The 72,089-nt window shown below is 39.9% G+C and overlaps 2 protein-coding genes across 2 annotated transcripts; one reads left to right on the top strand and one right to left on the bottom strand.

Annotated features, from left to right (window-relative positions):
* Nucleotides 1-50,177: 50,177 nt before the first annotated feature.
* C13H17orf67 (chromosome 13 C17orf67 homolog) lies at nt 50,178-58,500 on the bottom strand. The gene is made up of 4 exons (XM_053453663.1): nt 58,341-58,500; nt 56,300-56,400; nt 52,012-52,145; nt 50,178-50,627 (listed from the first exon to the last, which is right to left on the bottom strand). Exons 1-3 carry the CDS (start codon nt 58,393-58,395, stop codon nt 52,029-52,031), a joined length of 273 nt encoding a protein of 90 aa, XP_053309638.1. The 5' UTR covers nt 58,396-58,500; the 3' UTR covers nt 50,178-50,627; nt 52,012-52,028.
* Nucleotides 58,501-61,830: 3,330 nt separating this feature from the next.
* Nucleotides 61,831-70,870, top strand: DGKE (diacylglycerol kinase epsilon). The gene is made up of 11 exons (XM_053453969.1): nt 61,831-62,278; nt 64,544-64,700; nt 67,312-67,431; nt 67,622-67,765; nt 67,834-67,991; nt 68,114-68,162; nt 68,737-68,850; nt 69,297-69,368; nt 69,589-69,716; nt 69,883-69,994; nt 70,180-70,870. The coding sequence occupies exons 1-11, from the start codon at nt 61,866-61,868 to the stop codon at nt 70,375-70,377; spliced, it is 1,665 nt and encodes a 554-aa protein (XP_053309944.1). The 5' UTR covers nt 61,831-61,865; the 3' UTR covers nt 70,378-70,870.
* Nucleotides 70,871-72,089: the final 1,219 nt, after the last annotated feature.

Below are 72,089 nucleotides of genomic sequence, written 5' to 3'. Positions count from 1 at the left end.
TTTATTTTTTAGGCAGCTGTTATGGGGAGAAATTACACCATGGCTGGATCTATTGGTATTTCACACTACTGGATAGCATGCATTGGACATGCTGTCTTCTAATTTTACGCCCCCAGCACACCTCAGCGGAGGCTGTTGCCGAACAGTAAATAGTGCCACCTAGTGGCCTAAAGATTGAATTTATTTTTTTAGTTTAATTTTATTTTTAAAAGTGGATTGTTTATAGAAAAATGTGGTACGTAGATGGCCCGTGTTTTGTTTCTATTGTCCCGTTAGACTAATTTGAGCCTTTAAATGTTATCACATGACACCAAGCTCCTCCCCTGCTTAAAATATACGCCGTGCTATCTACTTTTTTTTAATAGAGCTTTCTATGCCCTTTACTGATAGCCCATGGTTAGTCCAATGGTTCCCCAGGTGGTTCAATAATGGAGTAGGATAAAAACTTTTATTCAGTAATCAGGCCAAAATTCAACAAAAAATGACTGTATTTTAAAATATTAACGGTAATGTTAAAATGAAAAATCTGTTTGACATATTTTCAGTAGTTTTTTTTAAGCAATTTATGTTTTATAAAGTATCAATAAATACCGTGGTGGGAATTCTCCTTTGGTTGACTTTGAGCACACAGCTCGGATCTGTCACATCGCGAACATTTGTGGGAATTTGTCAGTTTTCTGCAAGTTTGCTAATTAGGAGCCGAAATGATCCTCTTTGTGTTTGCGTGTTAGAAAAAAAACGAAATTGTGAGCCAATTATCCATGAGCGGTAAAGGAAAACCTCTCAATAGGACTATCAAGACTTGACGCTCAAGGCTTTAATGGTCTGGGCCATTTTGGTGTCATATTGGTTTAACAGCTAACTACTGGTTGTAAAGACTAACACTTTCTTACTAGAATAGCTCTTTCTATACATTTTCTTTTTATTGAGGAAAAATAAAAACCTTAGAAAAAAGTAGTTTTTCAGGTGCTTTTGCTTAGTGAAATGATAGCTAAGAGCCTCAATATGGAGTTATCTCCTCAAGGTTATAAATCTTTAAATCAGATGTTGGGACCTAAATCAGATTGCAACACTATGTCCTTAAAGATGCCGTTCCACTTACACAAAATATTCATCTTATTCTCTAGTATGTTATGCAAATAGACCCTATTTGATCTGTCATTTTATTCTTTCTTTTGAAGGTTTAATCACATAAAAACAACACAGAAGTTTTTTTTAATTTTCTATGGCAACAACCAATCAGTGCTTGCTTTTTTGTCACGTGACGATTGAGTGTTCCCGGCAAAAAATTGTGAATGTAAAAAAATGAAAGATTTTTTTCCTTTTAATGCTTTGAGCATTCAGTGGCGTTAGGAATTCTGGTTCTAATGCTGCATTTGGTTATAAAAGTGGGACAGAACCTTTAAATCTGCTCGCAGAATTGCCTGTTATGTCTGTTTTCCAGAATTAGACACCAAATGTCCGTTAACTTCATCATCTTGCAGCCCAGAGACAAAAAGCAACATAAACTGCTCTGAACATTTGGAGGCGCAGTGGTAGGGGTAGAACGGCTGGGAGCCGCAGAGGTCTCTAATTCTTTTTTTGTACAGTCAAACCATTCATTCTGCATGGTGGAGATGATAGAAGTTAAAAACTAGAAGAAGTTAAGGACAGACGAGAAGCGTACCCGTCGCTGCACCGTGCAAAGTCTGCCAGATGACAGCAAGTCAGGCTGAAAGCTGGATGTCAATCACCACTTACGCCGACGGGTTTTTATTCAGCCGGTAGCCAAGCCGAACTACACAGTAGTTATTTAGCACCTGTAAATGTGTCTGTCTAGAGATTTGAATCTAGTAACAAGCGCTTTTCATGACATCATCTCACACCAAAAAATTTCCAGTAAATCAAAACAGACTGGTCCTGCCAACGAGGGAAGTAAAAAAAAGGAGTACTTAGAACAGCATGTCATCATTCACCAAGACTCCTTTACTGTTCATTGTCAACACCCAACTTGGAACAGACCAGTAGAAGCCTTTCCAATGAGGTTCACTTGTCTTGAATCTAAATATAGGGTTAAATCATATATATATATTTTTTATATAATTATTATTATTTTTATTATTTAATTTCGACGAAGGATCATGAAATATACTCATTGGAACTTTAGGATATATTTGTTTTAAGGCTTACATAGTTAGCTTAATAAATTCACCTTGTCTACTTGACCCGGCACCCCACAGAGGCTATTTGGTGTTAAAATGATTCTAAACTCTTTATTTTTTTTAATGTTGTTCTTTTTTTTTTTTACATCAATGGAGTCTTTGTATCACTCGATGAAAATCGAGAAATGTGGCTAGTTTCATTTAAATGAACCTAGACGTTTTTCTATGGATGCAAGGAGAAAAGTACACACGAGTCTGACAAGGTGTTTTTCAAAGGGGGGGGGGGAATTATGTAAGTGGTTCATTTTGAAAAGTCCACTAATTTTCCTAAATAAATCAAGTCAGCGGCGTTCTATTCGTATGTCACACAAATCTTAGTTACTTTACTAAATCATGCGTGAAGAGAAATTTATGGCGGATACCAACAGAAGGAGCCGCGTTAAATATAAATCGGCTATTAATCGAATCAATGTTCGTATTGATCTGGAGATTACGTTGAATAGCCGCAGAAGAAAAGTCACAATTTCTGGGAAAATGATGAAAAAAAATACAGTGCACTCTGTGTGGTAAATAATGACACAAAACAGCTGGTAGCAAATCAGGAGTCTGTGTTGGAGATTTGACGTTACATTTTTACATTTTAGTCTTGGTATTGATGAGATAGATATTACATAAGGATCTATACCTTACGAACAGGTCTGAACTGGCCACCTGGCTACATAGGGCATAGCCCTTCTTACAAATGTTTATCATTTTCTTAATTGATAAAGATTGGAGTCCTCTTGGCATCTTCTGGGATTAAGTAAGGTGGCCTTAATTAATAATGACACTGATGTGAGGACCATTGTTCTTTGTTCAATTACTATGTTGCAAGGTGTGTGGCATCTTTGGTGTCTCATGTATGCTACAGTCTCTCATCGTCCCTTGGAGGAGACGCCAATGTCCTTGAGGTTGGTGTTCCATAGAGATTATATCGAACTACGATAACCAAAAACAGAGTGTTCAGCTGACCGAATAAACCTGCATTTTGATTCTCCGTGGGTAGAATCCTCTGGTCATGTAGGTGTCATTAAGTTCAAATCTAGGCTAGACCATTAAATATATCACCATTTCCCAACACTTCGCTTCTAGGTAATATCAACTTCAACCCTTTGTCTTGCCTTGGAACCAGGTAGTTTTGTTGTACCTGCTGAGGGGTTTGGATGGCCTAAATATTTGAAGTCAAGCTTAACTTGCATTGTAAGTCTAGGCATCATGCTTTAAGGGATTTGGAGAAAAGTTCTCCCCCCACTGACACCAAGACGGGTCTGGGTTTTTCCAGGCAGACTTCCAGGTATCCAGGACTCTCCTGTCTTTCTTGGCTCTGTTATTTCTATCCGTTCCGATTCCACTTCTACGCATTCCGTATCCCCAGCCTCTGCTCATCTCCTTCTCAATGCCACCACCATGACTTAATCACAATATTAAGCCAAATACTTGAGCCTCGAACATCTCCAGGTATGGGAAATAGGAGTTGTTGTAGAACTTGCCCTTCTCTACACGTCACACTTCATTGTAGAACCTTCCCTAACAGTTTATGTTACCTCAGTTACGCCTTCTTGCAGATACTTTGTACCAATGACGGAATAAACTTCCAGACTACAGATACCATCTGCTGTCTGATCCAACCAAGAACCCAGGACGTCTTTCTTGTTGCCTCTTCATTCTATGCTTTTCCTTTTTTTTTTTTTTTAACAACTCATCTTTGCTCAAAGAGTTATTGAATAGCGCAACAGTTATTCAGACATTAGAAACACTATTTCTTGATCTCTGATTGGTTGAGGAATCTTATCTACGTCCTGGCCAACTTTCTCACCTCTCAGTAACTAAGTGTATACAGCTCAGAGCAAAAACAAACAGTTCCTTATGTATTTTGAAAGAAAATAGTTCATTTAAATATACCCAGAAGCTATTGCCACAGACACTTGCTAAGAGTGGTAATCTCTACCCTGCGGCATAAAATTTTTTTTATGACTACACTGCGTCCGTTGTGAATCCGTCTCCAGGTTCCTCTTTTTGAAACGTATTAAATGCAAAGATGGCTATTAAAGGTAAGACATAGACTTTTTTTTTGTTATGTACTATTATGGTAAACGTCTTAAAGAAACATATTGCTTTTAACCCCTTAATGACAATGGGCGGTCCCTAAACCCATTGAAAACAATGCATTTTGAGCCATGTACGGGCTTTGTCATTAAGGGGTTAAAATAAAATAATGTATTGCTGTATTTTCTTGCTGAAAACGTTTCAGCTCTTGGGCAGATGTTAACGGGCCACGGTTTTAAAACATTTCAACAATTGGCAAAATCGTTTCTGATGGTTATTCTTCTGAAACATAATAGCACAGATGTACCGTTGCAGACAGCCATTTTGAACCATGCACAATGCAATCATTTCTGTTTCCCGAAATGTTATAGCAACACCAACGACAGCCAGTGGGTTACTTTTTTTAAAAAAAGTTGTGTTTTTGATCATGTTTGCAACAAAAGTAGCTTTTAATATAAGGTGTAACACGCCTCGTCCTGGCAGATATTTCCAGTTATTTTTGGGATTTTCAACCCAATCACGCCACCTCTGCAGAAATGTGTGCACAGATAATGGAGAATTGAGCATATTTCGTAGCCAAAAGAAGAGATATTGGGTTTCTGGCTAAAGACCAAATTATTCCATAAAAAAAAAAAACAAAGGAAAACAAATTCAGTCCAGCTAAAACCTCCAGTCTGAAGTGCGAGGGAGCCCACATCCTTTTGTGATTTATGTGAATCGTATCAAATATCTTGACGTTTCATTGGGAATTCCATCCGTAGCGTATAACCTGAATTACAGATTGTCCAGAAGGGAAAATAAACAGCTATACTGAGTGTATTAGATTAGAGTTGACATGCTGTAGGAGGTAGAAGACCATGAATGGCCATTAAGTTTTCATCTGCGGCAAAAATAAGTAGCTTTGGAAAACAACTTAATTGTCCTGGATCCAAAAGACATGTGGGAGTTTATCTGTCTATCTAGAAGTCTTTACAAAGTCTACGTTTTCACGATTATATCAGCCGGTCTGCATCCAGAGGGATATACGCGCTAGCGGCAGCTATATCTTCTATGTGAGAAGGAAAACATTATGATGATAATGGAGATCTCTCTTCGTTTGCTTCCTTGTTGACGTCAATGGAAGAAATTGATATTTTAGAGACCTTATATATTAAGCCTTTGCTTGCTGTCTCTACCCGTGCATGCTGGCGAGGGAGCCAATGGAAGACTCACCTAGTCCTCTTTAAACTACCATTATAGCCAACAATGAATAGAGGTGTATGAATTCAAATAATTAAATTGAATAACGTGAAGGGCCAATGGAGCCAAGTTACCCACAAGCCTTCAAACTCGGGAAATTCTCTAAAAAAAAATCGAAAAAGGTCCTAAAATATATCATATATGAAAGCATTCCAACATTTCAATCTCAAACATCAAGATAAGATAATTATTATATGTAGAACAAACATACTGTATAGACCCCTGGACTTGTTAGAAGACCCCCGGTATAAGACCAAGTGACCCAACGAGCTTCGGCCAGATTCCGGAACCCGTTGGTGTCCTTACCAAGCCCTTCTGGTCAGGCAAAGGGATCGAGGTCTGCCCTCGGTGCATCAGTTCAGCTCACAAACCAACCCCATAAGGCTGATCATGGTCTGGCTCATCTTTCCTCATCCCTGGTTTTAGCCAGCTCACCAACCTCTAATTCAAGGTGTTGTTTGGGGGGGGGGGCGATCTTCTGGGCTCCTTAGAACATTGGGCCATGTTACAGCTGGGTCACCTTCGACAGAGACGCAAAGATTCAAATAATTGTCTTGCTTTCCGTTTCTGCCGTGGGTATTCTATGAAATGTACAGATATTATAAAGAAATATTGTTTAAGGAAAGAGAAAATAGATGATCTCTGATTCCTTATCATTCGGGAGGGTGGGGCATTTCCTTCGAAACAATCCGATCGCTAAAATCAAACCGTCGTCCAACTATTATTTTTTTTAGCATTAGAATACACTATTACGTTCAAGAAGAAGAAAAAACTGAAATTAATGAATGAATTATATCCTTCCTGTTCATTGTTATTCCAATAAAAAGAAAAATCCTAGAGGTCAATTTTTTTTTGTGTTTAGGTCGCCAATTGGTCAGTTATTTATAGTTTGATATCTTGGGGGGGGAAAAGCAAAACTTTTTCGTATTAATTTTCTTGGAATTCATTGTTTCTATGAAAACTAAGGTTTTTTAAAATTTATTTATTTTTTATATTTTTTTTTATTCTATTTACCAAAGTTTTGTTTTCCCAAATGAACCCTTTCTTTTAGTTTATATTAACCATCCTGGTATAGGTTTAGATTAACCATTTCAATGCCGAGGCTGCCGTTCCTTTAAACTAGATATTACTGTGAAAAAGAAAGAAGTGCGACTCTTTGCTACGTTTGATACAAACCTTTTAAATGTAGTGTTTTTTTTGATGTGCTCTAGCGAGCTCAGTCTGCGCTCCAGGAGGAAGGATATGGTCCACCGTCTAATTCATTTTTCAGATGTATTCAGCGGGGACCGCCAGTAACAACGGCACTGACAAAACCCCAGGAAAAATAGAGTGTTGTAAGTTAAATAACAATAGCAAGCGTTAATGGCCTAAGCATATGGAACAAGAGCTATTTCTATACCCGTCACAAATAATGAATCCTTTTGGCGTTGGGTATATGAGGAGCTGTAGGCACTACTCCCGCTGATGCAGATCGGTGCAGTGTGTTCGATGCCCAAATATTCCGGAAACACGGAACATCAAACAAGAGCCCAAGGCGCTGTATCTGCCTGACCCGCACTCGGGGTTTAAGTTCATAGTTTCTAACTTTCTATACATATTATTGTGGCGTTTAGGGCTGCGAGTGCTTTATTATTCATTATTATTTTTTTTTTTTTTTTAAAAAGAAAGCACTTCACTTAGGGAGAAGCTGCAGCCTCGCCGCTGCAGCTCCCTGCCTCGCCGCTGCAGCTCCCTGTCTCCTCTGAGTCTCATGCCAATCAGTTGCCATTGAAATCAGTTTGCGCTCCATACATGCATAAGGGGGTCTTGTTAGATCCCCCCTGTGATGTTTAAGAATGGGTACAAGGTAGTTGGATGCTTGGATTTCAGTAGCATCCTATTAACTCCACGAGCGCCAGGCAAACTGTATTTATCTGAATATTTAGGGGGGATAAAACCTTTTGCAGAACTTTTGGACCCCAGATCTCCATAGAGCTTTTTGTCGGAGCCGACGTGTGGGTAGCCGTAACCCAGCTTGTAAAATATTAAAAAACAAGCTCATAAAAATACTAGATTTCAGGATATTTAGTTTGGGGAAAAAATATTAATGGCAGAAACGCAACACCTGTCACAAACCCTGCCAAATAAATTATAAATCAGATTTTTCAGGTCCTGAGTATTTTGTTGGTGGGTGTAATAAACGTAACACAGCGTTGAGCTGCTGGAACAGGGAGAGTTTATATTCAACTCAAATAACCTGCTGTTAAAATTATTAGAGCCACATATTCTTTTTTGCAATAAAAAAAAAATTAGTTGTGAAAATGAATTTTTATTGCATTTCGCTCGCTGCTTTTCAATTAGTTTTCTGTATTACGCACAGAGACGTCGGTTTATTCTTTCTGATTTATGAGCGTATAAGTATCGGTTTTCATTAGTAATGAGCAAATTCCTTTGAGGACGTACAATTTGGGTCTTTTAGGGCAATTTGCTCGTTTGGCTACGACGTATTTCAGCTTATATTCATAAGGAATATTACAGCTAACGTCCGTCTTTTTAAAAATAGTATGTCCTAACATCCACAAATAAACATGTAAACATATATGTAAAATGACAGATCTTCTAAGATTTCCATTGGCATTATATTGTTTGTTTTTTTTTAAGCAGGCGAAAAAAATATATAAATATATAAATAAATAAATAAAATGGACTGAATCAAGATTTATTTATTTTTTTCTACTTTGCCATTTAAAAATTAAAATATAATTAATGAATAAAGTAATATTCATAGGAGCATCCCCAATGCTTTTATTACCGATGTCATAGGAAGCTGTGTGGTTGCTGACACTCTTCCTGTAAATAAAGGATCGTAATAACACGAATGATCCCAATACAGAAGAAATGATCCCAGAACAACAGCTCACGCAAGGAAAAGAGAAAAATGAATGAAAGGAGAAAAATTACCCAGAATCCTCGGTTGGCCTGCGAGCGTTGATTCTGGAGAATACGGAATAGAATGTTGGAAGATGGATACATAGTAACTGGCAACCTCTTCATTTGGCCTCTGGAAACCATTAGTTATTATTCAATGGGAGGCAATCCATTCTTTTTATTAGAGTTTTATTGAAGGCTTCTGTTTTTTGGTGCATTAAAGTACGAGGCAGGCGTTAGCATGATATTTTATTGAAAGCGAGACAGGGAACACACTGATGTCATTGACTTTACCGGAAGATTGAACCATTCGTGGTGATACCGGGATGACCAGGACTCTCATCTCAATAACTCCATCACAGTTAATTGTTAATGTCGGTCAGCCAAATGACAATGGTCCTTATGAAGACCATGACTGGTCAGGAGGTAAAGGTATTCCAAATGAAGTCACCTGTATTCAAGCAGGGATTCCGTCCGAGAAAAATCACCAATCAGGATGCTCAGATCTCATTAAACCAAAGACTATGAAGGAATCGTCTTGACTGTGTGACCCGGAGAAGTTACCTATTCATCTCAAGGCCTTGGGATTGGGGTAAAAACCCTGGGAATCTGCCCATTCACCCCAAGATCCTAAGATTGGGGTAAAAACCCAAAGAATCTGCCCATTCACCCCAAGATCCTAAGATTGGGGTACAAACCCTGAGAATCTGCCCATTCACCCCAAGATCCTAAGATTGGGGTAAAAACCCAGAGAATCTGCCCATTCACCCCAAGATCCTAAGATTGGGGTAAAAACCGTAAAAATCCTATTTATTACCAGTTGGAATAACCATTTTCATCAGTTTCTGGAACATTGGAAGTAAAATTGACGTAGTGGAATTCCTGGGTTCTTCAGCCGGAGAGGTAACACACCTTTATATCTGTTTGCTAAGAAACACCTGGGGTTTTTTTTGTGTGGCTAATGTAGCACTATGAAAATAATCGGACATATTTCCGGGGCAGAAAACCGCGCCGTTGCATTGTAATGGCTCCCCCCCCCCCTGACGTAAAGCTAATTTGTGTAAAGAGAAAAAAACCGGCGATGAATCTTTCAACCGAGTGATATATTTAGGAATGTTTGCTGATGTGTGTGTGTTTGTTAAGTCTGATTTCTGTTTGTTTAAACCGAGCTGCATGTGGTTGGAAGCGTTAAATCGTCTCTACAGGAACGCGCCGCACATTTTCAGAAAGCAAACATATAATCTAGAATAATAATAATAATAAAAAAAAAAAGAAAATCGCATTTAAAAAAAAAAAATCCTTTTCTCTGCGGAGACCGCGATGAGTAGCGCATTAATGTACCGATCGTTTCAAAAGACAATAGAGGTCAGAATGATAAATTATCCACTCAGACAGAAGTATTTATTTGATAAAAAAGCACATCGCACTTCAACGGTTATTTCATTTCTATACACAGAAATTTAAAGGGCCTTAAAGGGGCAGCAACGCTGACATTATTTTTCTTAGGGTTTTGCGAGAATGTATTAGCAAAATATTTATAATTAAAAAAAAAATATATATATATATATAAAGTAGCATTATTTAACAGGAAAAAAACCCAAAATGGTCACTATTTCCATAAAGACCCAACTGATCCAAGCCTTCGCTCAATGAAAAATAGAGCGTCTTTCAGCTAGTTTTGGCGTCTTTTATAAAGTTCCGTTGAATTTCTACCATAATCTTGTTAAATATTATAAGGCGCATCAAAGCAGAACATCATATCTCGCTCATGTCTTCTCCTTAACTTTTCCGCGTCTCGCGTAGGTCAGGTCCGCGGAGATGTGGACAGAGATGGGAGAGGGAAGCCAGAAGAGAAAAGAACAAGAAGAGGAAGAGAATGCTAGAGAAGAAGCAGAGATCTGAGACATGGAAACGGTCAGCAGAGAAGGTAGGGAGACTTTCAAAGAGAGTGACGGAGATAGAGAGTGAGCGAGAGTGAATGTGGGGCATCGGACAACAAATTCTGCTTCCCAATTTAAAAAGCAAACCCCCCCCTCCCGTTTTTTGTCCAAATTGCCAAATTGGCCAACATTTTATATTAAAAATTCATACAAATCTGAATGTACAAGTCTAGTGTGTATATATATATATATGAAATGGAGTATAAACTGCATGAGAATGGAGGGAGGCAGACACAGGCAGGGCTGGACCGGTGATGATGAGTGGAGATGGTTCTAGAGTTGATGTTGGATGTGGTTCATCGGCTAGAAAATGGTCTAGAAAAATCAATCAAAAATACTTGAAAATTTATATATATAGATCTTTTTACATAACGCGGAATCTTGTTATAGACGACAGATCCTCTTTAAGTTAAAATTGGGACGTTAATTAGTATTACGGATACCCCGGGCCTACCCCCGGCCAATGCTCCTCTCAGACCTCCCTTCTTAATAAAGGACCGGACTTCTGGCTCCGCACGAAAACCGCGGCATTTACAAACCGAATAAAAATAGACGTTTGTACAGTTACTGTCCACGACTGGCTCGGGACGAGTGACTGAAAATTATTACTTCTGGCACCTTTTAATAGGCAGTGTGTGAAAACAGGGTCTGGCCCCCGTCCAGTGCTCGTCGGGCCCCTGTTACAGAGGGGAATAATATTAGGGTCTGGCATTGACAGAAAGTGAATTCTGTCCTTAACAAGTCAGTGTCTGTGGCTGAGAAGCAGCTTTCAATCACAGACATTCCTTGTTTGGGGCCGATGAACTCTCGCTGAACAAGCGGTCAATACGCTTAACCATTTAGGTGTCAAAAAAAGTGGAATCCAACTCCTATGATGTACAGCCAAACCACAAATAAACAAATACCGGATGAACTGACATATCTGTTTTTGTCTAACTACATGTATGCTAATAAAGTCCGTTCCTCCGTAGATGTTCATTAGTCAGAGTGTCCGGCTGGGTGATTATGACCGAGCCACTCTGTCATTCTGTAGTTTCTCACTAGTATAGCAGTATGATAAGGAGTCGCGGTGTTTAGTAGATCGGGGCTCAGATAACAGAGTGAGAACTCATAGAAACGGCTGATATGCAGCTGCCTGAAAACATTATTTTGTAAACATATTTTTTAACCGGATGCTAATGTGTGGGATTAGATACCTATTTCTCGGCTGGCTTGGTTCATATGATTCCTCCTACCATGGAGAGCCTGCAACGTGGTTAGATGAATATTTTTTCTCCTTCCTGGGTGGCGCATGAGCTGGCCGCAGGGACCCGGGTACATGTGCCAAGACGTGTTTAGCCAAACTCCCAAACATAACTCTTTGTTTCCGTAATCCTCAAAACACGGTCTCCAAAAATAGCGCCTTAAGTCTTTGAGGCCGCCATGCAGTTGGAAATCGCCATGTGCCGGGATGGGGCAAAGGTTCTTAATCAGTTTAAAAACTCCAGAGCTGTACAAACGGGAGAAATTCACAGATTGAGATGCTATTAATAAATCCGACTTTTTTTCCCAGAGCTATTCTGATGCTATTATTCCATTTTTTTCCCACAAAACTGGCCATTTGGCACACTGGCATACCTGAGAACTCTCCGGACACCCCCCCCCATTCCCCGTCCATTTCCCGCGACTTCACTATTAATCTAAACTATCTAAAAAAAAACTAACGTTTTTTAAATATGGTGCTTTAGCAGGTAAGTGAGTATATGATATCCTAAATAAACCTGACATTATTCAACAAAATATAATGTTATCATTTTTTCCGCACCATATGTCAGCTGTCGGGGAATTCTGTTTTCTGATAAAAAAAAATTCAGCCTACGTCTTGTGAAACTTATTGTGGTTTGGGCACTTTGGCCACCCAAAAAACCCCACTTCCTATTTCCTGTTTTCTGCACCAATAAAAGGTTAGAAAGAAAAAAATGATGAGAATTAACGTCTCCAGTTTATAACAATCTATTCGCATATTCTCGGTTTATTTTATTTGTATATATGGGATATTCTCACACCTCGTCATGTTCTTTTGTACGAAAACATCTGACTTTAAATACCTCTCTCATGTGCCACGGTTAAAAAAAAAAAGGGCTAAACACCCCGCAAACCGTACAATGGGAGTAATCCACTACAAACAAGGAGGATGTGGAAAGCAGGTATAAGCCCCGTAAGAGGCTTTTTTTTTTTTTATCAAGACACAAATGAGTACAGATTTCTGGATTTTTCGCGAATAAATTATTAGCTGCACTATTACCCAGAGGAAAGTTACCGAATCTTAACTATATTATAATCACAAGTGTGATACATTAAATGTCTCAACGCAAAGGTGTCTTGGGGTATATGGGATGGGAAACGTGTGAGACGAGAAATGGATACCTGGGAACTGATAGACTTTGCCCCTGAGTCTACGAGCTTCTACCCTAGTCAGAGGATCTCGGGGTGAATGGGCAGATTCTCGGGGTCACACGGTCTGGAGCCGACGTCTTCATATTCTAGGCTGATTTGATGATATCTGAGTATCCCACGTTGGTTTATCTCCACTGGGTAATCTTCTATCTCCACTGGAGACCATTTGTGTGCCTACCTGTTTAACGAGGACCAACAGTTGTTTCTAATATCAACTTATATTGAAGTTCTGACCACATTGATAACGCTAGGACTCTTGATAGATGGAAGACTCGGTTAGAATGGTCGATGAGGTTGGTATTGTCCCCTATTAGAAGGTGCTTAGCTCATTCTAAGGGGGGTCCTGCGAAAAGGAATATTTACACTCAACTGGAAAAAATAGCACTTATCTTACGCTACAGGTGGTACCATTTCCCTTCTCAACTGAAACCTCAGCTTTCCATAGAACCGACCGCCATATAATTTTACATAATAAATCAGCAGCATTGTCATGGCATCCCAGCGAGAGGCAGGCTGACCCTCTATGAGCTACGATAGACACCTCTTAATTATTCAGGGCTGGTAGAAGCCAAGTTATGTAAAATACCCATTCTATTAATTTGAAGAATACAGACAATTTTCACATCTCCAGTGCCATCTGATGGCCACTTCTGGATATTTCCTTCACTAGGGCCGGCACCTGGCTTTCTTAATGAGGACAAAAGGCCAACGATACAATCTTTAGTTAAAGTTCCAAAATCTGACAACCTAAACTGTATAATTCTCCACTGCTTCTGCTAATAACGCATACACAGCCATATTTAACGTTTTTAATAATGATTAAAAGTCATGGAAACAGAGCCATTTCAGCTGTGTTTTGCTATTGTATTGTAAAACCCATTTTTGTCAAAAAAGTTGTTTAGGTTAAGACAATCCAAACCCCTACTACAGACCCAACGACGTGAAAAACCAATAAAAACTTGTTTTCAGTAGTAATCCAATAACAGATATAAGTAGACCTAAGATAGTCAATGCTTGGGTCCCCTTTGGTTCAGTTTAGGCCAACTTCACAATCGTTAATTGGAGGATAACCTTTCCAGCAGTTAACGAGTTGGCCTTTTTATTCCTTAACACTTTGGCTTCAAGCCAACAGTATTACAAACCCTACTTGTGAATAGTTATTCATAGTCCACTAATCATGTCTCTCTACTGCAAATGAGATTATAAATACGGGGCCTGGTACAGCCTGCCCGTGTAACGGAGCGACTCAGTTGAAAAACACAATTATTAAAAAAAAATCAACCTCAGAAAATTCATCTTGTGATGCACAAAGGGTGATAAATTCAATAAATGGTAAAAATGTAAGCAGAATAAGACGAGGTGCTTCCCACCAGAAGTCTCCCTCACCGAATTTTTGGTTAAGAAAACATGTTACGTCAATTTCTAGGTTTAAATCGTCTTTTTAGGGCTAGATAAGCGCTCACTCTTGAGGAATTCATAATTTAATATACTTACCAACATGAGAAACTCTTGGAGAAACATCTACCAAGGCTTCCTGACTCCATCAAAACTAGGTTGTAGGTGGCAAGTTCTACACAAGGTTCCCTCAGATGCACAATGTGGTCCCAAGATGACCATAAAGGAGATCATTCAGCTGTTGGGCGCATTGCAAAACTGTTGATGCACACATCGAAATTACTACCAAGCAACGATACACTGAATTGCGTAATTGTTTTAGAGACATTTGGTTGGCGTTGAATAATGGATGTATCGCAACTGTGACTAACATTCCCAAAACATGTCCAAAACTGGAATCCCGAAAAAACTGTTTGGTTACACTCTAGAATTTCAACCAATTTTTATTTTTTTTCCAGTAATTCATGAGGCTCCGAACAAATTAATGTCTATGAGAAATTCGATGCGTACCGGGCAGCTCTTAAGAGTGTTTAATATCTCCCGGGTAAGAGGTTGTAACACACAGAGGGAATGAATAGGAAAGAGTATTTGATGAGTTAGAAATGTCAGTTTGTTTTTTAAGCTTCCGTGTATATAAATCATCCTTGACAAAGTTTATTTTGCGCGTCTGGAACAGCACAAACAAGCGATGCAAGAATCATTGATGTCCCTACAATGCCGGAAGAAAACCTTAAAGGTTTCCTGCCTGTAGGTCTAGAATCTTATGTTACTCGCGTTCTAATAAGTATATATTATGTACATATCATCTGTCATGTTTGCGGCAATGGAGCGCTCGAGTGTTACACGGTACACGGCATCCAAAAACTCCTCCTTTTTGGAGATTGGGGACCTGTTAAACCACTTCTGTAAAAATAAAGGCTAGGGTTTTCATTTCTTTCCAACTCTCAGCTGAAGCCGTACCGGCATGCCAGCTCCCACTGGTTTTGTATGAGTATTTGTTAGTTTTAAGCAAGTCGCTATGATGTCTTACTTATTTTTCTTTCGTTAATACCAGTGTGGTCCAGCTTGATGAAGCCAAGGCCGTGAGTGCCAACCTCCATATCGATAATAAAGAAAAAATACCCAGGGTTTCTGTACTTTTTGTACAAATATGCCAATGCTGGAGGACGTTCGGTAGATGAGTCTGAAATGTCCTCATCTATTTTTATCAAAATATTTATTGACCGCAGATTTGATCAAAATGGAGTGTATTGATGTGTATTTTGTAATACATCGGAGACCTGGCAATAATTTCAACACTTTTGCCCAAATGTTGAGCAATCGTGTGTCAGCATATGGTCAATAGTTGGCTACGTCGGGCTCTAGGAAAAGAAATGTTGTGATCTCTAATTTCCAATGAAATCTGAACACAAGCAAAAGCAACAAGTGTGGATTTGTTCAACCACCGGTACCACATGTTGACGGCTTCGAGTGCTTTTACTGTTTACCTCGTTTTTCTCTTGTCCTCGTAGAGATGCAGAAAGGCAACACCGTTGACTCATCTGTTGACTCTTGGTTCCAAAATGTTGGATCAAGTCAGGGAAAAAAAACAGATTTACTCAAGAAATTGTCCATGGATGTTTTCCCATCAGCTGTGGTAGAAGCTTTGATAGTTGGAGTGTATATCTGGTTACCAAAACAGGATCGAGGTGTACCCACCGGCACCAGCCACCCCATCTGCGCTACTGTTATTACCATCGTGCCATATCCCAGCTCCCCACTTTTAAGGGAAGCATGGCGCAGAAAAACCTTTGGAGGACTGTGCCAGTTTGGTACAGCCCTCCATAGTGTTAATGGGCCATTTGGGGAGATTAATGATCTTGTTTTTTTAACTGGCCCATTCAGTAAACTGGGGCTCCTTGTTATGCGGCAGAGGGGCTGCCGTCCCCATCAACCTGCCACCCTAGTCTGTCTAGGCCAGAAGACCTGACTGGGTATAACTACAACTCACATTATATAACTAAATTCATTTTCTTTTAGGATGCTTGACCATGGACTTCCACAACATATTGGCGGCAACGTCTTCTCTACCTCTGCCCTATTCTCAGATTTTCACAGGAGCGTAAAGAGTTAAAGATCCTTTCTTTCATTCTTTCCAGTTTATTGGAAGTATTTTTTTTATAATAATTTCCTTAAGGAGGAAAAAAAAGTGCTTTAATTCAATTCAATTTGACTTCATTTTTGGTAATGCCCAGACACCCCTTTTTTAATCTACAGGTCTATGCAGCGTAAGTGTTGTCTAGACTCCTACGAAATAAGACAGCGTAATGTATAATGTTTCAGACTCCTGTAAAAAGGGAATGATTAAATTGGCTTTGTTACTGAGTTCTATGGAAATATGCTCGATTTAACCTTTTATCAGCCAGAGGTATGCAATATATTTATAGGTTTGTTTCACCAGCTTGAAATATCCATTTATCTAGAGAAACAGATCCAACCTGTATGCGATGAAGCCATCCTCGTTTGCTCATTTTGATTGGAAAATATTGAATTTAGACGGTTGGATTTTTGAGATTGAAGGAACTCAGTGTGCTTTAGTTTATTGAGTATTTTTGTAACTTGAGAAAAAGCTTCATTATGACTCCTAACCCCTGCTGGGAGTCTCCTCTAGAGTCCATTCGCTTTGGATAAGGAAAGAAGACTCAGATGGGTACAAGGCAGAGAATTGTCTATATTATAAAATGTATGTAAAATCCATGGAGTGTTGCTAGTAATTGTTGGAAATGATTCTCGCTAACTCCAAAATCTCCATTCAGTCTCTTCTTTAACACCCATGAACTTCGGGAGCTCATCCAAACATTCTTTTAACCTTCCTTCTCGTCTTATGGGTGGATTTATATGCCCATCCTTTGTGTTTTTTAGGAAGACAAGGTTCTTGATACATTGTATGGCATCTTACTGTACTTAGACACTGTCTTCCAACCGATGAATACTTTATGGCTTAACAAATACCCCAGTGTTCCGTGAATCCTTTTCCTCCCTTCGTCCTAATTCCAATTTGTTGATTTAGCCTGGTCAGTCCTTTTAATGTTTTGGGTTAACACCTGTTATGTGTTTAAATCTGAACATTCGAGATGATCAGAAAAATATGTCGGCGACGTAACTGCTCATACTCTTTATAGGAAATCTCTTAAACATGAGGTTCCGCCGCGTATTTTGCAAAGATACCCAACCAATTTACAACCTCGCCCCTCCAACTGAGAAATGCCTCCATTCTGGTTACCGTCGGGTCAATGAGTAACGTGCCAGATGTGAAAATCTTCTCACCATGGAAAATCAGCAAAACTTCCAGCCTTTGATCTGAATCTCCGCTACAGTTATTAATTGTCTTCTCCCATGGGCCTAATCTGGCAAAGATTTGGAATTAATCAGCGGATATGTGTCACACAGCAAAATGTGTCTTAGAACCATAGGTTATCCCTTTCTTCCTCCTCACCTAAAATGTCATAGTTAATATCTCTGCGTTACATGTCCCAGGCTATCTAGGTTCCTCCCATGGATTGTTTCTGCTATTTTTGGAGAAATGTATCTATTTCATCCCCTTTACGTAAATTAGAACTTTCTAGTTCAATTCAAATTATTATTAAATCATCTAAAAAAAATAATCTATTATTTCATTGGGAAACATGGTAACTGTTTCACAAAAGCTCAAAGACATTATCGTCAAAAAGCTAAGGAATCATTCGGGGGGCACATAAAGCTACGATTAATACCTAATCAAGCAGTGAATCATGTAAATAATACTTGGATATCATCGCTGCTGGGAAGCCGCGCCATACAGTCAGGACAGTTGTGTAAATGACCTTTATTTTTGGAACTAGAATAAAACTATTTTGGGAGGCGTTTCCATGGATTAACTACCTCTGTAGAGTAGTATATATCCCCCCCAGCTCTGCATAACCATTTCTTTTGACCCTTCTAAATATTTTAAAGAAAACACAGCGTGTTTGTACAGAGAAATGACACAGGCTGAGAGTTACTGTATCCCTGAAACGTGCTGTTGGGTCTATGTATACGGTTATGCCTAATAATCTCTTGAGAGGTCCTAATAATGTTATGTTTAGCGAGCCTGGTGGGAGAATTCCTGAAAGATACTTCGGCTCCAGAAATGCATATAGTTATGTTTCTTTAGCCATAACATACAAACGGGCTGTCTGCTCCTCGCTAACGCGCCGGCCTTAGGAAAAGGTAAAATAATCCAAAGGAGCAAATTGAAAATAAATAACTTAGTGACCTTTTCACAAATAGTAGGATATTTCATGACTTTTTTTTTTTTTTTTTAACTACTACATTTTAAATGCAATTTAATAAGTACTTTAGCGGCTGGAAATACAGCTGTAAGAAAACCAAGATTCTGAGTTTTAGAGACAATCGGTTTTAACTGTAACAAGTCAACTGTAACTTTTTGTACCTCTGCTACAATCGGACTTCAGTTCCCATTATCGGTGAACATATTTAGGCGAGAGAGATTGAGTCAGATAACAGAACTTCCTGCTAAGACTTCAGCTCAGGAAGTGCTCAAGAGAATCAAGTGCAGCAGTAAATGTCTTCCCCCAGACAGCTTTAGATAAGCAAATGTATCTTCAAAAGAACGTAAAATCCTACATTTTTTAGGTTATTCAATCTACAGTGACATTAATACAATTATTATTATTTATTTATATAGCACCATCGTATTCTGCAGCGCTGTGTAATGGGCAAACAGGACTTAACAAAAAGTAAGGTTGGGTGAGGAACTGGATGTGGGAAAGAGGAGAAAACTTTAAAGTAAAAATTATTATTATTAATAATGTAAAATATTAATAAGAATTTTTTGTGTGGGTTCCTGTTAACGGTCATCCAGTTATGATGTCACATCCCTGCCCCCTCCATTGAGTCATCTACAGAGCGAAAAACGGGTCATCTAGGTTATTAGAAACAATTACGTTTTCTTAAAAGTAAGGAGGGCCCTGTTGTTGAACATAAACATGAATTTCATGGAAAAAAAATGGTCTCGTACATTTTCCCATGCAAAGAAAGCACGTCTGTACTGATGAGACGGAGGTTGAGCATTGTTTTCATAGACACAAAGAAACACCTTATATTTTACTTGTATTATTCCACCCTTTCTATAAACACTCTTTCATGATACCCATGTAAATTACCTTACATCACTTGCCATAAAACTATCACGTGGGCTATTAGTGCTCCGCAATGACAATGGAAAAATACAAAATAAATGGATCGAGTTGGGTGGGAAATCTCATGATGTGAATGATATCACAGTAAATGGGGGATCTTTATAGACTAGCTTTACTTCAGTGTTGCAAAAAAACAGGAGTGATTACATTTCAAAGGATTCCCCAACTTCATTTGGCCACCGAATTCCCTAAAAAAACATGGTTTTCCCTGGTAGTTAATGGAAATAAGATCTTGTTTCTCTAATGCAGAATTTGTACATCCAACATTGGATCATTTGGGATCCCTTGGTTCTCCCTAAACCCTCTTCTGTGATAATCAAACTGATAAAAGCAGTAACTGTTTTTGTGGGTGAAGCCATAGACAAAAACGATTGTCTGTCGTTGCCTCCAATGAGAATCGGTGTAGCACAAATTAATCAATTGAATCTGGACCTCACCATGGAAAGAACCCAAATTCACACAACTTGAAGCTATTCATGGGCTAAAGTATTACATTTCCAACAATCAGAAAAATAAGAAACATCTAATGTTCCAAATTTAGAATAGAGAATGTCTAAAGGCTTGCCCAGTGTACGAAACCCAGCACTAGCTATCGATCTACCAACCCATCATGGTGTTCACATATACTTCATGTAGAGATTTATATATCTAAATCAAAATGTTAAGCCTGTCTTGTTAAAGGGAGTCTTGTAAATCTCATAATATGATGCATAATTTGTGTTTTTATAAATAAATCATAATAGTCTTTCTTGGTGGCCTTCAATGAACTTGGTAGACCTGCCAGTCTGATCACGTCATGGATCATACATGGGACGGGAAGGACACAGTGTTAGAATAAGTAGTTGGGTGAAGGTGAGGTCTCACCGCCGTCTCCTTTACAAGTCATTCGAGGTAAAGGGAGGAGATCTCTTGTAATTATCTCGTTTAATAGTCTAGTGCAAATCTCTTTGTTTTCTAGAACATCTTGACTGCTCAGCTCTTATGAAAAACACACATTTTTTTTCTTCAGGCCAGTTTGATGGAGAGGTCACAGTTATGTGATTAATGTCTGTTTTTTTGGAATGATCTACTTCCATGCGGTAAGCGGGAACTTCCAAGTTACCACATATACCGATGAAGATAATTAGACATAAGCCCTCGGAGGGTGTAGTTGCAAGCACTTGTGGTGTAGGTGGAAATTTTTAAAATGATTTAAAATAAATAAACGGGAGAAAAATAATTACAGCATACCAGTCTCATGAGGATTGACGATACCTCAACAGGCTGGATTTACGAGCCATTGATAAATCAGTTATCTGGGGCAGAAGTTTATCATAATCAACGTAAATAAAAAATACTTTATCCACATTCGAAATATATATATATTGAAAAATTGTAAAGAAAGTAAGGTTGGGTGAGGAACTGGATGTGGGAAAGAGGAGAAAACTTTAAAGTAAAAATTATTATTGTTAACATTATTTAAAAAAAATACAAATACGATTTTTTTGTGTGGGTTCCTGTTAACGGTCATTTTTGGTGTTGGAGATTGCGATCCTTACGTCCAGTTATGATGTCACACCCCTGCCCCCTCCATTGAGTCATCTACAGAGCGAAAAACGGGTCATCTAGGTTATTAGAAACAATTACGTTTTCAGGTTTTTACTGGCCTACAAAGATTGCATCTAGCAAATCAGGGATGGTGGCGTCTACAAAAACAACCAAGGATGTAAAGCGATAGGGAAACATTAAACCAGCTTATCTTTCACTCTATCTAGAATTGTTCAAGTGCTATTGTCTGACACTATAATAATATATAATTATAATATCCACAACTTGCCAATTTGGGGTGAACTGCAAAAAGACAAAATGACTTGCTATAATCTTATCAGAGCCAATCAAAAATGTTTTTTTCAATGGATCCAAACTCATTATTCCGGTGCCCCCTAGTGGTCAATAAAGCTCCCTCAGCCTATTTTGTAAGTGACCTGGGTAATTTGTAGTTCTCCGGGGTGATCGCATGATGCCCATCCTTAATCTGCTTTGCGTTTGTGTTAGCTGCTGGCTAACATCTCCAGAATAAACATTGTTTGTGATGAAAAATATTTTGCCAGTTTTGCGTGCGTAACATTCCAAAGGGATGTGTTCATATCTCATCTCAGGTGAAGACGTCGCTCAGTCGCATTGTTCCTCTGGTTCCTTGAGTCAGACAAAAGCCTTCCTGCTGGCTACACCTAGTACAGCCGTAAAATGTCACAATGTATCGCTCAATCTAACTCATCAGGCCATTATGCAGCAATATGGAAGACGTTGATCCTCAGTAGTGTCAGGTTGTGGTCGATGACCAAGGCTACCACCCCCATCACTTGGCCTTAGAGGAGAGCACTTCTGTTACCTTCCCCCCATGATATGGATATGTTCACCTTTCTTTCAAACCCAAATAGTAAAATGAGGAAATGAAGGGGCCCAAGAAAAGCTTTTGTGAGGCTGCATATAACCTGAGGACTTCTAGTGGTAGCCAGGGACGTCAGTGTCAGAGGAAATTGTCCACCACAGACCCCAGTAAACGTCCACCATGAGCAAAGTTATGCCTACCTCTGGTGGCAGTCTTTATATCCAGCTGGTTTACATTGTACCCCCTGTATAGATAATTGGGGGTTTGTTCTGGCACAAAACACAGACATTACCCCACAGCCAATGTAAACCCATGGGACATCAACTCATCGCCATTGTGGATAAGGAGCCCCCTATCCGTACTACACCATTAATGTTCAAGATACAAGGGAGTAGCAGTCAATGTTCAAGGGAGTAGCAGTCATTATCTGGTTGGGGTAAAATAAGAGGGATGCCTCATTCTTAAACTACAGAAAAAATATTATATGAAGCAAATGATACGTCTCACAAAGATATCTATGTCTCCTTAAAAGAAACTCTTAGGGTGAAGTTTGGAATTTATCTTTCCTGGCTGAGATTTGAGAATCAAAGACGCTGTTTGCACAGAGATGCATTTCCCGGCCATGTGGTTTTTTATATGGAACACAGTAATCTGTATGGTTTTCCTTAAGATATTTGTGTTTTCCTTCTAATGTCAAGACCTGTTATTAACTGGGATTATTTTGCGTAGGTGTTTGTGTAAAACAAAAAACAAGAAGTTCACCGCAAGTCCCCGGGGAATGATGAAAACTCAATCTGTAAGAGGAATTACCCATAATCCAAAACACAGGAGTGGTCGGTGCACAATGGGAACATAAATCTTTTCTTAAAGCAATTAGCCCCACTCCCAAGGTTTCGTTCTTCTTTATAATTACTACCTCTTAAGGTGAACTTCAATATTTTGTGATATCAGAATCAGTGTTATCAATTTCCCTTTAAATATCGTATTAGCTGTTGGTGATCTCAAAAAAGGGATCTGTCTGGGCCTACGGCGGCAGGAGAGGTCTACACCATGTCTACAGTAGTCATCTCTACGATAAGGCTGTCTCTTTTTAGACTTTACACTCTACAATCATCCCCTTCACCACCAGGAATGGACTAGGGATTAAAACTGTCCTTGGCACTTTAAGGCCAGCTGTCTATAAGGGAAATTGATCGATACGCAAGAAAGTTCTCAAATGACCACTGGGATCACCAACAAATGCCCAGTAGGCGGATGCCCAATGGCCGTTTTTGGGCTCTACTTCTGTTGTATAAGGAAAGTCCTTCAAGTTTTCTTCCCATGAAAAAATTGACATTGGGAGAAGGAGCTAACTAAAGACAAAGAGGTCAAAACAGGCAAATTACAAGGGAGATGGAAGACTACCTGGTGCTCCAAAACATCAGCCATGCCAACACCGAGAGAAAGGAATCTTTCCACCCAAACGGCAGATGGAGATCCAAATGTTTCTTACGCTGAGAATTTAGAATTGTTTCAAAAAGTTTCTATTTAGTCGCTTTTTTTTTTGTTTCCTTACCCACAAATCAGTCTTCTCCAAGGATCCGTCTGCCCATCGCCGCTCTCCTCAACTGGATAGATGCTCCATTATGAGAGAGGAGAATTAATGCCAAACGGTCTATTTTTGGAAAGCTGACCATTTTTTTTCTGTTCCCTCGACACTGAAAAGAAAAAAAAAAGGCCTCGCATTCCTTTTAGCAGCTCTACTTTAATAAAATATTATGTTTACGGCTGCCAATGTATAAGGAGATTGTGCGCACTAATGTATGCTGAGGGCAGTGTTAAATAGATGTATTACTTCACATTTAATCAAGGACCTCATATCATCTTGAGATCATTCAAACCAACATGTGCTGAAAGCACAGCTTTAACCTTGAATTAAGAGATACATCGAGTACGCGGAACACACAAAGATAATATTATGTCCGACATACAAGCAGGTATAGTTTGCGTGTGTCGGCATTCACTATAGAATGTGTTTACTGTAGAGACTAAACAAGCGTGAATTAAAACACCCATGTGTAATAGCTTAACTTTAGGTTAAAAAATGTCCTTATTTGTAATTATTTACAAATGGTCTGGTTCCACTTGGTAGAACGTTGTCTACAATGCTGCAGTGAAGGAAAATATTTTGAAGAGGCCGTAACGGAATTATTTAAAGAAAGAGTTTTGTTCTACGGTCAGGTCTCTTAACTGAATGGGTCTTTTAAATGAGAATTGTGGTAGGTTTTATTATTTTGGATTTTAAAAATTAATTTATTCCTTCTGTTTTTTTTAGATTTTTTTTATTTTTTTTTGAAGATGCTTTAGAAAGAAAAATCTTTGTTCACAAATTAACGACTATGAGTGTCATCTCAATTAAAGGGGTCTCGTCTAATTTACTCAGAGCGATCAGGGTTTACCTCAAGGGTCTTCAGGTGAATGGGAAGGTTCTCGGCTCACTCAGTCTGGAGGCGACCAGTTTAGATACTACTCAATGATATCAGAACATCCTGATTGGTGCTTTTCTTACTGTTATATCGCAGCTGAGATCCCTGCTTCAATACAGGTGACTTCGTTCAGAATACTCCTAGTTTTCATAAAGTCTGTTAAAGTTATTATGATTTGATTGTCACTGTTATTGATTTTTTGGGACAGATTATTAAAGGGTTAATATTTTAAAGCTATTCCTTCCATTTACTAGTTTATGCATATTTCTTAGGTGAAGAGAAAAACAAAATATTAGTCATATATATATATATATATATATATATATATATATATATATATACTGTATATATACCCATTGATCGATCTATCTATGCAATATAAATATCTATATATATCTATATCTATTGATCTTTATATATATATATATATGTATACTATCTCTCTCTCTCTCTCTCTCTCTCTCTCTCTCTGTATATATATATATATATATATATACCCATTGATCGATCTATGCAATATAAATATCTATATATATCTATATCTATTGATCTTTATATATATATATATATATATATTATTTCTCTCTCTCTCTCTCTCTCTCTCTCTCTCTCTCTCTCTCTCTCTATATATATATATATATATATATATATATATACTGTATATACCGTATATGGTAACTATCTAGGGATCCCTTTGGCTCGGATGAGTTGTACAGTGTGAATTTTGGGAAAGTTCCATTGCATAAGACAGCAAGCAGGTACCCTGATCAAGAACATATGCTTCTGATTTTCATGGTAATTCCGCTCTTTGTCATAACATTGCCTGTAATGACTGTATCTTATTATATTAACCCTATGTGGTCTATATGGCTTATAGTCCCTTGCAAAACCATCAGGCACTCCAACCCCCCCCCCCCCGGATTTCAAAGGGATAAGGCCTGTTGATGGTGAACCGACATCACAAAGATGCTATTTCCAAAATGTTTTTGATGTCGGCAAAGCATAAATAGCAGATTTTGTTTTTCTGGCAGTATTTTAAAGATCAATTGTTAAAAGAAAATAATTAGATTATTTAATAAAGGCTTTTTTTTTTTGTTGTTGGTGCGTTTGTATTTTTAAGGATTTCTGGCATTGGTATAAAGACGGTCTGTGCGTTTGTGCGTATATTGCAGTTTGGATTAAAATTTAATCGTGCTGGTTAAATGATGTGTGCGGCTGTATTGGTCATCGAGTCAGCCAACACATTAAATGATAGTAAAATCTTTCAACGCATCAACGGGAGACTCAAAGAAACCAAGTCATCCTAGGATATCAGTTTTGAATTTAAAACATAACTTAGAACTATTTCCATGAACACTGGAAATTTAGATTAGTAAAAAACTAAAAATGTACAATAATAATATAATGTACAATAATTATATTGTAATCTTTATTGCATGCATTCGAAGAAATTTAGCGTTGACTTTGTCTTTGGTGTTGCATTAAAAAAACTTAAATTGTATCAAAAATGTATCAAAATGTATCAATGGAATCCTGCTGAAGTTGTAGTCTAGACTGGTAGGTAACCACAAGCTCTTCAGGATTTCTTATAAAACCATCCATGTTCCTCAGCTGTTCTTGGGTGACTTCAGGGGTTTCTAGTCTCCATTGCCCCTTCTGTGTGCATTTTTACCCCTACCTACCCTAGGTAGCCAATGAGGACACCAATATGGTGGAGCTGGCCATGTTAGCCAAAGGCAGTGGCAATGATCCAGGTTGCCACTACTTAGAAAGAAATTCTATAATTTAAAGGGTTTTCTTTACATGATTTTAAATGAAAAGCATAAAAATATTGGAAAATGAATTGGTATTAAGATAAATCTCTCTCCATAGTAGTTAGAATTTCTTGGGATATTATATTATTCCCAGAAATTACATAGGAAAACTCTGCTCGGTTTATTTCATTAAAATTGGTAAAAGAATAACAGTTTCATTTCATTTTAAAGCTTTCTAGTTAAGCTCATTTATTTCAAATTTATTTTAGAAGCTCTTATCCTATTTCATTGAACTGAACATTTTTTTTTTTTTGGGGGGTATTCTTTTCTTTCCTGAATTAGGAAACTTTTCAGAGGTTTTTTTTTTTTTTTTTTATTCCCACTTAGGGTCAAAGAAAAAAAAAAAACTCCAACCAAACCATTCAACCAAGATTTTTCCCACCACATAATGTAAGAAGGAGTTTGTCTCTGAATAGCTTGGTTAGTGAATAGGCACCGCAAAAATGACGTCCTTTGTGAAGAAAATGTTATCATTAAATAAAAAAGGCATTGAATTTTTTTTTTTTTACTTAAATTCCATCTCCTCTGATGACTTCCTGATGGGTTTTTAATTTTTTTTTAAAAAAAAAGGAACACTTCGCCCTCAAGTGTTACCAATCTTTAAAATAATTCCGTTTACAATTCTCATTAAAAACAGTCGCTATGACTCCTAACGTGAAAAAAAAGTCCTCCTTTTTTGTCTTGGTTTTCAGTCTTCGGTATAGAATTTCCATTGTTAGTGTTTAAGTGACAGAATCAACATCTCAGCACAGATTTTTCACATTAATTTGCTATGTCTTTTTGAAAGGAGAAGTCATTAAACCTCCTTCAAGATTAGACACATTTAAGGTTTTTTTTAAAAAAACTTGGCTCGACCATTTCCAACTTTTAGAGCCTTCGCGCCCTCTAGTGGATGTAGATAATGATAAGTAGATAATGATTCGAGCAACACCTTTGCTGAGCTCTCCATTGGCCAAGGTAAATACTAAATGTTACATTGATTTGGTAATTGAAAGAGAACATTTGGAATTCCAGGCTTATTTACAAAAAAAAGTTCCGAATCGCTCAACGTTTCAAAATGGCCGTTTCATAAAAATTATAAAATAGTTCTAGGCTCCTAGACTTGAAATCACACGTGACTCTTATTCTGTGGATAGGTTGGTCCACTAAGAAGGAAATCACAAACGAGAATAAGTAAAGAATTGACGCCACTTTTCTTTAAGTTATGTTGAATTTGAAGGCCAGATATTGACATTTTAATACATAATTTTAAAAATATAGTCAACAAGGTCAAATACCCTAAGATAATATTATTGTTTTTAAGTGTACTTAGTAGATGGGGTTTTAAGCATGTATAATACTCTGCTAAGTATCAGTCGGATCCAATCTTATTATTATGAACACAGGAAGTGGTGTTAATAGAAAAATTGGGGTGTTAATGATGGAATTTGTTAAATTTAGAAATTAATTGTAAATTAAGATGATCCAACTTTCCTGTACAATATTCTGTATGAGACCGGGATATTTGGGTTCTTATTATCAAAATAAGTAGACGATCAATTTGTATTCTTCTGGGCAAAAGAGAAAAAGGCATAAACCACTCGTAAAGGAAATGGAATGAAGTGAAACATTTTAGGATTAGAGAAGTGATGTAGGCAGGAGTCGTGTTGTGGAGGACATTGTTGGTTGAGGATGGTATGTTTGATGCCGGTAGAGAGACGGAGAGAGAGGTGTATCGGGTAAGTGATGGATATTAGTCTGGACGAATAGGTTGATGTGGAGGAAGTCAGGAACTAAGGGAGATGGAGAGCTTTTATCATTACATTCTATTAACCCCTTTAGGACAATGGGCGGTCCCTAAACCCATTGAAAACAATGCATTTTGAGCCCGTACATGTACAGGCTTTGTCGTTAAGGGGTTAAAAGGTGTCTGGAGATGCAAAAGGATATTTTTCTTGATAAAGAAAATTATTTTTAGGTGATGGAGGCACTAAGTATTTTCCCTCCATTAGTCTGATCTCCTCTCACTCCAGAAATCGGCTCCTTAAGAATTTTGCTTCCCGGTCTTACTCGGTTGACTCCCATAATGTTGAAATTAATACTAACGACAAAGCATAACCCTGAAAGGTCATTGTGATAAGCGCAACTCAAATAATTTCCCGCCAAAGTCAATAAAACAGTTTGAAGAACATCAGGCATGGAGTTCGCCCACCGCCAGCTTTAAAAATGACTTTAAAAATAGAACGTTATTAGCTCCTCCGCAAGCCGACCTAACCGGAGAGATATTCTTCACAAAGCCAAACGCTAATGACAGCTATGACACGTACATCGAGGCGTGTAAAACTTATCGGCACCAGAGCGCCACTCCCTCCGCGTCCTTCCTCACCTTTTAATATTGACATTTTTACACCTTTTTTCCGTCTCTTTTCTTTGAAGTTCAGTGTAGCCTTTTAAAATAATGTCACCAGACTTAAAAAATATATATTTATATACACTGTACATATTCACATACATATACAGTATATATATATAGTTCTGTTAATGCAGCTGTGTCTATGCTTATTAAACTCTTTCATCGACTTGTTTGGGGCGGAACAGGTTAAATCCGAGGGAGTTGTGTCAAATAGATTCAAGGCTGATATGTCAGAGAAGGGGAGAAAAATGGCAAAAGGACCAGATTGTCGAATTTAACATACTTGACAACCTAGAACCCTTAAATTCATCCCCATCTAGCCGCCCGTTTCTCCTGCTGTAACGACTCAAACCTTAATCAGTCGTTGGTCTCGTCTTAGATTCAGGAGCCGTATGTCTATCCCATGCGTGTTTAAATTATTAGCCTATACCATTGCTGATAGGCTGTTCCACTTATCCACCACCTTCTTAGTAAAGTAAACCTTCTTTACATTCCATCTGAGCCCCTGACCCTCTAGTTTTAGATTATGACCTCTTGTTTTGGAGACTAAAGTGGCCTTCGTCATAACCCCCCCCAACGTGTTTCTCTCCAGGAGGTTTCTTTGGCCCTATTAATGGAATGAATCCCCATTGTAAAAGCCGGTGAGACCTGCGCGACTTTGCACAGAACCTCACATAGACACGCACACCCTTATGTAACTATATAAATCAAGGATTGTAAATATTCCAACGTCTGCTTTCTGCTCGGGTCCGTATTTACAGTGCGGCTCCAGAACTGACAAAGCCCTGATTTGTGTGATGGATTTTATTCCCCTTTCTTTGAACTCCCTTTTTTTTTTACGAAACAGATATATGGAATTATTTAACAGACGCATTGGAGACGCGTCTTAAACCTGCAACTGTATATGATGTGCTTAAAAATATATATATAAAAAAGATGAAATATTAATAAGAAAAATAAAAGAGCTTTCTTATGTCAGTCTGTAACAAATGTAACTCAAATAATTGAATTCTAATTTTAGGCCAATTAGTTTGAGTGGGTTGAATACTTGGCACCTTGACATTATATTTTTTTTCTTTTAACAATATTTTTAAATATGTAAACAGATCTAAGAATAAAAGAGATGATGGGAGAGAATCATGGAAAAAAAAAGTCATAGATTTTTAATTAGCTGCATCACTCAATGAACTTCAGAGCTGAATATATTTGTAATATTGCGGTGATATTGTGGTCTGACTCAACCCAGACAGCCCGTTATATTTCCTTTCTTATCCTACTTTTTCCCAACTAACTTTTTTTTGTTTTTTAAATTCTGCTAGGGCCAGATTAACCAAGGGGCACATGGAGCAATTGCTCCGGGGCCCCAGATTGGCAGGGGGCCCAAAGCCATCCGTCCTGTAGTAGCTCTGGATAAAAAAATAGAATTTTTCTTCTGTAAAAACTACTACAAATTATACAAATAATAATAAAAAATCTTCTTATTATATAAGCATGCGTGGATGAGTTTATAGACGTAATACTTTGGGATAGATAGAAAAACCATGGGTGGTAGCGACCTGTCTTTGTGTAAAAACACCATATACTCGGAGCATCGAGGTGCTACAACCATTGAGTATTTCGTACACGCACAATGAAGGATCCTCACCAATACTGTGGCCCCTAATTAAAACAAGTCGTACAGACACATTGTCTCCTCGGTTTCCTCTGCTGAATTTTCTCTCTCGTTCCCCTCTCGTGACAGATGGGTCCCATTAAAGGTTTTAGCATTTAATGTGGTTCTCTGAAATTACGTCTCATCTTATGGTTCTCCGTAGAAAGTTGTCTTTTTTTTCTTTTGAATTCCTTTCTTTTGGAATTTCAGAATCCTTCCTCCTCAATTTGATCACAATGGTTGAAGGATCATTTGTAGCTTTTCAAAGATAAGTGGGACAAGCTTGTGTCTTATTGGCAATAGCACCCCCGGATCTGCCTTTTTTTTATTTTAACTTTATCTGCTGGTTTTGACATTATTTTTAGGTCATTGTGTGATAATTATACTACAAATTTTGCCCATAAACCGGTCTTTAGAATGCCTATTATTCTTTCCAGGTATACTTTGACTGGTCAAGTTTTGCTATTGAAAACCCAAACCATTTGAACCTACGTGGAAATGAGTGAAGTGGCTGTAGCGAGAGATAAGGAAGATGGGTCACTCTTGCCCGTCTTGCTGAGCCCACATGCGCTCAACCACCTCTCGAGACTACTAAACTACTCCTTTCCGTGTGTTCCTCCCTTTCTCCTTTAGCTAAGAATTAGGTTCAAAGCCATACCAGGCCACCTAGCCATACCTGGGTAAGAAAGGGTTCCATATCTTAATATAATGAGAACATAGAAACACGATAAGAACCCCTTGGCCCATCTAGATTCAGGAGCCATATGCCCATGCCATGCGTGTTTAAATTCCCTCGCTGTATCAGCCTCTATCTTGAACACGAAAAGTCAAAAACATAATGTTATAAAGTTCATTCATTCATAATGTTATAAAGTTCATTCATTCATAATGTTATAAAGTTCATTCATTCATAATGTTATAAAGTTCATTCATTTTTGTTTTCAAAATTGTTGGTGCAGGAATATAGAAGAGTAGGGAGCGCACAGGTGTTTTGGCAATAGAAGAACACATTGGAGTTAATGGTGAACCTTTGAGTACTCAAGTGACAAGCGAACTGAATGGTTTACATTACGTGAAAATGCACGTTATTAAAAATGATTAAAAACTACGTAATTTACCCTAATAGTCTCCCTGATTTCACGCTGTGACGTCACAAACCACCAGCTCACAAATGACTTCCAAAGCCGAAGTCTCAGGTTCCACAAGAACGTTCCTGTCTGTGAAAATATTCCTCGTTTTCTGGGCTGTAATGGGATCCCTGTAGATCGGTTCCACGGTACGAACCCCTTTGCGTAAATTCACTGTAAACAACACGCAAGGTTTCCAAAATAGATACTTATGGGCACTTTGAAAGTTTTTTTTGTGGAACGTCATGGAAGAACGGGAAGGAAATAAATATTTAGGAATTGGGGCTCTCCTATAGTTGAAAAGGTATATTACAGATTATCACCATGGCCTAACTTAAGAACACCCAACGTGCTTCACCTTATGTAGATTCCATGTTTCCCGGGGCGAATGCTCATGTCATATAAGCATGGGGGCAAAAAGGAGATTCTCTGGCATTCTAGGTACTGACATTTTAGCCACGTGTGCTACATTTTTGCAATCTTTCCGGCTAGTAGTATCTCAAATTCAAAAGTTTGTCTACCAGGATCAAATAAAAACCCACGTGTCGTAACATGTTCTTTGTGCCTGTGGGGTTCAATTACATTTAATGACACAAATTCCTTTATCTGTGTCAAAGAGGAGCCAAACCGCTTTTGAAGAGCTCTACATTCAGAGATATCTACAAAAGTAATTGTAATTGAAAAGGATTTTCTTAAAAAGGTCTAGACCATTATTTACTTTTTTTAGTCTGTGGACGTAATTATAATTTTTGGGGTTTTTCATGCATTTAATTAATTGTGAAATGTTATTCTGTTCCCTGATATTTTGTCTGCAAGGAAATAGTATCCAAAAGAGAATAAATAGACCCAGGTTTCTTTAACAAGAATAATTATTTATAGCAGTTAATTTAAGGGTATGTCTGGATTTAAATAGAAGCAAATTAAGAGAAATATCATTGTAAAGAGACAGCTAAACATTTCAGCTGCAACTTTGGGGGGGGTGGTCTTGGTCATTAGGGGTGCTGTAAGGTCAACAAGCTCTTCATAATCATAGCCTTGAAACACAAGTGGAATGAAGAATCCATTGACCTATTTCTGCGATATTTACAAGAAAAAAAAGTTGACTTGTTGGACTTTCATTGTTGTAAAGTTCTTGGTAAAATGTATGTTTTTTGGCCTTAAACTATGTGTGTGTTTGGATACTGGTGGTAACATTATTAGGTACGATGAAATCGAGCTGCAAATACCCAAAACCAGACCCCAACGATCATCGGGGAGAAACGGTTATCAACTAGAAAAATGAGGTGAACCTCGTGAAGACGAGATACTGTTTACACGCGTTCCAGACTGACGGCTGGAGGTTTTGACCATCCAAATCCAAACAACAACCTTCCCCCCACCCGACTTCCCGGTCCGATGAGGGTATTATCAGTTATGGAAGAAAGGGACGGCTTCTGCATCCCTGGAAAGTGTGTTTAGTGTAGTTGTGCACATGGCTCTTGGTGAAAGCGTATTGTAAGAGATAAGACTTGATGAAAGGGCAATTTAAAAAGCAATCAGTGGGTTGATTTTCAGTGTAAATAACCATGATTTACCGGATATATCTTCCCCAGAGCCTTATCTGTGGGTACTGTTTGACCCTTCGAAAGCCACAAAGGTCAACTGAAAAAATCACATTCTAGATTCTAGATTGAAAATGATTTATTTTATTTAAATTAATTATTTAAAGGTTGATCAATGGAAAAGTGTGGAATAGAATAGGCGGCGGTTGAATGGCGGCCATGGGTCTGCCACTTATAAAACATGCGATTTAGATTTTTTGGACACGTGCCACGAGTAAATGCCTGGTCATAATATAATTTCTAAAGGTAAAGTTCCATTTGTCATGAAAAACGCATATATTGTTGACCACCTGAAAACATGCCCTATGATGTATACCCAAATTCTGTATAGATCTGTACTTTTCAATAACATGACATTATTTTCATAGGATAAAGATGACCCACATTGCACGCAGACCGTTAATGTTTTGAGCTGTCTCTGTTCTTGCTTTTCTTGGCTGAACCCGAAAAGAATTGGTTCCCACTCAAGAGTTGTATTGAAAACCTGTGCTGTGAGACATTGAATTCACCCACTTGTACTTGTCATGCTGGGCTCTTCCCTTGTTCATGATACAGCGTTACATTTATGCAAATGTACCAAAAACCTCCAGAAAATAGATTATATTTTTTCACGACACTCCAAAACCAGAGCTCGCTATTATCCTTTTCCCGAGTATATTACTTTCAGTAAGAGATCTGATGTGGTTTAGCAAATGAATGAGGTTTGTCTATTTTCCAAGTGTGACATCATAAAACCAAGTTACTACTACGGTCCTTCCAAGGCTGTGCAATAATCCTGTTGTATACCAAGGAACAGTCTTACGAGGCTGCGGTTCTCATGTTCACACCGGCTCCCCTGTTCATTAACTAACCCTCATACACAGTTTAATGACTATATTACATTTTCCAGTATGTCTCCCACGGAGCCTCTGTGACACGCTGCTGGTGACTGCGTATGTCAAATGTCCAAGTATCTCGGGACAGACACACCGTCTGCCTCTTATAAAGACTACTGTATACTCCTTGTTGCTATAAGACCCTTGAGGAGGGGACCTTGCTAAGTAAAAGCCTTCTTGGATTCTGTAACCATACATTTCAATCAACACATTATTTGTTCTAAACAAAACTGAAGTGCTTGGGGACATTTCAGAGAAGAGGGGGTTAATTAGCTTTGTTGTAAACGCTGCAAAAAGGTCCAAACATGGTTGGGTTTAAAATAGTTTTTTTTTTAAATAAAAAAAAAAAGCCAAACTGTTTAAAATATGTCTAGAAGGCATACAGACAGTTTTTAAGCGACCAAAAGTTGTTTTTCTTAAGTCAACATTTCAAGCAGTCTCTTTTCGTAACAATAAATGTTAGAATGTATACCGTGTCTCGCGCGCTCTAAGAGTTAAGTCGGACAGTCTCTTATCAATACACAGCGGCTGTCTGTGCCATGTTAGTGCAGACGCTGGGATCGCTAATTAGGTTTGGCACAAGACAAAGAATTTAGAACATAAATTAGACATGGTATCTGTAAGTGACAGCGTGTTGCCGCTCTGCGGGGATGGTATAATAAAAATGTTTAGAAATTAATGAAATGTTTGGGACTATGATGTCAAGAAGGAGTGGAGCCAAAGGTGTTTTTCTAGAGGAGTCTCCATATGAATTACTACAGACCTCGGTAGCAGTCCTAGAGATTGCTCTATTCTCAACTGTTAGAGCTGTTTACATAAACCAACCATCTACGTGAATGTGTCTTTGTAACATGGTGTTTACTTAAATTTATTTTGGGAAATTCCATTAGACTGGACCAAGATTTCCTCATAAATCATTGAATCTACTGCTTGTGCGCTGATAAAATCAGGGTACTCATTCATTCTCATTTTCATTCTAGTCTGAGCAATTTGTTCGCAAAACGAAAAGGCAAAAATATGCAATATTGTCTGCGTCCTGCAGACAGGGTTAATCCAATCAAAGAACACATATAAATAGATATATACATTTATTTATATATATATATATATTTAAAAAAAGTATGTTTATATGTGTCAAAAATAAAGGAAATAGTTTGGGGTTTGTGTGGTTGCGATTCCTGGTTAAGTTGCGGGGAAGGGCACCTATTTTGCATGGTTTTCATGGAGGGGAGCCAGGCTTAATGCTTGATGAAGACACGGTTACATTTTTTCATTCCTTCTTTCATTTCTCCCCAGAATGATTCTTTTAAGCCATCTTCTGGACAGGAGTTTTAGATGGCGCTGTTTTTTCTCACTCAATAAGGGTAAAGCTTTGTTTTTCAGATGAAGTCACATCGATGATTCAAACTCGGTCAACCTTCAGGTGACGGTAAATAGAATGTACGATGGAAACTCGCAACAACGAAATGCATCTCTTAGAGACTGATATATTGTTGCGTCGTCGTACAAACTGGACCAAGCTGCTGGAATTTCTGGATAACAAATGTGTCCCTGATATAGAGGAAGGTTAAATGTTTCCAGAGGGCTGAACTTTTTAACTAACGGCCGATTAGGAAAGAACACAGAAGAAGGGGAAACCAATAAAAAATGGCACGTGGGAATCCAAGATATTGTCACCAAGGATCAGAAAAGGAATTCTACTCAAAAGCCTTGAGTAAAATTTTAGGGTCTCCTGACAACTTCTAGTTTGATCTTCCATCTTGTCCTCCATCCTTATGTATTTTCCAGGTTCCAATTCCAGTTTCCCAGTAGCGCATGGAGCAGAGAAATAACAGCCACCATGTTTAGCACATTGCTCATTATTTGGGTAGTATGTAATATAGTTACAAGCGTTCAATGTTTGTCTCCTGGTTTATAAAGTTTTTACGTGTGCCTTTTCCGGCAAATTAAAATGAAGAACATTGAAGAATTGCACCTTTTCGGTTTGTTTTTGCGTAGTCAATGCTCATGTTTAGGCATTCAACATATGACTGACATTAACCTTCACAAATGTTTCTGTGTCCACCCGAGGGCCAGCTTGGAACATATAGCTCTCCGTGTTCTTCTAACTTCTCAAGTGAGGACTTTGTCCCGTGCATTGGTGACTAAGAAAAATGATCAGGAGACTGTGACACAAGTCTCCTGCTGTCCCAGACAGAAACCCCCCTTAGAGTATCTGTCTCGGTTCATACTGAACCTAGGGAGGGTTTGGCTGAACACGATCAGCTTAGTCTCAATGTTTTCCACGGATAACGGCTGAAATTAAGCAGAGACAGTTTAAAAAAGACGCCTTGGTACTTAATACTTACAGTACTAAAAATTCTGTGCGTAAAAAGGGCCATAAAGAACTCCCATAAATATCCAAAGAATCCGTGGTGCCAAGCTTTACGGTAGCAGACACTTTCCATGAAAAGCATGGAGTCTTGGGGCATCTTATGCACAAAGAACGTTTTATAGCAAGCAGTTCTTGTGCTAAATGTGAAGTAATGACCCGCAAAATTCCAATGGCTGGTTTGCTCAACATTTAGACCCTTCCACCAGAATCACTCTTTCTAAACATGGCCCCAGGCTTCAAGATGATACATTGCTTGGTGATACACAAATGGATTATCATGTTAATGAAATCCTAGAATCTTGACGCTAACTTAAAAAAAAGGAGAACAGGCTAGGGACTCTCTATTAGAAGACAAATCTTTTTCCAATGTCTCTCAGTCCGTTCTTTAATAATTGATAAAATTGTCTCTATGTAGTGTTACTTTTTTAACGGTTCGATGGAACACATAATAAGACACTCAGATCACATCTTGCTTTTTTGTTTTCCTTAGTCCGGAAAGAAAAATACAGAAGATATTCTCCTTTCTGCTCTGAACATATGATAACTTGGATACTAGTCATATTTTTTTGGGGTACTTTATCGTAAACCACGCAAAAAAGATATATTTCTTTGGTATTTCAGGCAATGTCAGAAAAGCAACCTACTCTGGGCTGACTCATTCCTGCTTGGAAATTCTGAGGAGCCTCCAACCCACTCAGATTCAAACCTGCCGTGAGTCGCTCGCAGATTGGAAAATGCACGAAAGCCAATAAAATATTGGGAAACGTCTAGTCCTTATAATAGCGTAATTACGATATCCTTTAAAGCAGACCTGATAATATGGGACTGCTTCTTAAAAATGCTTATTGTTTATTCTTAGAACAAGAGGAAGCTTTATGGTACATGGTTTGAATTTATTTCCAGGAACATCGACGGAACGCATCATTCAATAATCCCAAACTATTTCCTTTTGTTCCAAATTCATGCTTCATGCTCGAGGATAGAATAAACCTACAGTAGCTTTTAGTTTTTAAGGGGCTTATCACTTGACATTGATGTTACGATGATCATAAAGAAAAAAAAGATGATCATAAAGAAAAGATTGGAAAATAGACACATGGCGAGGCACCGCTTTAGTATGAGAAGTATTACAGTGAATGTATTCATTTGGCTGGTGGATAAATAAACCCGGACAATGTCTAAATATCTCCAAAGACTTGTCCAACTGGTGGCTTTATTTGAATTTGTAACATTCATACAAGAACATGCACAGAAGAAACATACAAGGAAGAAAGGTCCAACCCAAACCTCCTCAGAGGAGAAACTCACCATGGACCCTTGCATCCTTCGAAGCCCACCAGTCTAATTATACCTCAGCTTTACGAGGGTCGCGTTAGGCCACCTCTAAGGGGTCAACCTGGGCGGAAAAACCTGGGGCCATCTTTAACCGAGGCCTTCTTCTAAAGAAGCTTGGCACCACTGCGGAACTGTCCGGGATTAAAGTAGAGGGCGTCTAACGCACAGCCGCTAGGGTTGTGGAAAGCCACCTACGAGTGGAAATTTGATAGCTCCACGTAAAACAGTGTTTCCTATTTTGGCTGGAAGTCCCTTTTCTAGTCTGGAAATGATTATGAATTTTAGAGTTTTCGTAATCCCCCTCTTTAATTTTCTTTAATGGGAAATCCCTTCATTTCCTACTTTTTTTTTTAAAACAAGCCCTCTTGAACTTTATTGCTGGATAAATTCACGGTAAATCTCTCATTTTTTTTTTAGCTTCCACCCCCCCCTCCCCTTTTATGAACTAGACACCCTAATAAATTTGTAACCCATTTTAGGCTCCGTGGCAGATTACAACACAGGCTCTACTTACTTTATCAGGAAAAAAAGGGGAAAAAAGGAGAAAACCAGATTTTCCATCTGGAAATTGTCTGTATTTTCAGCAGGGCAGAGAACATTATTTTACAGGAGGACATGAAACATTAAACAAAACTGCCTATGCCCCATTAATCTTTAAACTGCGGTTTTTAAACGACTTTGAAACGGGCTGAGGCCAAAGGTCTTCTAACCTGTTTCAAGAATGAAGATGATCTTTTTGGATTTTTCATCTCCTACTATAGATTGTTATGTTTTTTTACACATTGATATGGCAGGTTTTTGATTGATACACTCGTTACAGGTAAGAGTGAACTTTGGAGTGTCTCGTGAACGTATTTTAGAGATATCCCCCCAAAAAAACAACCTTTTTGGCTCATAATATACATTAGAAACCATTCCAAGCAAGACACAAGGACAGCCGCATCTAGGGGTTGTAGACACAAAAATCTGGGTAGCGTATGGTTAAACCAGTTACAGTTATGGTTAAACCAGACCCCTTACCTCCCAGGATACCACCCAAAAACTGCTTTTTATGAGAAAATAATTATATATAAAATTATTAGCACTTTTTTTTTTAAAGCAATTAAGTTTCACTTAACATAAGGTGGCGTAACGTATTAATGGTGATATGATACAGGTATGGATATACTAACGTCCTGCATAGAGGGATGGTTCTGATCCTAGCACCCCCTTCTAGGAAGCTACTCTATGAATCCACTACCTTTTTTGGTTAAGTAAATACTTCCCGGTGTACCAGATGTCCTAAATTTATTACTTTTATTACTTCTCTCTTTGATTGGCAAGCATCCTTTGGCTCTCCGGCTATTGTGGCTGCCTTTGAATCGTGTGAGTAGTTACCCCAAGGTGACCGGCCCCAGAGCTAAACTGCTAATATATCTTTTTTTTTCAGCTAGATTAATTTCTCTTGGATCCATTTTTCAAGGGTTACCATCTTCCTTGCAAGACATACCTTATCCCTGTATCTCACAAATCACTTGGATGCAAGGAGGACTCAGCGGTTACCTTTTCACGCTGAATCATCGGGATTTTATTACTCGCTAGTGTGTCTCGCTGATGGCAGCTGAGTGGTTTTCCCTTAACAGAAGGTCCTCTTGGGGATAGAGGAACGCTAAGAGGAATCGTCCAGTTTCTGTGTGTGTCGTTGGCCAAATTCCAGAATTATTTTTTTTCCAACACATACTGTCAGGATACTCGCTTAATATTTTACGATGATTACCCTATATTCTGATGGCACCGACATATTCACTTTTAAAAACATTCTTTTCTATACTTTTTTTTTTTGGAAGTCGCTGTAATGTGCAAATAAAGCTTCCTTCTAATTTTTATTTTTTCATGGAATTAAATCAGCAAAGTAAAAGCATCGAAAGCCGTTTGTGATGCGCAGAATATATCGGCGCTTACATACACTTAAAAATACACCGTATCCAATTTGTTAAATTATCACATATGTTTCTTGGCATAGCGAGCTTTAAAATGTGCACCTAATTATAGAATTAAAACGAAGGAACTGCCGCTGATGCGGGGACTTGGCTGGCAACCTTGTAGGTCAAATGTAGGCAAAAACACACAACTAATTAGAATTTCTGAGAAGCGAAAATACTAATTTAGAACGGCAAAAACAAAATTGATAAATACAAAAAAAATATATTATTTTTTTTCTTCCCCCCCACTACGTTTTAAGAATCACACTATGGACACAGAGTCCATAGGAAGTCCCAAAGTCAGCTCATTTAGAACGTTACCATTCTGTCCGAGCTTTATTCCATTTGCCGATTTTTGGTTTAAAATAAATTTACAAATTTGTGTTGGTTTGGTTTGAAGACGGTTTGTTGGCTGAACATTTTCCCTTTACTGTGTTGGTTCTGCATGGTTATCAAAACATGTAAGTAAGGCAGATCGGCCCCATCCGGCCCCCGTCTAGTCTGCCCGTTGTTCCTGCTGTAAAGACCCTGACTTTAATCAGTCCTCGACAGAGCCAAACTGGCGATCACAAGGCGGCCCTGGCACTTTAAGACCAGCGGCCGCCTGACGATGTAGGTGCGTCTGATCGCTGCATATCAAGCCACATGCCGCTCGCTCCAGCACCCGCTTTGCCCCTGGAGCAGAAGATCGGGGAGTATGGGGTGCCAATGGCCAGTGGTCCACTGTGTGCCAGATGACCAGTCCAGGTCTCGTCAGGCTGTATCGCTGCCCCGTATATGTTTAAATGCCTTCACTGTTCATTGTGGCTAGTACCCTGGATTTTAATTCATGGAATTTGTGGTTAGCGCTTACTTTGAATACCCAAATTAACAAATGTGGAATTTTTGTATGATAATTATCAGGAGCCAACCCTACATTACCGTATCAGATGGCTGCGAATTTGCACATCTAGAAGGAATGCTGGCCAAAACAATTAGACCATTTTTTTCCCCTTTCTTAAAGGTAGTTGACCTCACTAATGTGAATATAATGGACGGAATTAGAATCCTGTAGCAAATGCTTCTTCAGGCTGCTGCTCCTCAAGTAACGTCTCTTCTCCCGCGAACCAGTAAAGTACTTTTTTTTAACTCTGCTTTTGATCGGCCTCTCCGCTCGATCCCTACATACTTATTTTTGTGTTGTGTTAACCTAGCGGTATAATTTTTAATTTCTTTTTTGTTTTGTTTTTTAAATGTCCCGAGTGCATTCATCAAAAGGGCAATTAGCATGCAATAGTTTCGAAATGAGCATTAAAATTGAGGAAAAATACCAGATTATCGGCATGTTTTTCTTTCTGTGGGTGCCTAATTTGAACCTAATTAGTAGCACATTTTGCAATGTTATTCATGAGGACATATTTGTCAGGGAAAGTTAGCCTGAGGTTTGTGTGTGGGGTTAACCCTTAAATTGGTAGAAAGAGCAGTAATTCGGCACAAATGGAATAACCGAATGGAAATAAAATAATTTAGATGGATCTGTTACATTTCAGATTTTTATCGCATGAAATCCTCGCAAAAAATTCCACCCAAAATATGTTTTCGTAATAGTTTTATAGATTTAAGAATTATCGATGTAATCCTTGCTGTTCCTGAGCTGAGTCTTCTTGTGCCTTGTGTGGCAAATCATAAATCATTTACCAATCGTCACGTCAACTCTTCGATGTTGCCGAAAGGGAAAAATTGGAACCAAATAAGCATTAAGATATGGTCGGGATTCTAGTAACGTTAGGGTTTGGGAAGCTGATAAAGAAAATCCAGGTGTGACCGCCATACACGTTTCCACACCTTTCGGGATTGGACGTTTAATCATCATCTTCTTGTATTCATAGGCTAAACGTTGATTTACCTTAATAGCTTTGGCCAATGTATACTTTCTCTGATGTACTATGATATTTGAGCGGGGCCCATTTAATGAAGGTCTCTTTGTTGGCTCCAATAAAGGTATATATAGATTTAGGCCAGTTTGCCAGGCTTGTTCACCAGCGAAGGCCTTTAATTCTGCAGCAGTCGACAGTCCATCGGCGGACATTCCTCTGTGTAAGCACAAAGTCTCTCTCCGAGCTGGACATTCTTCTACGTAGAATAATAACATGGACATTTTTCCATGTCCTATCAAGCTATCCGACGACCAACTCTTCTACGCGCTTTAAAGAAGCACGTGTTCAAGCACGTTTACCGTTCTTCTACATGTGTCCCACCCAATCGGGCCATTCTCCTGCATATTAAGAAGTAGATGTCCCACCAAACCAGGTCATTCTAGATGCTGCGAAGAAATACATGGCCCACCCAACCAGCTATAATGTGGAGCGACACATGTCCCACCCAGGTCTTCATTCTTCTACAAACACATTTGATCGAGGCTTTCATTCACATTGTCTATCCCCATTTTACGTTTGTCTTGTAGTATGGACCCCTTGCGCTATTAGACTTTGATCTTCTATTTTCACAGTCTGGAAGTACAAAGTACTATTCGGCCTATACTTTTAACATCGGTCCAGTATCAAACTCATTAAAGGAATTCAAAGCAACTTAATGTCTGGTCTTGCTACAGAGGTCAAGCATCTAGGAAGTATTTTCATTCACTCTCATTACTCACTAACATTCTATACATCACAAAATCCATCCCAGAATATCTCCTCTGTTATTATCCGCTATTAAGCTCTACAGATAAGGTTGATTTCTTCGTGTTTTGGTTTGATGGTGGTGATGTATGGGGGAGAGGAGAACGCGGGATAGGTTGTAGTCTAACTTGGTAATTGAGCATTTCCTAATTCGCGTGACCTTATGGAGACCTGTGTCCTGAGTTTCCTTCCTTAGGTGGTAGGGGCTTTTAACCGTATGTGTGCCAGAAAGAGAGAGAGAGAGATACGATGCCTTGGAATGATACATTAACCTTGTCGAACTCATCTGTTTTCTCAACTTTTACCATAATGGATAGATCACCTTACAGCAGGGGTGTCCAAACTGCGGCCCTCCAGCTGCTGCAGGACTACATCTCCCATAATGCTCTTTCAGCTAAGGGGCTGGCTGAGGAGTATGGGAGATGTAGTCCTGCAGCAGCTGGAGGGCCGCAGTTTGGACACCCCTGCCTTAGAGGGAGCACTGAGTAGATGTGTCCATCTAAAACAAATAAAAGTGAAATCCCAGCAGATGTCTTTGAACAGGTTTATTTGGGTCTTGTGTCATGGATGTTGGTCATGGTCATGGTCCAAGGATAGAATGTAACCTTTTTGTCCAATATATGGCTTAAAATCAAGAGACAATGAATCTGACTTCCGATTGGCTGAGTTTCAAACTATTTGGCTAAAACATTAGCACAGATACGGATACATTTACTGAATAACTATATAAATAGTAGTAATAAAAGAGGGGGTAAGTACAAATCTTCTCAATATTACACTGCTAGGATTGAAGGAACTATATATATTAATATATCACCAGGAACAGCCTCCCAGTAGAAGCGGTAGAGGCTAATACAGCGAGAGGACTGTAAACATGCATGGGATAGACATACGGCTCCTGAATCTAAGAGGTTTCATTCTTCACAGACGGAAAAACAGGCAGACTAGATGGGGGGCCGATCCTCCGGCAGATTCTATGTTTTAAAAACATTTTTTTAATACAATGCACGAAAGTTAATATTTAATATTCCATTCAGTGAGTTATTCCCCCCGCTGCGCCGCTGTTGCATGTTAGGAGACTTTCTAGTAACATTGCAGCGCCGAGTTAACATTTCTTTGCTCGTCACCAACATGTTAAAAACATCGGACCTAACAGATTATAAACAGTATTTCAGCGACACGAAAGACGTAAGCCGGCCACTCGCCGCTGCAGATATATTCGGTATCAATAGTCTGTCGGGAGACATGGGTTTGGAAGAGGTGGGTTCAGCTGAAATGCTCTTATACAGGGCATTTGTTTACCCAAGTGTTATTTGATGAGCAGTTAGTAACTGCTTCTTTAAACTGAGAAAGCTCAAGCAGACAGAACGTCTCCAAATTTGTTTGGCGTCTGCAATTGAGAGACGAGAAGATTGTATCCAGTTGTTTAAGAAAGAAGAAGAAAAAAAAAGAAGCCAAAGCGTACAATGGTCAATGTTTCGACTTTGATACGATAGAAACAAAAGTAACTCCCATTTATCGGCGCAGAGATTTGCAGAATACCCTTTATGGCTTAAAAAAAGTGGGTAACGGTAATTTTTTATACTTTTTTTGCATTATTTTAATAACATAAACAGTTTGAGGGGCTGTACCCGGTACGTATCCCAACATACAGGACCGTAAAAAGAAGACAGCGAGGCTCTAACGCTTTTTCAGAAGGGATGAATGAAGACGCCAGGCTTGGAAAGGGTTAAAACGATTAAAATGGAGGATTTCTCATGGCAGTCTGTCGCTATACCATTCAAACGCAAATGAGTCGCATTCACCTGTTTCGAAGGGGGGAAAAAACCCCGCAAGGAACCAAGAAGTCTCCAAGGAAAGCTTTGAGAAAAGGAAAGTCTCTCTTTGACATTCTGAGTTGAAAACGTGACGTTTTGATAAATGTCAGCTTTACCTACTTAGAACAGAGACTCTCTCTCTTTTAGAGACAGTCTGCTCCGTCCCGCAGTTTAACTTAAGTTTTTTGTTAAGATGGTACGAAAAAGAAGAAAAAAAAACAAGAAAGGATTTTGTTTCCTCCCAGGAGGAATTCGCCGCCATCGTTCGTTCGCTGCGCTTCCCGCTGAAGACCGAGAGCAGCGAATAGAAGAGTAACAGTATAACGTATTAACACTTAGAATTAGGAGTAGGATCGGCCCGGGCAGGGCACCTGCGGACAGCTTATACACACATTTCGACAGACATGGCAAAATATGGCACGACTGGGGACAGACTCATGGGAAATCCCTCCCTCGGGAACGATTATTACGGGGATTAATATATTCTATATACTCTATAACTTTCTGAATGACATCATCTTTCGCAAGATGTTTTACTCGCTTTCGTCGCCTCACTTCCTGTATCGCGGAAAACGTATTTCACACATTTACAGAAATCAGCAAATCTTGTGCATTGAGAGGATACGTAGATCAACGTCAATCTTCCTTAAAAAAGGGAGGGAAAACTCGCAGCAGTCCTACATGAGGGCCGAGGCCAGAATAGGGATCTTGGGGGCCCGGAGATGAAAGGGGCCCCTCTTTTCTTGCACCCCAACTATTTTTCCCCTCACAAATAAAAGGTAATTAATACAAAATAGAATAAAAACAATTTATTGCAGATTCCTTCATATTGTTTGCATCACATTATGTGACCTAATCTAAAGCCTGGTCATGGCACACGTGGAAACCATATTTCACAGCGTGCGCAGGCAGTGAAGGGTTCATTTGTGACATTGGGCAAAAGTGTTGGTAAATGTAATTCACCTCATTCATATCAGGCAATAAATATAATGCGGGGCACAACATCATATTACATATACCACACATACATACATATACAACACATACATACATATACCACACATACAAACATACATATAGCACACATACACACATATGCAACACATGCATACATATACCACACATACAAACATACATATACCACACACATATATATATATATACATGTATCACACAATACATACTTACACATACCACACATACAAACATATATATATATATATATATATATATATATATATATATATATATTCCACACATAAAAACATACATACATACTTGTACCACACATAGAAACATACACATACCACACAAACATGCTTATACCACACAAACATACATATACCACACATATATACATACATATGTATACCACACACCTGCATACATATACCACATATACAAACACACACACATATATATATATATATATATATATATATACACACACCATACAACACATACAAATACCACACATATATATACATGTAGCACACAACATATACATACATATACCACATGACACATACATACATACATATACCAGACAGCACAGTGTGGAACACAAGGCACTGAGGCTCCTGTAACTGACCTGGAGCTGTCATTCTATCAGCCGCTTCCAGACTGTTCCTCCCCAGCAGGGTACAAACTCCTCTGACACAGAAACAAAATGGAGGGAAAGGAAATGGAAAGCAGTGAAGCAAGGAGACTGGACAGCCAATCAGAGCCCACTCTGTGCCCTTAAGCCCTCCCACGCTTCCTGGCTGGATGCAGATGGACGCTGGAGCCTGACAGCCCCTCACATTACCCCGGAGCTCACAGGCCAGGAGGCACAGAGGCAGCTCAGGTACTACTCCTCAGGTAAATCTACCACAGGATGGGGACTGGGGCAGGAGCAGAACATACGCATGCATGGATTCCCCCTCTGAGATCTTTTTCATTTTCAGAATCTACCAGAAGTTTCCTTTATTATTTACGTAATAATTGTTCTCGAATTCTATGATTTCTCGCTGAATTTTATGCTTTCCTATTCTCCCTTTCTCAGGTCTTATATAAAAAAGCTTTAATAATCTTTCTCTAGAACATACTGGACGGCCGTATATCACCCACCATTCACTTTTTCAAAAGGTTCTGTTCAAAGTATAGATGCATTTTATATTAATAGCGTCATATAACTTCATGAACAATTCTAGACTTTGATTGGTTATTTCTTGCTGGCTTTTTTTTACCCCCTGGGGGAAGCAATTTTCTGATGCACTCTTCATTTCCTGCTTTGTGTTACGCAGCAGAGCACAGCCTACTGCTCCGTCATTGAGACGTGCCCAGGAAAATCGCTCCCCCTTACCCAGGTGTTCGAAACGCTCTTTTTCAATTTAAAATATCCCAAAATTCCGTAATGGTCTGGGAACTTTTTCATGTATATTCGGAAATTTTCTGAAATGTTATTTCATATGTGTAGAGCTTTTTTTAGTTATAATTTCCCTTTAATTGGGAACATGGAAATTAATCCCATATTGCGTCTTTAACCATCATCCCCCCTTTTGCCATCATGGCACCAGAACACACTGAAATAATCTTCATCTGGCAAAATATCTTTCATTTTTTTTTATAAGAAACACAAATCATAAACAATATTTGATTAAATGTTATAAATATTTAGAACATTAGCAATTATTTCGGGGTTTTTTTTCCCTAAATTGAGGGAAATTATGTGTTTTTCGATTTTTTGCTTCTTAGTCAATTGGTTCTTTAAACTATTTTATTTCAATTCTTTCTTCTGCTGGAAATTTCTTTTTTTTTTTTTTTTTTTTTTTACAAAATCTACTTTTTGGCGGAGGCTAATTACACACCTGCAATCACTTTATTATATTTTTTCCAGAAAAAAAATACTGGATTTCATGCATACACAGGATATCAGATATGACTAGAAACTTGCCCGTTCTGAAATTGTTATGAAGTGGTGAGCAAGCGAAACTAATCTTTGGCCAAAATCCTAATTTTTTTAAAAAATTTCCATGTTTGGTACCAACAAATATAAAAAAGAAGCAAATTTTTACTTTTACTTCTTACCCAGGGTAGCCGAACCTCATTGTGGTTGCCAATAACAACCACATATGTAACGATCCGGGTCCATTTTATTTTTGCAGTGAATCAAACAAGCATAGGCCTTAAAAAGTAATGCCCCCCCCATGCTTTAAATGATGAGATATGAAAGTACTCAGAGACCGGATTCATAAGAAAAACAAACATTTGTTAAAATCCCCACTTCTCTTATTTAGTTTTTCTTTACACGCTAAAATTCTGAAAATGACAAAAATAAAAATAATTTTTTAAAAAATGTTTTTTTATTTTTTATTTTTGGAAAGCGCCCAGTCTTGCTTGCTCAGCAGACGGTAACTTTATTAGATATCTTCACTGGTGGAAATTGGAGTGGTGGATTCTGGGAAGATTTGATCGTCCATCTTTGCTGCTGTCCGGGCTACAGGTGCCCATAGAAAGCAGGGAATTTATCATGTGAGTAAATCCATAGCACCAATTACACTAGAATAACAAGAGTATAAATGAAATCACACCACTTCCTGTTTCATGTCAACAACTTCCTGTCTTGATGCGCATCCATAGGTCCAGTTATGCCTTAAAAACCAGACCATATGTTTCTCTCCCTAAACCGGAGACACTGATAAAATCTGCATAACGTAACGCAAAATCTATACACTCAAATGCCACATGTGGCCTTGCTTTGAATAAAAATACGGTCACCCTAATTTAGTCACTTTTAGTCCCAGAAACTTTGATAATAACTTCTGATATATATACTTCTGAGTTAATATTTATGGTAAAAACCCAAAAGCCTCTCCTGAGTCCAGTGTCGCCAACATAAACATGTACAATATATTGGCGTGTGCATATAGGTGGCCTTTTTTTATGATAAAAAATATATTAGAAAAAATATATATTTCTATGGATTGTGGTACAGAAAGGGTGACATCTAGTGGAGAGCAGGCGCTGTTACATGTAGAGATAGAGGCTTTAAAATGGATTTCAATATTATAAACTCTGTTTGGGGAATACAACTTTTACATGGGTCCATTGACAAATTTAACTGCTAATGTCTTATATTAAGTACTGTATGCTGAATTAATGTACTTATAGACACCATTTTTATACTGACCCAATTTTGGAGTATTCTAGAATCCTAAGTAACGTCAACAGAGCTATATCTGATATTTAATAAGAGGGTAAAAAAAAAGTCACACGTGTTCTCCCATGGCATGGCTATTAATGTAATGATAATCTTCTCATTATTTAAAGTACAACATGACAGATTAGTCTTAAGGAAGCTGTCCTGACGTGATATTTGGTGCGTTACCGCGGTGTCGCTGCGAATCCACAAACTCAGTGTTAATGCGATATTCTCACACTTGTGCTATTTAAACTAACAATGTATCGAGGCATCCATAAATCTAATTAGCTCGCCATTAAATGACGAGACCCCTTTCCACCTCGGCGTAAGATCTAGCGTGACCTTTAGTGTGCAATTTCTGTCGTCAGAGACATTTTCCCAGCGTTGGCTTGATTATCCATTCGCAATTCAAAAGTTAAGTAACATTCCGAGTTAAAGGTAACTCATTGGTCCTATTAATTGGCTGAGAAGTGACAGAGGATGTCCCCTTAGAGGTCCAGGTGTCATGAACCATGGAAAGGGGTTCTGGACTTCACAATGAGATTGGAGCAAAAGGGGGAAAATGTTTCTTCTATAGAAAAATTCATGATTTCAACTATCCAGAAAACTTTTGGTTGTCCATGTGCTGCCGAGATCCTCTGAGACTGATCCAATCAAGTTCACCAATCATTGTCTTGGAAGTTTTATGATGGAGAGTTTCCAAGGTCAGACATTGTCCAGGAGCTCAGAAACGTTACGTACCATCTACAAATAAGAAGCGATATGTATAAGTTCACATTATAGATTCATTTCCTGCGTCTTTATTCTAAATGGTTTATTCTCAAACCTTGGTCAATGGAGCTGGGGAGGATATTTTTTTGAGTATCGCTGTTCACAGGGTGTTGGTGACTTTCCCCAAATAAGCCCATTGTCCCCAGGCCGTTGGAAAACAATGGCGATTGGGGAAAGTTGGTGACATTCACGTTCAGAACGTGGAGAGTGACGAGGCTGTACACAAAAAAAAAGTAATGACGCAGTTTGTGATGTCAAAGAGTATTTAAGCCACTTTTTCCGAAATGGTTGACTGCTTGTGTATTCTGCGTGCTGGTTATTCAGAGGATGCTGTTAACCCTGTGTGGGTCTTCTTGGCTATCACAAGTTGAAATAGAGCAACAAAACATATATGTTCATATGTACCATCTATTGATACAAGAAGCGGTACATACAACCTTGCCCACCATCGCAGGCGAGTGACTCCTTACCTCCGAAACCTTGAAAAGGTTACTAAGAACGTTGGAATTCCAAGACAAATGACACCTGTGTCTTATACCGTTTTTGATTTATCCTCTCGATACTTGACTAGACTTGTAATAAGAGGGAAATATAGTTAAGATGAAGTAGGAACATCGTCTTGATCCAGTTTCATACGGAACTGTGACGGATTAGCAAAAGCCTTGGCAGGAAAAGGACATTTTTATGGTCAGACAGTGGAGCAAGACTTTTTATTAGGTCTGTATTTTGCAACGCCAGTAACTTGATTGATACATTAGCCTAGTGAGTTTTTTTTGTCTTGCGTAACCCTGCTGGCTTATCACCATTGTTCTGAAGTAACAATATGTTATTGAAACAAACGTTACACGTTCTGTTGGTCAGATGGCTGATGTCATCCAGTCATTCAGCACGTCGATGGTAGATCTTCATGGTGTGACGTCAATGAATGACTGGTTCCAACAAATTCCAGCCTACCGATCATACTTCCTAGACTATTATCAAATGAACATTTTTCAGAACGGTTCTTCTGTGTTTTGTCACGAATACTGAAGCAGGACGCGACCAACAATGAACTGCATCACAGAGGCTTTCGATCCCACCAGGGTTGGGTTTAGCCTGATCCTCTGTTCGGCTTTTATGTTCACAATCCTTTATATTATAAACTCAAATTTGGTGGGAAAACAAAAAGCGGCTGGGAGTCACAACACTTCTACACTTCATTTAATAAAAATGGGTTCATCAAGAATCCCACGACGATAAATTATTTAAAGGTAAAATGTACGGTGTGATGTCACATACTATAGGGTGTCCACGGCCTTTCATTAATTTGTAAAATCAAGATAAAATTGACATAATTTTCGGTATTCTTATGTAGGTCTGTGTCGAACCACCGCTAATAAATTCAAACGGTTCACGTCTGCAAATGATTTTATTGTAGCATTTCATACAGTCATGCAAATAATATATATAGAATGGTATGAGAGGAATTATAGAAACCAATGGAATATTACGCAATAAGCAAGAACATTCCACTGGTTGCTATGGCAGTAAGACCACTTTTTAGAACTTTGCACTATAATTGCTCATTCTAAATACCCCGGAGTCCTGACAATCTTGTTAATATCAGCTTTTAGAATTATAGATTGATTTTCCGATTAAACAATTAACCAGTCCTACCAGTTATACTCCTCAAATCTCTATCCCATCATACTTTGAACTTGCAAAGACAAAGGAATTAAAATAAAAGCTACATCACTTCCTCTCTAAGTACTAAGGATTTTGTGTCCCTTTTCTAAAAGTGTGTTCGGCCTCATGGGGAAAAATTCTTGCATGCACAAAACCGGAGCTTTTCTCATCGTTTCTTGTTTCTTTGATCCGGATCATGATCTGAAAGAGATAAAGTATGAAATCAAACATCATAGGTCTACATTCTCTGTGCTAGTGATCAATCGTTCCCCTTGTAGTACCTCTACTCTGCCACTAGAGGCAGCTGTCCCGATGTCCTAACTTTCACTCATTAATTAACTCTATTTTCTGAATGTGCACAATCGGGTTAAATATTGGTGACATTACATTTGCAAGATATTTTTGGGTTCAATAAATAAATTGCTTTCATAAGCCCCTTTCCTATGTACCTTCATTAGCAAATTTACTTTCCAATTTATATTAAAAAATGGGACCATTATACACATATAAAAAAGAAAAAAAGGACAAACACACATAACATTTTGATCCATAGTTCTAGGGGGGGGGATACATCCCATAATGTTGCTTGCCATAACGATAATTCGATAATAAATCAAAAAGTGAAAAATAAATATATATATACTGTATATATATATATATATATACTTAAATAAATATATATACTATATATATATATAGACTTTTCCTTTAACTAGCTACTCAGAACCCTTTGCAGCTGCTCTACAGACATCTGGTTACCTTCGTTAAGAGATGTGTGTGGCATGAGTTAGGTACAGAGGGGGTCTAACTCAGGCTTGGGGTATTATGTAAAAATATCCCCCCACTGCACCTAATTGTAACCTTAAATTTTATTAGTCTGCTGCATGCGCCGTGTATCAAGTAAGTCATTTATACGCTAGATAAGTGGTTGCGGCTATAACAGCAGTGTCTAATTAGCTTGTCTTGAGTGGTATTCCACCAACCTTAGCACAGACCTCGTAACAATTTTACTGCCGTATTAATTATACCGTAGCTCCTAATCACTGGCAAAACAATACCTTTTTTTAGGCTTTAACACATGTATTTCGCTGTCAGAGCTCCACAAAGGTATGATTATGCTAAGATCGGCACTGGCGCGTTTCATTTTAATAAGTATTTTTAACCTTCATGTCAAAAAGAACTGTTAAGCAAATTGGTGGTTGGCTTACGAAGCTGGAAAAAAACAAAAAGGGTTTAAATAACCCGCAACAAGTCTTAATTTACAGTACAAATCTATTCATATATACATCTATCTATATTTCTGGTTATTTGGTGCAATGAGCTTGTATATATTAGGGATGTAAGCGGCCAATGGCAAACTGGCTTCTGTGCACAACTCCCAGAATGCAACACAAATCGAATGCATTGATTGGCAATACTGGCTCTCAATGTCCCATCTCTCAATGGACTAACAGCCGGAAGAGCAGGTGCAAAGATTTCATCAAAACCAGCCAATCACAAGCAATGGTGCTCTACATCGATCAAGCTCTCTACATTCAAGTATGGATCAAAAGGAGATCCTTTTTTCAGTTGTGGAGAGACATAGCTTCTTTTACCCAAAGGCTTTAAACTGGATTAACGTTGTTGCGGTTGCAATGAGGCTGGCAATGTGGATTCCACCAGTGTTCGAAAAATTGCTCTTCTGATCTCTGCTCCAGACGTTGCAGATACATCATGTATTCCTACAGGAAACACAATTATTATTATTATTTATTGTGTTATATAGCGCCATCAAATTCCGTAGCGCTGTACAATGGGTGACAGGACATAACAAGTAGTAAATAACATAACAAATTGACTTAATAAGGAGGGCCCTGCTCAACGAGCTTACAATCTAGAGGCATAAAACACGTACTCAATGTCCGAAGGGGACACAGCCAGTAGGAGGTGAAACTAAGAAAGGTTGAAAATCCGCGAAGAGGTATTAGTGCAAGAAAGGAAGAGGTAATACTGATGGTGGGTAATCTACAAATCAAATAACCGTTTGCCAGCCATTGCCACACTTTATCTGAAGATGGAGACAAGAGGAGAGGAACCACAAAATAATCTACTCTACAGCCTAGGACCAAAAGAAAAGAAATGGTAAAAGCAGAAAGACAACGGGGGTTATCTTTTGTATTTTTACTTTACCCCTAATGCAAAATGGATAATGATGCCATTTATTTATTCAACTAACTTTCTAATGGCTGATATTGGAAATAAAGCACAGGGTTAGTAAATGGTTTATCCAACCAACTGGCCTCAAAGAAGGTAAACTCAATCATCTCCGACACCTGACTCTTTATGGTTTTTCTTTCTCCTCTCCACCAAGTCGATCAAGTTCTTTTGGAAAAGTCGTCGCTCGGCAGTTGACTCATACAACGAAAACTTGTAATTACCTTCTTTTTTTTTTAACTAGTTTGGATCTAATTACTCATGTGGGTTGCCATTTGGGGCATATTCTGCTCACTCACTCCTGATGACAATCCATCTGCCAAATGCGTCGGCGAAACCTCCCAAAGGACAGCTGGAGGCTCCCCAGTAACGGCTCAAGGAGAAAGATTAATAGCGTTACTAACGTCCAAAAGTCACATTGTATCAAGTTGCGTTTTCACACCGCCGGGCGTTCAGTAATTGCAGATCGCACATACATCATCTCATGTGAAAAGGAAACATAATCCAATGGAAGATCCCCGCGCTGGTACCTTTCCATGACATCGTGTCATCGTGACTGTGGAAAGACGCCATTAAGCGCATCCCCTGCCACCGCTGTTAAATGTCAGCCTGTACAATACAATTAGTAAAGAACGACCCTCGACGTCCCTTTTGCTTGGCAGTCTTCCGATATTGCAGTAGTTGGCATTTGGTGTCCTAATTAGCTGTGATTATGATATCAGTGGTGACTCAAGCCAAAGCTAAATTTGGTGGTTTCCGAAATGTCCATAAATGTATATTACTTTATCGCTTCATGAGTACTCTTATATGCATTCTTTAAAAAAAAAAAAAACTTGATGTAGTAGCTGCAGCCCTGCTGCTGCTGCCTTCCTCTTCTGTGGTCCGAGGATTCTTGCCACTGATTGGCTGGAAAGAAAGTGCTGTAAGTAAGGGGCAGGGTCTCAGGCATGGGAAATAGCAGGGGCAAGGGAAGGGGCAAATGCATATGGGGGCATTCTGTAGAAACTACCCCCCATGCATTTGTAAAGAAAATGTAGAGGGACCACAATGCTTTATAGTGAATATTAGTTTAATATAATAAAGCCGTGCCTTCAGTTGGAGCAAAAATGAAATACGAAAACCTTTGTTTTGAAACAAAAAGCAACATTTTCAAGTATTTTTTACACCTTGAGAATAAGGGATCGCCCCTTTATAGGTTAAAAAAAAATGTAACTTTTTTTCTGTTAAAAACACTAATGATTCCAAAATTTTCCGAAATCAGCTGATTCCTCATAAATATAAAATTCTTGCTGGCCGAGTGTCGAGAGAAACCGCAGATAACCACAAAAGTTTGCGGTGTTTTTTTTTTGTTTTTTTTTAAAACAACATTATGGTTCTGCGACCCCAACATAAACATCGAAACCTGCCCACTTTTTGTCAAAGTGCCAGAGTAAGATTTTTTATTACAGTTTTATTACTAGTTATGTGGATAGCAATTATTACCTTTAATATTATGGCTAATCGTGAGTATTTACATATTTAAGCAAAGGATCTTGTCGAGAGCTGGGCTGGCCATCTAAACTGTAACTCCCATGATTCTCAGTCTACCCGAGGCTCTGTTACAATAGATGACATAAAAAATATTTAAACAAAGACAATTTTAATAGAGAGAAAGGGGCCCTGCTCTTGTGAGCTTACAATCTAATGGACTTTTGGCGATATTGGAGCTTACGTCGTATCCTTGTAGAATGAAGTAATATCACCATCCACCATCCTCTGATTAGCAGCTGGGTTATTCTTTCGACAGCTGATCTAATCTTACATTCCTGTGTCTGTAGACGTAAAAGCCTGAATACCAGCCACCAATATTTACAATTTTCTTGGAAAGGATTATTACAAAACAGATGATTCCAAGAAGGACGGAGAAAATATTGATAGATACATTCCGCAATTACAGAACTTTAAAGGCTGTCCCTCTGCGGATATTTGATACCTTCACTCGTCCGGGTTTCTGTGAATAAATCCAGATCGTGTTTTCACTGTAGTCTGCCTAGCCTGCAGTGACACCTAGTGTTCATCACTGTGTATTGCTACACATGGGGTCACAAAGTAATACAGAGATGAGAGGGTTAACGGGGAACTCCCACCATGATATTTTAGCCTATAGTCAATGCTGACCTGCATTACTATATACAGGGGGGGGGTTATTACTGTATACAGCGCTGGGGGTTTGTGCCCCTTTAACTCCAGCAGTCTAATCCTTGGCTTTGGATATACCCCTGCTGTTACTGCGCTAAGACAGGGATATCCCTAAAACAAGCACTGCTGAAGGATGGTATTAACATAAAAGCAGCAGGGGCAGGGCTGCACAACACTTGATCCTCAATGATTTTGGGATATCCCAGCTTGAACATAAGCACTTCAATTAAAAAATCATGAAACTACTTGTTTTTAAACAGGGATAAACAGAATTCCGGGCTTGTTTGAGGTCCTCGAGGACTGGAATCGCGTGGCCCGGGACATAAATTACACTTTCAAAAATACAGAAAAAAGATCAAGTTCTACATTGTGGTGTTTGCTTATTATTAGTCCAAGAGATCTGTGCCCAACAAAATGCCATTATTATTATTATTATTATTATTATTATTATTATTATTATTATATAATTTATAAATATACTAGGAGGTTAAGGGGGACCGAGACAAAACGCCCCAATTCCCTGAACCCCTTTTAACTCCTCAGATGCCCTTCTTTTCTAGGAGCTTAGAACCTCTTACGTCTTGATAAAACTCCACCCATAACCGCACCCCCAGCCCCGCCCCTCTGATCTTGCTGAAATGCTGGGATTTCAAGAAATGGTTACATTAATTTTATAATAATAGAAAATAATCCGTTGGTGTTCCAGAGAGTTAAAGTTGATTAAACGCTATCGATGCTGAAAGAGGTTCGGGATCGCCGGCGCCCCCTGCTGTATAAGTATTTAACAGTTTATGTAAGTAGTAAGTCGTCGGGAAGCTCAAATATTTAGCCGTCCTCTGGGAGCCTGCTGCAGACAGCAAAGGCTCTCAAGATTCAGATGGGAGTCCAAGACCCAAAAAAGGATTTGAAGTGGAGCGGATGAGACTGACGGGGGGGGGGCTTAGGGGCAATCTGTAAATTAAGAGGCTGTGCAGGTAACAAGTGATGAGTATTGCCAAGCACAGCCAATCCCCAACACATAACTACATCTGACTGCACCTCCCATTATGCTCAGTCAGCCAACTGTCAATAACAGTACCGGTGTGACGGAGCCTTGTGGACTACTGCCGGTCAATCGTATCCTTCGGCTATGCGATCCCTTTAACGTTAACCCACGGCAAACAGAATTCTGCACCATGGCATGTCGTGAGGGTCGTATTTTAATAACAGTTCTTGTCAAATGGGTGGACAGTCTTCATAGCATTCATTTAAAAAAAAAATGTTATTTGATCATTTAAGCCTAGGAATTAAATCTCCGTAGTTCCCCTTACAGCCACAGAAAAGTTTAAGGGAGATATCTTCCCGCTGATGGACCCAATAAGGTCAAGGGGCTTATGCAGAAGGGACAAGATCAGTGTAAACATATTTTTGGTGAGTTAGGAGCAGGACATGACCATGCGCAGAAATGTAAGTCATGAGTCGTCAGCCTTTTTGCCGTCCTGTCTTGGAGTCAAAATCAAATTACCCTCATCGGCTCATCGTGATGTCCGGCTTTTCTTTCCCTCTCGGAACGCTTGGCTCTCAAAATCTGCTTGGCTTGCTTCTCTGGTAAGATAGGAGAGGCGTCTAAAACCAACGGGGAGATCATCAGTGTCAAGGCGTAAAATAAACGGTGCTGTTTCTCTGCGGTGCCATCAATCTGGAACATCGAAACATCGGCCCCATTCGGCCCCTGTCTAGTCGCCCGTTTTATCCTGCTGTAAAGACTCAAACCTTAATCAGTCGTTGATCTTGTCTTAGATTCAGGAGCCGTATGTCTATCCCATGCATGTTTAATCCCCTCACTGTATTACCCTCTACCACTTCTGCTGGGGAACTGTTCCACTTATCTACCACCCTCCCAGTAAAGTAAACATTCCATCTAAGCCTCTGACTCTTGGCGGAGTTTGCGGCGCTGAGCTTTTCAACTCACCTGCCAACTCGCACTTCAGAGCGGAGGAAAAAAAAGAGGATTCTCAGCAATAATGATACACAAAATCAAACTTAAAACCTATAAAAATCTGGAAAATTAAACAGCCAATGGAGGAGAGAATAGGTGCCCGTCTTATCTCCCATTGGCTGAACTCTAACCCTCCATCAACACATGTAGATGCAAGCTAAACGTATGCTAGGATCTTTTTGGACTAACGATCAACCACGTTTAACGGAGTCCCTGCACAATCCTTCATTTTTTATTGGATTTTTGTATTAACCCCTTATGGTCTGCTGTGCTTCAGGAAGCAGATGACTTTGGAAGCAAGTTTATGTCTCCCTAGCAAATAAATTCCTCCTGCTTCCGAGTGAATAGACAAAGTTCTCTTTCAGACGTATCCTCCAGAGGTATCGCGTTCCACGGGACACGTGCGGAATTTTTCAACTTGTTTAGCATATCGTTGGGTCCCACAGGCTGGCTTTGTCCTGCAGAACGCGATGGTCCCGAGAAGGTGCCTCTTAATAAAATAAAGTACCCCTTAAGTGGGCAAGTGTGGTGAAATAAGTGTTATTATATGGCTTATACCACTATGTGTAAATGTAGATAACAAATACATTGCAACATTGTTAAAAGTGCATTTATAATCATATAAATAAATGGTAAAAAAGATAAAAGATGCTTTTCCTAATTTACCAAAATAAAACATGCCAAAAAACCTCAATAGTTCTACCCAACTAATATTCAAATTTCTATATAAGTATTTAAAATGTACAATTAACGCAAAAAGCAATTATTACAAAAAATAAATATTATTAAACATATTAAAAAAATGTTTTGCATTAAACATGCAATTAGTGCAAGAAGCAATTATTCTAAAAAATAAAATAAAAATAAAAAAATATTAGTTTAACTATAAACCGGAGGAAAAAATTACCAAAATGTTCCGTATTAAACATGCAATTAGTGCAAGAAGCAATTATTGTAAAAAAAATATATATATATATATATAAATACAAAGGTAAATATTATTTCATCTATAAACAGTGAGGACAAAATAACAAAATGTTCAGTATTAAACATTTAATTAACGCAAGAAGCAATTATTCTGAAAAATAAAATAATAAATATTGTTTTAACTATAAACTGCGGGGGGGGGGGATTACCAAAATGTTCCGTATTAAACATGCAATAAATGCAAGAAGCAATTATTCAAAAAAAATAATAAAACAAAATAAAAATAAATATTTGATCTATAAACAGGAATAATAAGGAATAAATTATTCTAAAAAAATAATAATAAAACAAAATAAAAATAAATATTTGATCTATAAACAGGAATAATAAGGAATAAATTATTCTAAAAAAATAATAATAAAAATAAATATTTCTGTAAAAAATTCTATAAAGAGCGGAAAAATGTTGAGTATTAAACCTGTTGTATCTATCCATCCATGCGCAATTTCTTATAAAACCTCGTAAACGGGAAAATTCTGCGATTATCCCGCTAATAGATGAGAATTTAAAGTTTTCTTTAGCGTCTGCAGCAAAAGTTGGACATTTTCATACAAAAACACCCCCGAGTCTGGATCCTTACCAGTAAAAACAGCCACAAGGACCATAACGAGGAGCAACGCCACAAAGGTCCTCATTTTATTTTCGGGATGTGCTTGCTCTGTGCCGTCTCAGAAATGAACACCATCCACCAGGACACAGAGGTCTTAAGGAACCTACGTCAGCTCCAGCATCTGCACACCCCACTGAGTCAGGAGCAGCCCTGAGCATATGCACAGCTCTACACTAAGCTGATTCCAGGGCTGCTGCGATTTACGCGCACATTTTTGGAACCTTCTGTATGGATGCGATAACTCCTACTGCACCAGCATAGAAAAAAAGATTGCCCATTTGAATAAGAGACCTCCGAGGCCCTGAACATTTATATGATTCCGTATCTTTTTGTAGGTCGACCCATTAAAAAGGTATATAAATCAACTCAAAATGCAGTCTTTTAAAAAAAAAAATACGTAGATGATTTTGGGGCGGCCTGCGTTTGTGTGAGCGCATCGCACCTGGCAGCATACCTGGGCGACAGGAAATAGAATCTATTAAGTATTTCATTCTAACCCAGGCTTTCTAAAGACTCTCTAGACTACAACTCTTGTGACCCTCATCAGACACAGTCTCCCTGACTTTACTGCCAATCCCAACCTTTTCACACGTTTCATATACAGGTACAGAGCGTCTAAGCCCCTCCCCTACAGAGATGCTTTCGGTGCTGAACCCACCCACGAGGGACACACAGCTGGACTTTTGAGTTACACAGGCCTTGTGATTCTTGGGTTTAAACAACAGGGCTTTTTTTGGGGGGGGTATATTTTTGATGAATTTTAAGATTTTCAAAATGTTTAAATTAAATGGGAGATTCTAGGTGGAAACGGGCAGATCCTGGGGGTCATCAGTCTGGAGCGGATTCCTTATCTCTGTTTCGGGGGACTGTTATTGGAAGTGAAGTAGTTTAGTAATTATACCTGTAGCTTGGGCGTATTTTTTTGTTTGTCGATCAGTGAAATTGTCTTGGAAATATTTAAATGTTGCCCTTATGGTGATAGAACCTGTGAGGTCGGTGGCATCCTGTGGCAGAACCAGCATTATCTGATCAATTTTCTGTCCCTAAATTGTCTTTCTCCCTCTTCTGGCCCTTACAAAGGCTGCCTAAACCAATCGGCAACTTAACAAAACGAAATGGGGAGGAATAATCGCACAGTTCCTGATAATAGGATAGCTGCTCCCATATAGTGGGTTTTAACACACGTATATTGTATATTTTAACCTACAAACATCACTGCATGAGATTAATGAGATTTACTTCAATAATAGTGTTTTTCTTAGTACTATACGCAGTTTCGGCCTGCATACAGGTGAGAGCCAACCTAAATACGTTATATCCTTGCTTGAATACAGGTTATATCCCTGCCTGAACACGAGTAACAGCCCTACATGATCACATATTACATCCCTGCCTGAATACAGGTGACAGCCTAACTGCATAAGGCTGATACCCCTGCCTGAACGCATGCAACATCCTGTTTCCTTATAGTGATGTCCGGATCATGAACGAATCGTTCATTTGATCCGGTTCTTTTTAGTGATCCGGATGAATCGGTTCACTAGACTGAACGATTCATTTGTAGCGGTTCAGTCTGTGAATCATGCAGCTGTAATCTGATCCTAGAGCTGTGAGTCATCTGCAGAGCACTCAGACACAGACTCCGATGTCAGGTTACAGCTCATTAATTCACACAGGAACGATGACTCATAGAGTCAGAGAGTCGTTCAAAGAGTCGAATGATCCGAAGAGTCGAATGATCGGAAGAGTCGAATGATCCGAAGAGTCGAATGAACCGAAGAGTCGAATGAACCGAAGAGTCGAATGATCCGAAGAGTCGAATGAACCGAAGAGTCGAATGATTCGAATCTTACAGGGATCCGGATCTTACAAGGATCCGAATCTTACAGAGATTCGAATCATTCAGAGAATATTACTGATACCATACTTTTATAAATAAATACATTAATAATGTTCACACTGCCCCCAGGATTTAGATTCCCCTGAGTTTGCCCCCCTTTACCTATAACTGCACCTACAGTTAACTTTATTAAATTAATTAAATTAACCCTCAGTCATCAGCATAAAATTAACCCTTATACCCCATCAACCATAACTGCCCCTGAAATTAACCGTAAAGATCCCATTAACCATAACGGCCCCTGAAATTAACCCTAAAGACCCCATTAACCATAACGGCCCCTGAAATTAACCCTAAAGACCCCATTAACCATAACGGCCCCTGAAATTAACCCTAAATACTCCATTAACCATAACTGCCCCTAAATTAATTGCATATACTCCAGATAAATTACCTAATAAATTGGTATGGTTGATGGGGTCTTTAGTGTTAATTTAGGGGCAGTTATGCTTAATGGGGTGTTTAGGGATAATTTAGGGGCAGTTATGCTTACTGGGGTCTTTAGTGTTAATTTAGGGGCAGTTATGCTTAATGAGGTGTTTAGGGTTAATTTGGGGGCAGTTATGCTTAATGGGGTCTTTAGTGTTAATTTAGGGGCAGTTATGCTTAATGAGGTGTTTAGGGTTAATTTGGGGGCAGTTATGCTTAATGGGGTCTTTAGTGTTAATTTAGGGGCAGTTATGCTTAATGAGGTGTTTAGGGTTAATATGGGGGTAGTTATGCTTAATGCGGTCTTTAGTGTTAATTTAGGGGCAGTTATGCTTAATGAGGTGTTTAGGGTTAATTTGGGGGCAGTTATGCTTAACGGGGTGTTTAGGGTTAATTTAGGGGCAGTTATGCTTAATGGGGTGTTTAGGGTTAATTTGGGGGCAGTTATGCTTAATGGGGTGTTAAGGGTTAATTTTAGGGGCAGTCATGGTTGATGGGGTGTTAAGGGTTAATTTTAGGGGCAGTCATGGTTGATGGGGTGTTTAGGGTTAATTTAATGGTGAGGGTTAATTTAATTAATTTAATAAAGTTAGCTTAAGGTGCAGTTGCAGGTAAAGGGGAATGTAAATCCTGGGGGCAGTGATTATTAATGTGTTATTTATAACAGTATGGTGACATTCTCTGAATGATTAGAATGCCAATGAAGGCAGAGAGTCGTTCAAAGATCCGGATCTTACAATGATCCGGATCTTACAATGATCCGGATCTTACAATGATCCGGATCTTACAGTGATCCGGATCCCTGTAAGATCCGAATCTTTGAACGACTCTCTGCCTTCATTGACATCACTGGAGGCAGGGGGGAGGATTCATGATGAAAGGGGCGGGGCCAATCGTTAGTGTGCCTGCACGGAGTTACTGGAAAACAGTAACTCCGTGCAGGCACACTGAGTGATCCGAAGATCCGGATCATGAATCGGATCATTTCAGTGAACGAATCGAAATGATCCGATTCACTTTAATGATCCGAACTTCCCATCACTATTTCCTTACAGCACGCATGCCCCGCCCACCAGGGTGCACCAGGGTTCCCGCAGCACCAGTTGACGTCATCAGTGCGCGCGGTGTCAGAGGCTTCCTGTCATGCCTCCACAGTGAGCTCCGGGATGGATGAGGCCGAGGATGCGGGGTTGGGGTTGACGCTGCTGTGGACGGTGTGCGCGGTGTTGCTGTCCGTGCTGCTCACCCTGTGGTGCAGCGGGCGGCGGGCTCGGCGGCGGGGTCTGGCCCGGAGCGGGAGGCACGGCTGGGAGGAGACCGATCTATTCAGCAGGCCCACGTACTGCTCCGTGTGCGGCCTGCATGCCCTGAGCGGGGCTTACTGTCGCTGCTGCGGGCTGTGCGCTGACCGGGCCTGCATGCGGAGGGCGGAGCGGCGCTTCCCATGCAAGGAGGTGGCAGTGCGGGCGGACGGAGCGGCCTGGACCCACCGCTGGGTCCGGGGCAACCTGCCGCTCTGCAACCGGTGTGCCCAGTGCGGCCAGCAGTGCGGGAGCCAGCCCAGACTGTGCGACTACCGGTACGGCACCGGGGGAAAGAGAATGACAGCTCTGCGAGGACGGGGGGGTGGAGAGAATGACAGCTCTGTGGGGAGGGAGGGGGAGAAAGAATGACAGCTCTGTGGGGAGGGAGGGGGAGAAAGAATGACAGCTCTGTGGGGAGGGAGGGGGAGAGAGAATGACAGCTCTGTGGGGAGGGAGGGGGAGAGAGAATGACAGCTCTGTGGGGAGGGAGGGGGAGAGAGAATGACAGCTCTGTGGGGAGGGAGGGGGAGAGAGAATGACAGCTCTGTGGGGAGGGAGGGGGAGAGAGAATGACAGCTCTGTGTGGAGGGAGGGGGAGAGGGAATGACAGCTCTGTGGGGAGGGAGGGGGAGAGGGAATGACAGCTCTGTGGGGAGGGAGAGGGAATGACAGCTCTGTGGGGAGGGAGGGGGAGAGGGAATGATAGCTCTGTGGGGAGGGAGGGGGAGAGGGAATGACAGCTCTGTGGGGAGGGAGAGGGAATGACAGCTCTGTGGGGAGGGAGGGGGAGAGGGAATGACAGCTCTGCGGGGAGGGAGAGGGAATGACAGCTCTGTGGGGAGGGAGGGGGAGAGGGAATGACAGCTCTGTGAGGAGGGAGGGGAGAGGGAATGACAGCTCTGTGGGGAGGGAGGGGGAGAGGGAATGACAGCTCTGTGAGGAGGGAGGGGGAGAGAGAATGACAGCTCTGTGAGGAGGGAGGGGGAGAGAGAATGACAGCTCTGTGGGGAGGGAGGGGGAGAGAGAATGACAGCTCTGTGGGGAGGGAGGGGGAGAGAAAATGACAGCTCTGTGGGGAGGGAGGGGGAGAGAGAATGACAGCTCTGTGGGGAGGGAGGGGGAGAGGGAATGACAGCTCTGTGGGGAGGGAGAGGGAATGACAACTCTGGAGAGGGAGAGGGAATGACATCTCTGTGGGGAGGGCGAGGGAATGACAGCTCTGTGGGGAGGGAGGGGGAGAGGGAATGACAGCTCTGTGGGGAGGGGGAGAGGGAATGACAACTCTGTGGAGAGGGAGAGGGAATGACAGCTCTGTGGGGAGGGAGGGGGAGAGGGAATGACAGCTCTGTGGGGAGGGAGGGGGAGAGGGAATGACAGCTCTGTGGGGAGGGAGAGGGAATGACAGCTCTGTGGGGAGGGAGGAGGAGAGGGAATGACAGCTCTGTGGGGAGGGAGAGGGAATGACAGCTCTGTGGGGAGGGAGGGGGAGAGGGAATGACAGCTCTGTGAGGAGGGAGGGGAGAGGGAATGACAGCTCTGTGGGGAGGGAGGGGAGAGGGAATGACAGCTCTGTGGGGAGGGAGTGGGGGAGGGAATGACAGCTCTGTGGGGAGGGAGGGGGAGAGGGAATGACAGCTCTGTGAGGAGGGAGGGGGAGAGAGAATGACAGCTCTGTGAGGAGGGAGGGGGAGAGAGAATGACAGCTCTGTGAGGAGGGAGGGGGAGAGAGAATGACAGCTCTGCGAGGAGGGAGGGGGAGAGAGAATGACAGCTCTGCGAGGAGGGTGGTGGAGAATGACAGCTCTGCGAGGAGGGGGGTGGAGAATGACAGCTCTGCGAGGAGGGGGGGTGGAGAATGACAGCTCTGCGAGGAGGGGGGGTGGAGAATGACAGCTCTGCGAGGAGGGGGGGTGGAGAATGACAGCTCTGCGAGGAGGGGGGAGAATGACAGCTCTGCGAGGGGGGGGATGACAGCTCTGCGAGGAGGGTGGGGGATGACAGCTCTGCGAGGAGGGGGGGGGAATGACAGCTCTGCGAGGAAGGGGGGGGGGGTGACTGCTCTCCAGGGAGGGGGGGAGAGAGAATGACAGCTCTGCAGGGGGGTTGAGGGGATAGAGAGAATGACAGCTCTGTGGGGGGTAGAGAGAGTGACAGCTCCATGGGGGGGGTGACAGGTATATAGGTACATAGAGGGATTTATAGACTGACGCTCTCGCTTTGCATTTTGCTCCTTTGCATGCTGTCTTCTCCGGGTTTCGCGTGACATTACTGGGTACTGAACTACCGCCGCTGAATGTACGCAGACCGTAAAGGGGCCATAAAGTGACAATAGTAAATAGCTGCGTCTAGCTTAGTATAACAAGCTGGAAAGCGCTTGCTTGTGAAGCTATGTGTCTGGCAGAGCGTGTATGGAAGGAGCTTTAAGGTGTTTGCCCCTAACAGGCACGCGAGTCACGGCTTGTTGTGAGATTTCGATAGCGCTTTAATTTAAACGCCAACGCCTCTGTACTCCGACCAATCGCTTCCTTTCTCTCCATCAGATGCATTTGGTGCCAGATCACGGTGCACGACGACTGCAGGCAACACCTGGAGACGGAGGAATGCGACTTTGGGGAGTTCAGAAGCCTCATAATTCCTCCCAGTTACATGGCGGCCGTCAGCCAGCTGAAAAAAGGCAAAGCTGCTGATTATGAAAAGGTCTGACGAGGAAACAAAAATATAAAGTTTTATCTTAAAATAGTCATTTAATATAATCTTTTAGAGCTTGAAAGGCTGAGCTACATTTTGCTTTGAGACACCGCTCCGGCGAGGGTTAAATATAGTTACATAGGCTGAAAAAAGACATGCGTCCATCAAGTTCAGCCTTTCCTATATCTGTTAATTTGTTGCTGTTTGATCCAAAAGAAGGCAAAAAACCCCGGCTTCGCTCTTTCCAATTTTGCACTAACCAGGGAAAAAAATTCCTCCTTGGATCAATAAGCTGTTTCCCCATAATTAAAGATTATATCCCCGAATATTATGTTTTTCCAGGTATCCATCCAGTCGCAGTTTAAACGTCTGTACAGACTCTGATAAAACTACCTCTGCAGGCAGAGAATTCCACATCCTTACTGTCCTTACTGTAAAAAACCCTTTCCTCTGCTTTAGTCTAAATCTCCTTTCTTCCAGTCTAAACGCGTGACCACGTGTCCTATGCATAGTCCTGTTTATGAACAGATTTCCACACAATGGTTTGTATTGGCCCCGAATATATTTATATAACGTTATCATATCCCCTCTGAGGCGACGTTTTTCTAAACTAAACAGATTTAAATTAGTTAACCTTTCTTCATAACTATAGCGCTCCATTCCTTTTATTAATTTTGCAGCCCGCCTCTGCACCCTTTCTAGTGCTATGATATCTTTCTTTAGAAAAGGTGCCCAAAATTGCACAGCATACTCAAGGTGCGGCCTTACCATTGATTTATACAGAGGCAAAATTATATCTTTATTCCGCGACTTGATGCCCCTTTTTATACACGACAATACCTTATTGGCCTTAGCAACCGCAGACTGACACTGCACGTTGTTGCCTAGTTTGTCATCTATAACAATTCCCAAATCCTTCTCATTTGTCATTACCCCTAATTCACTACCGTTTAGGGTGTAGGTTGCTTGTGCATTCGCTACCCCGAAGTGCATAACTTTACATCTATCTACAATGAATTTCATCTGCCATTTGAGTGCCCGGCCCCCCAGTCTATCGAGATCCCTCTGCAGCACAGTAATATCCTGCTCGTCCTGTATAACTTTACCTAGTTTTGTGTCATCTGCAACACAGAAACATGACTTTCAATGCCTCCTGCCAGGTCATTTATAAATATGTTGAATAAAATTGGTCCCAGAACAGAACCCTGAGGGATACGACTTACCACTTTTGACCAGCTTGAAAATTTACCATTTATAACAACTCTCTGTTCTCTACCTCCAAGCCAATGTTCTACCCAAGAACAAGAATTTGCATCTAGGCCAATTTCTTTCAGTTTGAATACTAACCTATTGTGTGGAACCGTGTCAAACGCCTTGGCAAAATCCAAGTAGATTACATCCACTGCAACACCCTGATCGACACTTCTACTTACTTCTTCGTAGAATGCAATTAAATTAGTTTGACATGACCTATGTTTCATAAAACCATGCTGATTTATGCTAATAATACTATTCTTCCCAAGGAATTCTTGAATATTATCCCTAAACAGCCCTTCAAATACTTTCCCAGCAACGGAAGTTAGGCTCACAGGTCTATAATTTCCGGGCACAGAGTTGGAACCCTTTTTGAAAATAGGAACCACATCTGCCTTCCTCCAATCCTCCGGTACAATTCCTGAAAGAAAAGAATCCTGAAAGATTAGAAACAGAGGTTCACTTATTTCCTGACACAGCTCCTTAAGTACTCGTGGGTGAAAAACTTTCTTTAGTTGCTGCAGCACCTTGTCCTGGGCCATCCACTCACAGTTTGACTGAAAATTTTTCTCAGTGGTCCTATGTATCTCCATTGCCATAGGTTCCTCCATAACATATACTGAGGAAAAATACTTATTTAAAGTTTCTGCTTTTTCCTGGTCCTCCTTAACCAACACTCCCCTCTCTGTTATTAATGAACCTACGTTTTCATTCTTCGTTTTTTTAGAATTTATGTACTTAAAGAATTTTTTGGGGTTAGTTTTGCTCTCTTTGGCTATCCCTCTCATTTTCTAGTTTAGCCCATCTAATCACCTTTTTGCATGCTTTATTTGCTTCCTTATATCTTATATAGGATGCCTCTGATTCGTCTGATTTAAATGCTGTAAAAGCCATTTTCTTATTTTTAATTTCCTGCTTAACGTCTCCACTAAGCCACATCGGTTTCAATTAGTTTCTTTTATATTTGTTTCCTAGCGGTACATACTGAGAAGTGTACCCTGCTAATATTTGTTTGAAAATACTCCATTTTTCCTCAGTATTTTTATCCCTGAAGCGTTTTTGCCAGTCAATAAGTTGTAAAGCTGCCCTTATCTTATTGAAATTGGCCTTCTTAAAATTATACGTTTTAGTATTCCCCATGGGCAATTTCTTTTTTGAGTTTATTTCAAAAGAGACCATATTGTGATCACTATTACCCAAGTGCTCCCCCACGTGAATGTTAGACACAAGATCAACATTGTTTGTTATCACCAGATCCAAACAAGTATCCTTTCTAGTTGGTGCTTGTACCAGTTGTGACATGAAGGTGTCATTTAACAGGTTCAAAAACCTGACACAGCTCCTTAATATCCGTTTCCCTTTCCAGTTAGCCTCCTCCATGAGATATCATTGGACCCCCCTGATAGTCCTCGCCAACACACGCAGCGGGAACAACATGGGCGAGATTCTGCTGAGCGAATTTAAAGGTCTTTTGAACCCCGTCCAGGTAAGCCTGTTTGGCGCTTCCATCGATATATCTGATCTGTCGGCTCCGGCAGAATTATTCTCCGATGCTCGTGGGAGATCCAGAGCTCCTTAACTTGAGTTTGTAGCCTGAAGTTACATTGACGATATATTTTATGTCTCTGCCGGTTTGCGGATCTCGTCGTTCCAACCGCCGCGTGCTCTCTTTGCAGGTGTTTGATTTAAGCCGGGTTTCTCCATCCAAGGCCTTGCAGCTGTGCGCACTCATGCCTGCAAATTCAGCCAAGGTGTTGGTTTGCGGTGGGGATGGCACGGTGGGCTGGGTCCTCGATGCCGTGGACGAGATGAAGATCAAGGTAATCATAGTTTTGCTTTCCCTTGGAATTGCCCCTTGGAACTTTGTCCATTCACTGCTGTGTTTTAGGGGCAGGAGAACTTTGTTCCCCAAGTGGCCGTTTTACCCCTGGGGACTGGGAACGATCTGGCCAACACGCTGGGCTGGGGACCCGGTTACGCTGGCGATGTTCCTGTGGAGCAAATTCTGAGGAACGTAATGGAAGCTGAGAGCATCAAACTCGACAGGTGAGCCGGGCTGGCAACTTACCGCTTACGCGGACGCCGTTCCGATCTTATTCTCCTTTCTGGGATGCAGCAAGGAAAGGGTTAATATCGCTATAGCTCTCTTCTTTTTTTCTGTGTTTCAGGTGGAAAGTGCAAGTTACCAACAAAGGCTACAGTCTGAGGATACCCAAGGTACAAACTTTTCAAAAGAGATTCTAAAGAATGGAAAAGCAGAGGTGACCCCGGCGTAAAATATTGTCAATAGTGAACCGGGGGGGGGGGGGGGGGTTCTGTTACGTTCTATTAATATCCTGCGCAGCACTTCAAATATTATCTTTGTTTTATATTAAATATTCTGATATTCTCAAATATTTTATTATTATTATTTTTTTTATATGATATGAAATGGCATAGTATGATATGCAAATATTATTTTAAATATTTATTATTATTATTATATAAATATTATATACAAATAAAACATTTGTTATTACTTTAAATATAATATGCAAATATATACAAATATATTATTACTAAATACTATTTTTTTTTTTATTTGAAATATTATAACGTACAAATATTTTTTATTGTTATTTATTTGAAATATTGTTATAATATAATATTGTTATAATATACAAATATTTTTGTTACCCAAACATCTGTAATGAAATAACCATGCCTACTTTTATAGAAATGACTCGCACCATATATATATATATATATATATATATAATTTCATACCCGTCTCTTTACATTATTCCTGCAGGTGTTGTCAATGACAAATTACTTCTCGATAGGGCCGGACGCATTAATGGCGTTGAACTTCCACACCCACCGCGAGAAGGCCCCTTCCCTGTTCTCCAGTAGACTCATCAATAAGGTCGGTCTCCTTCCTGATTTATCTTTTCTTCAGTACTTCTCATGACATTAACTCCATTAACTCAACACAAGCAGGTTTATTGTCCTAAATAGTCGTTTACGTTGGGGAAAATCCTGCGTTTTAGCTAAATTTCCCATTTGCAGAATATATTTCCTTCTAGCGCAGTTGTTTCCTTATTACCCATTAGATATTATCTCTGCGGTGTCATCAGAAGGTGCGGGTGTCGTAGTATAGTATTTGTTACATGCTTACAGAGACAGACGTTCCTAAAGAGGCATGACTTACTCATCAGGATTGGCACCCCAAGGAGACACTCTTTTGGATGAAAGTCTTTAAATAAATTAACAATAAAATTAAAGAAATATTTATATATATTATTAAAGTATTTAAAGGATGAGCACACGTTGTGGCATCTGATCGTGCGCCCGCTTTTGTGTACTTTGTAGGCAGTTTACCTGTTCTATGGGACCAAAGATTGCTTGGTTCAAGAGTGCAAAGATCTTAACAAGAAACTAGAGGTAAGTTGTGAACATAACCAAGAGTCGCTCGCGGATCTTTTTATACGGCGTCTGACGCGTTAATATATCTCTTCGGTGCGTCCAGGGCAATGGGCATGAACCCTGATTGGGAGCCTAGCGTTCCCTTTCCGCTCAGAGCCTGCCAAGTAATCGTGTTCGTTTTCACGCAGGTGGTCCCACCTCGGGGGCTGTGCTGACTTCTTGTGCTTTGTAACTGCAGCTGGAGCTGGATGGAGAGAGGGTAGAGCTGCCGAATTTGGAAGGAATCGTAGTGCTGAACATTGGCTACTGGGGAGGAGGCTGCCGATTATGGGAAGGGATGGGGGATGAGACGTATACCCCGTCAAGGTTCGTATAATGTAGACACTACATGGGGAGACCCATGGGGTGCCATTAACCAGTTTACTGCTTTTACATATTTGAATTATTCTGAACATACAGTAATAAGTACTGGTTTAAATATTAACACTGTGTGGTCAGACGCATTATTTGTTGACCTTTGATCCCAATGCAGGCATGACGACGGGCTCTTGGAAGTCGTAGGAGTCTATGGATCCTTCCACTGCGCTCAGATACAAGTGAAGCTGGCAAATCCAGTGCGTCTTGGGCAGGCGCACACTGTTCGGGTAAGCACCAACCCTTAAATGTGTGCAAGCAAAAGTGAGCGCACCCTGCTATGGTGCACTTTTGACACTTTCTAACCAGAAACGGCCTCATGCTTTGCATTAATAAATATGGGGAGCGTTGTGCTTGTTTTACAGCGTCTGCTATTTGGTTTTCCATCATTTATTTTTTTTCCTTTGACCGACAGCTGATTTTGAAAAGTTCCAAAATGCCAATGCAAGTGGACGGAGAGCCGTGGGCGCAGGGTCCTTGCACTGTCACCATAACCCACAAGACGCATGCAGTTATGTTGTATCACTCAGGTGAGCAAACGGACGACGATGCATCCAGCACGTCAGACCAAGAGCATCACACCGGCTCTGGGGGGAGCGAAGATGAGATGTAGGCAGCCGTACTAATGCCCCGTAGAAATTCACCCCTCCATCTGCATGAACCGTCGGCCTCTTCTGTAGCAGGCAGAGAAAGGGGTCTTTACCCGCTTTTGTCTGCCGCAAAGATTGGCTAGAAGTGTCCTTTTCTCCAAGCCATTTGAGGGGCCAATGTCCTTCTTCATCTCTCCTCTCCAGAGAAGAGAATTAGTTGTGTGCACTAAAGAAATCGCGCACTGGGCACAAGCATCACAGGGGCCCAGCGTAGTATATAGCGTATTTTTGTCTATGAAAAGTATAATATGAAGGTAAATCGGACCAACGATGTTAATTGGCACATGCCAGGTATAAGTGGAAGCCGTTTGCTATGCCGAGAACCCATCAGGAAATACAGAAACCGATCTGGTTCACGAAAGTGGCGCGCAGATATCCTTCGTCTAACACTGACCCGCCTGTCCATTCACTGTGCAAATGCTAGAATTGTTTAAGCAATGAAGACAAAAAAAGAAATATCTTTCGTCCACTCGGTGGGTCCGAAAGTGAAATCACTACTGTACCGAGATGAGAGATGAGAGCATGCGTTACGCAGGCTTGTTTCTGCGCATTCCATACCCTGCGCGTTCCGCTCCTACTGTTACTGCTAAATCCAGAGACCAGATGTTCTATCCTAGCGAGCCTGGGATTCCGGTCTAACGTTTATTCCGTTACCGCAACACACTGTTTACAACACAACCTGTCGCGTAGGATTGCTGCTTTGCTTGTACCGTGTTTTAACTCATTGTGTCTCTTAGATGGGCCTGTGGTTTACTTAGAGACTCTGTCCCGGGACATATTCCGTGCCACGTGCCTTTTAAATGTACGGTAGTGTCATGGAGTCAGGTGTTACAGCACAACGTGCCGGGCTTAGAGCCTTGTGTTAGTCTAGAATCCCTTCAAACGACGTGTAATAGTCTGTTGTAATTCAGCTAAAAATCTTCTTACAGCTATAGATCGAAAATGTCCCCACGCTGCGCATGTTTACATTAAAACATACATAGTCGTCTTGTACTAAAGGCTAAATTAGAGACCCCTTATTCCCCGAGTAGTTTTTTACAGCTATTTCCTTAACAAAATGAAAAATACATAGTCTCATGAAACAACTGTCCGCGATTCATCGGCCGGTAAGTTAAATAGATCGTAGAAATTAAAACGTAAAGCCAATTATTAACTCTTTCACAGCTGAGGCTCGTTTATCATTTTAAATGTGTGCGTTTGTGTAATAGATAAGATTTTTAATTTCTTTTTTTTTTTTTATACATAATTTACAAATGGCGATTAAGATGAGGTTGGGTTCAGGCGTCTGTCTCCTTGTATGTTTGGTAACGTTATAGCGCTCTAGCAAGATGGGAATCATTTTTACACGCAACAATTCCAGTCCATGTGCAAATATAACATTATTTAATGCTATAAACACTTAATTCCACTAGGGGGCGCTTGTCTGTCTCTTATGAATCTAATGTTTTGGGATTGCGTCGTGCGTTATGTCTATTTTTGTATGAAGTCCGGGAGAAAATCCCATATTTGATATCTTTTTGTTAACAAATGTTAAAGTGTTTCAGTTTTACTCGCATTGTTAACAGGAGACCCGCATTATCTTATAGTGAGCGCCCTCATATTCCACAGCGCTGTACAATTGACAAATATGTATTTGTGGTGACAGGGCCAGTTTATTAAATATATATGATTAATG

This window comes from Spea bombifrons, chromosome 13 (assembly GCF_027358695.1).
Source record: "Spea bombifrons isolate aSpeBom1 chromosome 13, aSpeBom1.2.pri, whole genome shotgun sequence".
Lineage (NCBI taxonomy): Eukaryota > Metazoa > Chordata > Amphibia > Anura > Pelobatidae > Spea > Spea bombifrons.
This window is presented reverse-complemented; position numbering and strand designations above follow the sequence as displayed.

Bases quoted from the DNA above. Each gene is read 5' to 3' on its own strand.
- C13H17orf67 (XM_053453663.1), bottom strand. From the start codon at position 58,395: ATGAGGACCTTTGTGGCGTTGCTCCTCGTTATGGTCCTTGTGGCTGTT. The intron at 56,401-58,340 runs GTAAGGATCCAG...CGTTGGTTTTAG, and splicing joins CCTTGTGGCTGTTTTTACTG to ACGCCTCTCCTATCTTACCA. The intron at 52,146-56,299 runs GTAATTTGATTT...TGTTTCCTGTAG, and splicing joins ATCACGATGAGCCGATGAGG to GAATACATGATGTATCTGCA.
- DGKE (XM_053453969.1), top strand. From the start codon at position 61,866: ATGGATGAGGCCGAGGATGCGGGGTTGGGGTTGACGCTGCTGTGGACG. The intron at 64,701-67,311 runs GTCTGACGAGGA...TTCCCTTTCCAG, and splicing joins AAGCTGCTGATTATGAAAAG to TTAGCCTCCTCCATGAGATA. The intron at 69,717-69,882 runs GTTCGTATAATG...ATCCCAATGCAG, and splicing joins GAGACGTATACCCCGTCAAG to GCATGACGACGGGCTCTTGG.